Source organism: Lissotriton helveticus, chromosome 2_1 (assembly GCF_964261635.1).
Source record: "Lissotriton helveticus chromosome 2_1, aLisHel1.1, whole genome shotgun sequence".
Lineage (NCBI taxonomy): Eukaryota > Metazoa > Chordata > Amphibia > Caudata > Salamandridae > Lissotriton > Lissotriton helveticus.
In genome coordinates this window covers 2,016,446,475-2,016,518,563 of record NC_136059.1, presented here as the reverse complement: position 1 = coordinate 2,016,518,563, position 72,089 = coordinate 2,016,446,475, and positions in this window count along the sequence as shown.

Here is a 72,089-nt window from a genome sequence, read left to right as displayed (position 1 = left end):
TGCATTAACCCAATAAGCTCAATATTCCTAGGCCTCTATCTGTGTGCGGCCTCAAACAAGCACATGTTGCAACATCTCAATGAGCAGAATGAAGATGTACCTTTAGTCAAAAGTCAGACAGGAGCTTGTTTCGAAAGATGGAATAAAAAATGTTTTATGAGCTCACCGTCATTTCACAGAAGAAATTGGATAAAGGGTCGTCATCTTGAAGTAGCTTTGCACGAAACTGGTTCTAAAGTGTTTTATATTGAAATTTGGAGTATCTGCATTTTAGTTGTCAAATCACCCAAATGCTTTTGAGCTATCAGTAGCCTAAAAAATTGTGAAATGTATATAACCATGCTTCTTGTACTTATATTGAGTTTTACCAGTATGTTTAAAATTCACATCACTCTAGTTTCTTGTATTGGCTCTAAGGATAGCTGTGCCTCCTTGTTTGCAGTGTTAGACCCGCCTACATTGGTGGACCTGTTAGAGCCTCTCCGCCAGGAAGTTTGGGTCTAGTTGCATCTAGGGTTGTCACCTTTCCAAGAGGAAAATACTGGTAATTCGTTGTTGTTTTAAAAGTCTGCAAAGGCCTGGATTTGAAACTAAATAAGCATGCAAACAAAATGATCTTCATTCATTTGTAACATTACTTTTCTGTCTTTGTTTTGTTTAATTTAATTACTAGTGATTGGTGAGTGATTTTCTATTTCTGGTAGACCTCAAAATACCAGTTGCTCCGGTAGAAACCTGATCAAGTCAGGTCAGGTGGCAACCCTGGTTGCATCTCTGATGACTGTGTACCCCAAATGCTTAGTCGCAATACAATACAGCTCTAAATCTGCAATAAAAGCAACTCTTTATCCCCAAAGATATAACTCCCCACCCAATTTATGCTAACTCCCACTCAACTCGTTTCGCTTGAAACAATTAAGGAAGAAGTGAAATTGAACTGATACTAAAAAGAAAAAAAACATCAAACAAATCGAGGCGTCCATGTTTCTAAAGTGAGAATTTTTGAGCTGGAGCCTCCCACGGTCATTGGTTTAACAAGCACTATATGAATGGGTGTGTAGCTCATATTCAAACTTCTTTGTAGAAACATTAAACGCTTCAAAAGAAAACTGAGTGAGGTGTGGCGGGTTGAAGTGCCACTTGTACAGTGAAAAGGGAACAATGTAAAACATGCAAAAAAACAAGTCTCCTGAAACAGAACTTTAGCAAATAGGCCTGTTTCGATGACTTCTCTTCAAATGATAAACCATTTTTTGTTTCGCCCTAAATGCAAACACCTGCGTCATTTCATAAAATAACACAAAAAAGTGCGTGCACATTTCCTAATGGTCCGGGTAGCGTGTCTGCTTGGAATTCAATAAGCGCAAGTAAGAAAAAAGATACGAAACCATGTTTCCACGGACTTAGTCAAGGCTGAAGCACGACCAAACGCAAGGGATTCGGCCCGTTTAGTTACTGACTCACAAGGATTCAGGTGACCGGCAGAATCAAACTGAAAATCCTTGATGAGTTGACTCTGCTACTGCATCGATATCAGATATTTAACATTCCTATAAGGTCTCTCAATATTTCTCCTATTAGAGGCTAACCTCATCAAGTTGCTTCAGATAGTTGCTAGGGGAAAAAATGTTGTACACCTCGCAACACGTTAGATACATATGTCCAAGGTTGTGGTAAGAACCCACTGTCAGTGCTGCCAATTGTCACGTGATGGAGCGAGTTTCAGAAATGCATTCATTTCAACTCGTGAAGTTACACTTCCATAAACGATTAATAATATTAACAATGATGAGTGTTATATGTTTATTAATTCAACCTAGATTAAAGTTGCACACACGAATACACGGGAATAAAATTTTGTGCTTTATGTTGCAGCAAGTATGTTTTTGGAAGCTAATTATTAATCTTGTTTGTTTGTCTATTTGTCTTATTAATAGCGGCTATTTAATTAATGGCGTGTGCTTATTTTTGTATGCTTTTGTCTATGTGGTGTGTCTTTTATTCTATACAGGTATGCGGAGAATCCTGCTGGACTAAGTGAAGAATGGTAGATATAAATGCTGCTTTATTTGTTTGCTTCTGCTAGGTAATTTAGACTAAATGGGTTAATTATTAGTGGTGATGGGTGGGTAACAGAACGAATTTCATTTCTTGCATTAATTATTCTTTTATGTTTGTTTATATACTAGTTAACGTGAAAACGTTTTTGAGGCCTAGTGCATTCGTGATTGAGAAAAATTCTGCTCGGAGAAAAGCAAGAGTCCAAATGTGGTCGAAGTCCCTGCCAAAAGTTATTATTGCAACGAAAAGTGAAACGTGATGAGCTGACTGTTCTTTAGTCAAGCAAGGCCAAGGCCAGGAACCGGCAGAGGAGTAAAACAAGCTGAGGAAACTACGAACTATAATGTTGCAAACTAAAGGAAGCCTCGTAACTCGAAAAGCAAAGGACAATGGACTCTAAGAAAGAGACGGAACTAAGGTTCAGAAAATGTGATGACATGATGGCCTGTCACTTGACAGCCAATCGGACTCCAACTTGAGCAGAAAAATATAAGTTTTCATAGATTAGTTTAGCGTAGAAACGTATAAAAACTCTTCCCCCGGGGAAGAGGTCGCTGCTTCTTGCTGACCTTTAGATGGGAGCTTCGTGCTGACGGACTTCTCTTGGAGCACGTAAGAGACATTTAGAACTCTAAAGAATTTTACCCTTTATTCTTTTATATAGCAAGAGTAGTCAGGAATCTAAAATGTTAATGATGTCAAACTGTTATTTTCTATTAAAATTTTACTTTTAAAACTTACTTGAAACTGTCATTACCAATTTGCAAAGTTTTTAATAAAAATACACTTTAATAAAAATCCTAATGCACTTTACAAATATTAGTTAATAAAACATACTTTGAAATTCAAGCTGGCCTTGTTATTTCATGAGTTTAGGTTACCTTTAGCAGACTTAATCGCCTCAGTGGCTTAATTAATCATAGGGTTTGTTAAGGTGTGATGAATTTGTATTACTGCAGTTGTATATAAATGTATATATTTTGTGAATAGGTTAATTAGGTCACATGATTCAGTTGGTCATAATATGTCATGTTAGTTTATGGGCCTTACGAATAATTTGTAGTAAATGGTAGGTATTGTGGGTAGCGTTGCTTATGGCATATTTCCTATAGGCCGCTGGATCACACGGCTGCCAATACCAAGGCTGCCTGGATTTATTTCTGAATCATACCCTCTTTCTTCGCCCTTCCTATAGTTTTCGCTTTAGCTCATCATTTCAGGATCTATAAACCTGGATTTCTGCCTGTGTTACTGTTTCCCTGTCTTTCGGTCTTTTTTGCTTTTCTCTCTCGCTCTCGGTCAAAGTCTGATAATGAAAATTAAGTCCTGGCAGGGGAGCCAACTTCCAAATTTCTTAGGGGACTCAGCCATATGACACAATTCGGACATCACCGGGCACTCTTACAGGACGTGATGTCATTGGCAATTATGTGCCACTGAGTTAAAGTCTTAAGCTAATACACCAAAATTTATTACAACCAATGTGCAAAAACATGACCCCGCTGAAGTTCTAAGATGCTGTCATTAATTACTTTTGTTACACAAATACACACAGTTTTTGCAGCCAGCATTTCATGAATCAATTTCTCACAGATTGATATCTACTCACAAATGGTGAATTGAGACAGACATCTGAAACACTGGAAAATCCTGCAAAAGTCAGAATAGTTGGCCACTGTACTTTTGTCCCAGAAGCTGGGTCTGGCGATATTTTTTTTATCAACTTTTTTCAGACCCAACTCTTCAGCACAACACTGAACCTATGGAAGACTTAGAAGGACTGCTGTGCTGCTCTGCAGCCCTGCTGCTTGAGTGAAAGGACTGGACCTGCATCTTGAACCCAGGGCCACCAGAGTAACTTTAAGGACTAGTGGGCTGGCCACTTGATCTGAACTTATGGTACACAAAAGGCTCTAACCACCTTGAACCCAGCACCTGGACTCTGTCCGTGGTCAGTTGTACTCCCCAAGTGGTTCTACCCCAGTCCTGGACCATAGAACGTGATCCTGAAAGTGCTCTGCCAGCTCCGCTGTGGTGCTGTGGGCGGAAACAATGCAGCATGATGGATCTCCTTGCAGCTCTGCTTTGGTACTGCCGCAGTGTGACACAACCCAATGTCGAACTTTGCAGCGTATCCTGCAGTCTCTTCAGAACTGCCACTACACAACACATTCTTGACACAGGCCTTCACATCACAAGTCCCTTGTCGATGGCATCGCCAAAAACGATGCAGGGCTCTGCATTGCAGCCATGCAGTTTTTTCAAAACCGCCACTGTGCAACATATCCTTGACGCCTAACTTTGCAACGCAAGGCCTGCGTCAATGGCATTCTAAATGTAATTACCAGGCCACCCCATTACAGCCCTGCAGCTTCCTCAAAACCACTGCTGCCTGACGCATCCTCAAAGTGGGATCTTGCAGCACTCTGCAAACTATGATTTAAGGTACTTTGTTCAGTGGGCCTAACTTTGTCCCTGTACCTGGGCCACGTGCCATTGTGGACGACCTGAACTTGTGACTTTGTCCCGGTCTGGTGCGACCAGATAAACCACAATTGGTGCTTTGTGGTTTTAGGCACAATTTTTACTTAAACATTTGAAATTGCATACCTCTAGTCCTACTGACTGACTTTTTATCATTTCTATCTCAAATAATTTATTATATTTTACTCTATTGTTCTAAATTGTTGTGAGAATTTTCTTGTGTTGTATTTTCACTATATTACTGTTTGAAGTACAGCATATATACTTTACATATTGCCTCTAAATTAAGCCTGGTTGCTTTTGTGACATGCTACCAGAGTGTTAAGCACAGGTTGATTTGGGGTTTGCTTCTGTTTCAACCTGCCAGAGACAGTGGTTACCCCTTGAGTAGGGTTTTACCCCTCTCAGCTAGTTACCCAATTTCGTACACTAATCATTTGAGGTAGCCAAAAACACCTATTGCTACCAAGTAGATCCATTTTTTTCACAGTACGATTAGGCTTGGAAATCTAAGCATGCACACTGCTCTTGGCTTAAAAGTCAAAACTGGCTGAAGGTGTCACATGTGACATGAGCTCACATGACTGTTGTGGTGCGGTACACACTTGAAGAGGCCTGAGGAGATTTAGAGACCAGCAGGGGCCAACTCCCTCTAATGTATCTAAAGAACAAGATTGCACCCCTGGGTCTAAGGTGAGAAAAGAGTGCAGGGAGTCCCTTTTAAAGGATGGTTTCCCTCACCCACCCATAGGTGGCATGCTTCATCATTGGGTAACCTCCTCGCACTTCGAACCTAGTTGCAGTGCGGGCTACAAGCCCCTCATTGAGAAGGAGGAGCTCAGGGATGTTTTGTAATATGGGCAAGAGGTATTCTAAAACCTGTAGATGAGCCAAGCATGGATGGAGAGAAAAGGGTACGAAAGTGAGCTAAAACAAACAGCCTGGTAGGTTGGAACAAACTATCATAATACAACATCCAGATGTCAGAATTAAAAGAAGTGGGCTATGGCAGGAGAATTCAACCTGTCATAGACTCTTATTGGTCGACATGTTTCAGCCTTGTTACCCTCCGTAGAGGTGTAGTGGCTTTCTTCAAGGCAAAAACCGCGGGAACAAAAGTGAAGAAACCACGCATACCAAACTTAGTAGGGGGTTAAAAAGGCATACAACCAGCTAGTAGGTGTATTAACCACTCAAAGAATTTTCCTGCCCAGCGTCTTCCCTAAAAAGTGACAAGTGTTACAAAGATTAACACATTTCACACACACTCTTTCATCAAGAGCCACATGCATGCATTATCACTGCAAGTGTAGCCTCATACAGATTTTAGGATGATCTATGTGTAATGCTTACCCGTATTGGCTGGTGAGGTAAAGGCGCCTAACCCTCGGTGCACACATTTGAGGTGGCATCTATATCCTATTTGGAAAGAAGTGGGAAAAAGGTTGACTGTAAGGTACAGTCATACAACTACACAGAGATACAGTTAGTTCAGTTTTGAAGTATGAGCCGTAGTGAGAACAACTAAAGCCATCCTTCGGTAAAACTCAGTTGGTGAACCGGGCTGTGCACTGAGTATCATTTATCCAGCCACCCACCAAAGGCCCTTATACAGAGAGGTGGCAAAAGCTACAGACTCAGGAAAAGTAAGGATTTAATGTTGGTATCTCCCTCAAGTATGTGTCAAAGAGTGTATAGAGAGGGCACGCATGAGAACCGTATCAGACATGCATAACATTACAGGACCACAAATTCCTACTTGTCTCATACTTCTCCCCTGAGGCGGAAGCCGGGGGATCTCTGCTTTACTCTTTGTGTTTTGACTGAACGCTGTTGATTGCTAATTTGCGTTTTTAGAGACTGTATATATTTTAAATAGACCGTTTTTTAAATATAGCCCCTTACCTCGGCGCGAGATTAGCGTCGCCCCGAGGCTGAACACAGGCTCTTCCTGTCCACAGCGCTTCTGTTCCCTACGCGCTGACACATCACCTGACCCACCTCAGCCACCATCTTGAGGGAGGTAAGAGTTGCGGTGTAGTGGTTGAACCCCTCCCGCCCTCCCAGAATACTTAAGGGGGTGGAGCCTCCCACCGTGCAAATTCCTACTTGTCTCATACTTCTCCCCTGAGGCGGAAGCCGGGGGATCTCTGCTTTACTCTTTGTGTTTTGACTGAACGCTGTTGATTGCTAATTTGCGTTTTTAGAGACTGTATATATTTTAAATAGACCGTTTTTTAAATATAGCCCCTTACCTCGGTGCGAGATTAGCGTCGCCCCGAGGCTGAACACAGGCTCTTCCTGTCCACAGCGCTTCTGTTTCCTACGCGCTGACACATCACCTGACCCACCTCAGCCGCCATCTTGAGGGAGGTAAGGGTTGCGGTGTAGTGGTTGGACCCCTCCCACCCTCCTCCCCCTCTCACATGTATAAAAACATTGGACCATCCCGCCCGCGCAGCGGACGGGCGCAGCAGGCGCACCGGCGGCGCGTCAAAGGCAAGCCCGTCTGCGCCCGTCCGCGCCGGGACCGGGCTTAGGGCCATAACCCCTGGCCGGCCGCCGATTAACCACAACCTGCAATATTCGCGCACATCCTTATTAGAACTTCGACCACCGCCTGATTCGGGCTGCCTAAGATTAGACCCTATCCTGGCTTTACACGAACTCACTACGCTCTGTCCACACTGTAACAGCGCTATACCTTTAAATATTGTTCCCGCCCATTCCAATCAATCAATGACCATCAAAGAGGATACCATTGTAATGGCGCTTATTAATGCCCGTTCGTTAAGCAAGCATAGTCTGGAAATAGCGGATCTTATCACTGACTATAAATTAGACATTCTCTTTGTCACCGAAACGTGGACCGACGATTCTTCGGAGTCAGACCTAGCAATCGCAGTTCCTGCCGGTTACAAAGCCTACCGGCAGGATAGAGTACGGAAAAGAGGAGGTGGCCTGGCCATTATTGTCAGAGAACGGTTCAGAGTCAGAACCGTCCCCATACCATCCTCCGCCTGTGAAGCAATGCAGTTTGGAATCAAGCTCTCCCCCCTTTTCAACTTCAAGGGGATACTGCTATACCGCCCCCAGGAACAAAGACTGGTTTCCTCACTAATATTAGCAATATAATGTGAAACCCTAGCCACAGAAAACTCATTTACGGTCCAAGGCGACCTGAATTTCCATTTAGAACAAGTCAATCAATCTGATACAGCCACCCTTATCGCCGACATGGAAACACTGGGGCTAAGACAACTAGTCGCTTCAGCCACTCACTCGGCAGGCCATATCCTAGATGCCATATTCTCCAACGTTGACGGTCTACAAATAACGGACATCCTACCGATGCCGTGGACTGATCACTATGCCATAATTGGTAAAATCACAATTAAGACTCATTTAAATAAGAAACCCACCTTAACCAACCAAAGTTCTTTCAAAGATTGGAAGAACATAAACCAGACGGAGTTGAAAACACAGCTGGACCGTACCCGTCCAATGCTGTCTGCGGACCCCAACGTGGCAACACAACAATTCCAGACCTGGCTTGCCCAGGCAACCAATCTCACAGTCCCCATCAAATCCCTGTCTAGGAATAGATCCAAACCGACCGCTCCATGGTACACTGATGATTTAAGATTACAAAAACAAAGTAACAGGAATCTGGAAAGGCGCTGGAGAAAAACATATGATACGGCAATTAAGAAATGTTATAAAGAATCATTGGCGCTTTATAAATCCATGATCGTAAAAGCGAAAAAATTATTCTACACAGACCAAATTGATAAAGCCAAAAATTCTAGCAAGCGACTATACGAGATTACCAAAACATTGTCAGGTAATGCCCCCGACCTTATCCCCCCCCCCATCACAAGCACTATGTGATGCCTTGGCGAAATTTTTCTTCACCAAGGTGGACGGCATATATCAAGCCTTTACCTCTAAACCATCTACGGTGAATGCGGCTCCCCCCAGCCTACCTTCGGTAAATGCTTTCACCAGCTTTCATGCACTTACAGTTGACCACATAAGGACCATGGTCTCAACAATCAAAACAGGATCCGCTCTTGATCCCTGCCCTTTCTCAGTCCTCCCACCAGTAATGGAGTCCATCATTCCAGTAATCACACAAGTCTGCAACTCCATAATGTCATCAGGGATCTACCCGAATTCACTAAAAAAAACCTTATTAAAGCCTTTACTAAAAAAACCATGTCTTGACAAAAACGAACTGAAAAACTACAGGCCTATCGCTAGTCTTCCTTTTTTAGCCAAAGTGGCTGAAAAGGCCATGAACTCTCAACTATCAGAATACATTAAGAGATACCGATTGCTGGATGACACACAATTCGGCTTCCGGAAGTATCATGGGACCGAGACGGCCCTTATTAAAGCCGCAGACGATGTCATTGCTATTCGGGACCAAGGTGGGACAGCAATCTTAGTATTGCTGGATCTATCAGCAGCTTTCGACACGGTCGACCATAACATCTTGGTCGACCGTGTCGGAAAGCTGGGCATCTGTCACTCCGCCAGAGACCTGCTTGCTTCTTTTTTGGCTGAGAGAACACAAGCGGTTACTCTGGGACCTTTCCAATCTGCTCAACTCTCGCTGCCATGCGGGGTTCCCCAAGGCTCATCCCTCAGTCCGACACTATTTAATATCTATGTGTCGGACCTTGCTAATGTCATCAAAGCACATGGGATGAGCCTAACATCCTATGCGGACGATACGCAGTTGGTACTGGCCATCAAAGGTGATGGAGGACAAGTGGCACAAAACTTCAAAAATGGATTGCTTGAAATAGGACAATGGATGGCTACTAACTGCCTCAAGCTCAACTCAGAAAAAACTGAGGTAGTTATTTTTGGACCTCTTCTACCAGCTTGGCCATCGTGCTGGTGGCCAGTAGCCTTCGGTCGCCCTCCCACACCGACAGTCAAAGTCAGGAATCTGGGAGTCATTTTTGACGAAGGGCTTAATTTCATGGACCATGCAAATAAAGTAGCAACCACGGCCCACTTCAAGCTCAGAATGATCAGAAAAATTTGCCCCTTTCTTCCTGAGGCAGCGACCAAAACACTGGTCAGCTCATTAGTTTTGTCGTCACTCGACTACTGTAACGGTTTATTCCTTAATGCCCAGGCTAGGGTTACGAGGAAGTTACAGTCAATACAGAATGCGGCAGCACACCTGCTTTTTGGAATGTTCAAATTTGAGGCCATATCTGAAACCATAAAGGAATATCATTGGTTGACGATTCGAAATAGAATAAAGTTCAAGTCCTTATGTATAGTCTACAAGGCACTTAACAATCAAGGACCTCACTTTCTCAAGGATCAACTCAAACCCTATACACCCTGTAGACAGCTTCGCTCCTCCACCCTAAACCAACTAGCGATCCCACGATCCAAAACAGTGTCCTGGGGTGATCGCCGCTTCTTAGTGGCAGCACCCAAACTATGGAATACTCTCCCTCAAAACATCAGGACGACCCCCTCACTTCTTTAGTTCCGCAAACTTTTAAAGACATGGCTGTTTTGACCAATAAGACTGACTTATTCCCCTACCAGTTTCTATCCCATTTCAAGTATGTGAATTGTTAGCGCCGAGACGCCTGCGAGTATTTGCTGCACTTTACAAGTGTCAAAAATAAATAAAAAATAAATAAATAAATGCACCACCCCATCCATGGACGTGGTATCTTGTGAAGACAGCCTGAAGGGCTTGTGGGCCAATATAATATACACTGGCGCTTAGAGATAAATGGGCTGGTCGCCCAGCATCCTAAGGACGAGAAGCCAACCGATAAGTAGTGCAATTGCGGTTAAACTATAGGGTAAAGAAGCCAAAGCCCAAAGACCTCAAGCCAAAACGTCACATGTTGCTAAAGGACGATATTATCATATGAAATGCTGCAGTTTGTAAGTGCCTGGCTCACACAAGGGGGTTCCAAAGGGTGTGGGGACTGGCAAGTGAAAGCAGTTATATAGTTGGAGGGACGCACGCAGAAAAAGAGCCAGGAGCTCCCGTAAATAAATCAGTGTCGGGAACTGAGCCTCTTGTAAAAAAAGGTGCTTGGTTCCCGACACTTTGATTTATATTTTATATGATATGATAATATCAGCCTTTAGCAACAGGCTTCTTTACCCTATAGTTTTATCGCAATTGCACTACTTTAGGTTGCCGTCACCTCCTTAGGATGCTGGGTGCCCAGCACATTCATCTGTAAGCGCTGGTGTATCTTATTTTGGCCCACCACCCCTTCAGGTTGTCTTCACCAGGTATGGGATAGTACATGATCCTGTAATGTTATGCTTATCTGATAAGTTTATCATGGATGCCCTCTTTATACCCTCTTTTAACACATACTTAAGGAACAGACCAACATGAAAATCGTTACCTCTCCTGAGTCTGTAGCTTTTGCCTCCTCTCTGTATATAGGCCTTGGGTGGGTGGCTGGATAGGATAAATGTTACTCAGTGTACAGCCTGATTCACCAAATGAGTTGGACCAAATGATGGCTTCAGTTGTTCTCACTGCAGCTCATATGTTAAAACCGAGCCAACTGTGTATCTGTATAGTTGTATGACTGTACTGTCCAATCAACCTTTTCCACACTTCTTTCTAAATAGATCCAATTTCGCAATGCAGCGCATGCAATGTAAATTGTTTTATTTACGTATTTACTTACTTAACTCTGTTCCACCGTAAGTCGGAGTCTACTGCCCGCCACCCAGCCCCTCCCCTGCCCCCCCACACCAAATCAAATAATCAAATACACTTTATTCGGTTCACACGTTATGAAACCATAAAAGTTACAGCTTACAAATTCTAATACATAGCCATTTAAAAAAAAAAGCACAAGACACGTTTCATTACATTAAAAGTACAGACCCAAGTGTACAATACAAAAGTTCTACTAAGTAGTCCATAGTAGGGGTATGTGGGGGAAGGACACAGTGATTCTTGTGTTAAAAATCTTATTATTATTATTATTATTTTTTTTTTTTAAGACAAAATTTATCTTACAGTGCATATTCCAAATCCTTTAGGGGTCCAACCATTTTCTAAGTTTCATTGAACATCTCAAAAAACCTGCCACAAATTGGATACATTCTGGTCTTAGCAATAATAAGTAATAGAGAGGGGGGCGTACCTGACTAAAATTTAACTTTTTTAAAAGAGGTTATAAATAAAAGTTCCTAGGGAATTCATAGAACTTGCAAAAGAACACAAAGTGCAGCAAGTCCTGTGGAGAGATATTGGCACAGCCACAGGGTGCTAGCACTTTCCCCTTATGACCCCCTCCAGGGACAGCTAATAAAAGATGGAAATAATCCATTCTAAACCTGATTAACAGAAAGCGCTCATAAGAGGGTACCGGCCCTTGTAGATATTGTTCCAGCTCTAGAGAAGTCCTGAGTAGTATGTGTTTTCGTACACTGTTCTTTAACAGTTCTCTCTCCTCTCTTTCCATTTTTTTACGTAACAAAAAGGAGCTCTTTACAAGGACCACATCTTCCCTGGTGATACAATCAGGTGTTAAAACAATTCCGGACGACCCAGCTCTCTAAATCTCCTCTGTAGATATTTAAGCCAAGGAATAAAAATCATATGATCTAGGCTCAAATTTTCCTTTAAGATTTTGTGTAAGGTCGAAATGTTCATTTATCAAACATTTGAGCCAGAAGATTAGGGGACGCATGGCCAAGGTGTCACAGATGTATGGGGTACCCGTTTCTTCATGTACCGTTAGGTTCGCCGTCCCTTGTGGGACGCACAACAGCCGCTTTAAAAATTTTGTTTTCGGTCACATGCAGGCCCTCAAGGCCGGAGTACCCCCATAAATCGCTCCCGTAACTAGCTATAGAGATGCTTTTAGCTTGATACATTTTCAGCAATGCGGCCACCTGGTGGTAGCCCATTTGGGCGGCAAAGCTAAATAGTGCTGCATTGGACCTAATAACCGCTCCCCTTTTCTTTTTAAGTAGAGCGGCCCAGTTCAGTTTGTCATCCAGTAGGACGCCCAGATAGGAGAAGGTTGTGGTTTTAGGCACTCTAGCACCATTTACCTTAAAAGGATACTGTTTTTTGGGGCGCTGCCCTACCTGCATTAAAATTATTTGGAGTTATTTATGGCCAGGTCTCTATCATCCATAAACCTCCAGACTGCATCAAGTAGGGTCTGTAAACCTTTAGGGGTACGTGCCAGGAGGACGGTGTCGTCCGCATATAGCAAGACGGGCAGTCCCCGGCGTCCCACATATGAATAATCGGCCCCAGTCTCCCGCAGAGTTCCTTCTAGGTCATTAATATAAAGATTAAAAAGGAATGGTGCAAGAATACACCCCTGTCGTACCCCCCATTCTATTTTAAAATTCCTGGTCACCTTAAGATCAGAAGCGTATCTGATGTTTGCCTGTGTATCTCTATGTATTTTCATCAGAAAGTCCACCAAGTTGTGCTCCACTCCCATGTTCCTCATGGATTGCCACAGCTTTTCCCGATTGACGCAATCAAAAGCCGATGACAAATCCATGAAGGCCAAATAGATTGTCCCTGGGCGGGCGATGGTGTACTTTCCAAGGATCAGGAAGAGATTAAGACATTGTGCTATGGTCGAGTAGCCTGGGTGAAACCCATACTGGATGTCTGAGATGATCTTGTTATCTTCGGCCCAGGTAGTCAGTCTCTTTAAGATGACTCCTCCTATAACCTTTACTACGGAGTTGATGAGGGAGATCGGTCTATAGTTCAATGGTAGAGGTTCCCCAGGATTTTGGGCAGCTTTCTTTAGCTGCGGCATTGATAACTGCAACCAAGATTGAAGCCCAGAAAGAGGGGTTTGATTTAAAAAGGTCCGGCGGGACACCATCTGGGCCCGGTGACTTCTTGTTTGTAAGGTTATTAATACCGTCCTCCACCTCCCCTACAGTGAACACAACTGTTTTCTTATTCAAAGTCCTAACTGTCGACTGTACCAGGGGGACTTTACTTTTAAAAATATTAGCAAAGTGAGATACCCATTCTTCCTCGGTTATGTTGGTACCCACTTCCTCAACTCTTTCCACTGAGAAGAGTGGTCTATTAATGATTTCCCAGACTCGCCCCCCCACACCACCCCGCAGCACTACCTTGGCGAGCCGCCACTGCTAGAATGTTCCCCCCAGCTGAAAGTGGTGTGTTCTACCCAACCTCTAGGGAGTTCTCATCACTAAGGCAGAAGTATCTGGATAGACCATCAGCATTGGCATAGTCTACCCCTGGTCTATCTTCCACGCTGAAGAGTATAACCTGTAGGGAAATGGACCACCTCCACCAGTTTTGGATTCTCACCCCTCATTTGCATGAGCCATCTGAGGGGCCTGTGGTCAGTCTGAATCAGGAAGTGAGTGCCAACAGGTATTGGCTCAATTTCTTCGGTGCTCAGACCACAGAAAAAGCTTCTCTGTCTAAGGTACTCCACCTTTGTTCCAGGTTGGTCTAGACCCTCTTCATTAAGCTATGACATTATTGCTCCTATTCTATGTTCTGAGGCATCTGTTTGAACGATAAACTCCTTGGAGAAGTCAGGGGCCCTGAGCACAGTGGCAGTGCACATGGCCTACTTCAGGGAGTCCTGTCCAAATCACATTGCTTGGCTGCTTCTTAGAAGTCAGCTCTGTCAAGGGGGCAACAATGGTACCATATCCCTTGACAAACCTCCTGTAGTACCCAGTGACACTCAAGAATACTCTGACCTCATTCTGGGTTTTGGGGGACTCCCTGGCCATGACGGTCTCTATCTTGGGCTGGAGGGGCTGCACTTTCCCCCTGCCCACCAGGTGTTCCAAGTACACCACAGACCCCTGCCCTATCTGGCACTTATTAACTGTGAAAGTCAGGCCTGCCTGTTACAGAGGCTGACTACTTCCTGGAGGTAAAAATGTGGTTCTTTCAGCTGCTCCTGTAGACAGCTGTCATCCAGGTAGGCAGCTGAGAAGGCCTGTATACCAGCAAGGACCTGGTTAACCAACCACTGGAACGTGGTAGGGGCATATTTAAGTCCAAATTGGATCACATGAAATTGGTAGTGACCCTTTGGAGTAGAGAAGGCTGACCACTCTTTGACATCTTCTGTTAGGGTGATCTGTTAGTACCCTGATTTTAGATCAAAGGGATTTAAGTACTGGGCAGCTCCTAACCTGTCAATCAGCTCATCAGCCATGGGGAAGGAATGAGTATCTGTTTTTGTAACTGAGCTGAGCCCTTTGTAGTCCATACAGAACCTAGGTTCAGGTGTTGTGCCTCGTGGGGAAGCTTTTGGTGCCAGAACCACAGGACTGAACCAGAGTCTACTGGAGGGTTCTATTACCCCCAATTCCAGCAATTTAGAGACTTCTCTCTCAATACTGGCCCATTCCTTATTGGACAATCTGTAATACTTATTCATAAGAGGGAGGTTGTCCCCTGCGGCCAAATAATAGGTACCCAGGTGGATAGTCACAGGAATAAAGGAGAACAGAGAGGAGTACTGTCCCAACACTTGGTGGCAATCTCTCTGCAGTTCAGGAGTTAGATTGGGGGAACGGATTACTCCTTCCACAGCCACATCTTTGTCCTTGACATCTAAGAGGTCAGGGAGAGGTTCACTCTCCTCCTCTTTTCCATCTGTCACCAACAGAGCACAGACCTCTCGGAGTGGGGTTTGGGGCAATTGATACAGAGCACCCTGTGGTGTTGCCTGGTTGTCTTGAGGTCCACTAGATAGGTTGCTTTACCTCACCTCCGAATCACCTCATAGGGCCCAGTCCAATGGTCCTGCAGGGCCCTGTGTTCCATAAGTTCCATAACCCACACTTTCTGCCCAGGCTGCAATTCCACAGTGGTAGAATTTTGGCTAATCCACCTCCTTCATTACAGCTTGATTTACTTCTGACGGCCAGCATGTAGCTCTCTAAATCCTGGTGAATCTTCCTGGAAGCTTGCTCCCACCCCTTCTTCAACGTACTCAGAGGTCCACTAACAGGGTACCCATACAGAAGATCAAAGGGGATGAAGCACACTCCAGTCTGTGGTACCTCCCTGTAGGAAAACAACAGGCATGGAAAGAGGATTTCCCACTTACTCACCAGGGCCTCAGGTAGGCCTCTAATCATGCCCTTCAGGGTCTTCTTCAATCTCTCATCAAGCCCATTGGTTTGTGGATGGTATGGGGTGGAGAACTTGTAGGTTACCCCACACTCCTTCCATTTTTACTGCATGTATGCAGACATGAAGCTTGTGCCCCTGTCAGACACAACTACATTGAAGAAACCCACTCGGGTGAAAAATCATATTAGGGTTTTAGCACAGCAGTTGCAGTCATGCTTCTCAGAGGGATTGCCACTGGGTACCTAGTGACATAATCCACCAAAACCAGGATAAACCTATTGCCTGATGCATTCTGGGGATCCATTGGCACAACAATGTTGATGCCCACCCACTCAAAGTGTATGCTAATGACAGACAATGGATGAATGGGGGCTTTAAGCATCTGCCCTGTCTTCCCACTGGCCTGGCAGGTCACACGAGTCTTACAGAAAGCATCTGAGGTATTCTTGAGCCTAGGCTAACAAAAGTGGGGGACAAGCATGCAAAGGTCATGTCCTAAGACAGCTCCAGTAGGAAGAGTTGTAGCATTGGGAGACCGTCAGGGCCCTTGTTGTCCTATGCGTAGGAGTCTAAGGCTCAATGTAAAGGAGGTTGTCCTCCCAGTAAATGTGATGAGTCCAAGAGACATCACCTGCTGTTTGGGATTAAACTTCTTGCCTCAGTCCCACAAGGGTTGGACACTCCCTTTAGAACCTACAGAACTCCTCCTTGATGGGTCCTCCGTCTACATGACATCCATCAATTGTAGGCAGGTCACCAAGGGAAGCAATGCCCTTCTCAGTGGACTTCTAGGTGGCACCTGCAGGTACCCAATCCATCTCACTGGTAGTACATTGAGTGTTTGGTTTCCCATGCCCTCTGCCTCTCCCCTCTTGGAAGCTGGCTGGGCCATTGTTCTAGGTTCAAGACCTATTCGACTCCCATCCTGGGCAGCCATTGACCTTGTCATAGCACAGATCCAGTCAGGTTACACCAACATCTCCATGTGAGCCTTAAGCTGCACTTCCCTCCGGGTAGGTCATTACCAAAAAACAGTCCACAAACATGGCAGGGCTCATAGCAACCTTCTAAAGACCTGAACACTCCCCCACCCAAATGGAATAAGTGCCACCAGATAGTGACCCTCTCTTTTGTCAGACACCACTGTATTGTGGGTTTCAATGGGAATCACCTGTTCTTGGGACACCAGCTTACCATAGTCATGCTGGCACCTGTATCCTTCAGAGCCTCAACACCGTGCCCATTGATTGTGACCCATTGCCTATACTTTGTAGTATTTGGTGGCACATGGATCTTAGGTAACATCTCACTGTCACCCAATGACACTAGCATAACCTTACTAAACTACCCCCCCCAATTAGCTGGAGCACACATTTCCCCCAACACTACACTAGCCACCCCTAGAATCTTTCCTCCAGTGGGAGTTGGTGCTCTTATTGGACATTTGGGTTCCCCTGTGTACTGACTCATAGTCAGTGAAATTGCTCTCCCACCCTCGCAGCTCCACCATTAAGTGAGGTGCCCCTGCCCCTGCACTCTTGAGTGTTGGTGATCGAGGCCCTCCTCCACCCGCAGGTTTCCCTGCGCCTCATCCCTGGTGGTCCAGTGGACCTCTGTCTCCTTTCTTTCTTTCTGCTCCTTCACTCCTTTTTCTCCCCTTTCTATCTTTCACCTTTCTGCACCTCTGCTCTTTTGCGCCTTATTTCTGCCCATATCCCTTTCTCTCCCTCTGCTCCTTCACTCGTTTTTTTCCCTTTCTATCTTTCACCTTTCTGCACCTCTGCTCTTTTGTGCCTTATTTTTGCCCATTTTTCCTTTCTCTCCCTCTGCTCCTTCACCCGTTTTCACTCGTTTTTTTACCCTTTCTATCTTTCTCCTTTCTGCTCTTTTCTGCATCTCTGCTCTTTTGTGCCTTATTTCTGCTTATTCTCCCTTTTTTTCTTTATCCCTTCTTTCCTCCCTTTACCTTTCCCCGCCGCTGCTGCCCCCGCGGCCCCTCCCCCCCCAGCACGACCGGCCCAATCCAGCTCCCCTCCCCGCTCCCGCCTCCCAGCTGTCCAGCCCTCCCCGACCCCTACTTAATGGCGGCCACTGCGGGGACAGGCGAGCAAGACCACTGACTCATTGTCAGTGAAATTGCTCTCCCACCCTCGCAGCTCCACCAATAAGTGAGGTGCCCCTGCCCCTGCACTCTTGAGTGTTGGTGATCGAGGCCCTCCTCCACCCGCAGGTTTCCCTGCGCCTCATCCCTGGTGGTCCAGTGGACCTCTGTCTCCTTTCTTTCTATCTGCTCCTTCACTCCTTTTTCTCCCCTTTCTATCTTTCACCTTTCTGCACCTCTGCTCTTTTGCGCCTTATTTCTGCCCATTTCCCTTTCTCTCCCTCTGCTCCTTCACTCGTTTTTTTCCCTTTCTATCTTTCACCTTCTGCACCTCTGCTCTTTTGTGCCTTATTTTTGCCCATTTTCCCTTTCTCTCCCTCTGCTCCTTCACCCGTTTTCACTCGTTTTTTTACCCTTTCTATCTTTCTCCTTTCTGCTCTTTTCTGCATCTCTGCTCTTTTGTGCCTTATATCTGCTTATTCTCCCTTTTTTCTTTATCCCTTCTTTCCTCCCTTTTCCTTTCCCCGCCGCTGCTGCCCCCGCGGCCCCTCTCCCCCCCAGCACGACCGGCCCAATCCAGCTCCCCTCCCCGCTCCCGCCTCCCAGCTGTCCAGCCCTCCCCGACCCCTACTTAATGGCGGCCACTGCGGGGACAGGCGAGCAAGACCACTGACTCATTGTCAGTGAAATTGCTCTCCCACCCTCGCAGCTCCACCATTAAGTGAGGTGCCCCTGCCCCTGCACTCTTGAGTGTTGGTGATCGAGGCCCTCCTCCACTCGCAGGTTTCCCTGCGCCTCATCCCTGGTGGTCCAGTGGACCTCTGTCTCCTTTCTTTCTATCTGCTCCTTCACTCCTTTTTCTCCCCTTTCTATCTTTCACCTTTCTGCACCTCTGCTCTTTTGCTCCTTATTTCTGCCCATTTCCCTTTCTCTCCCTCTGCTCCTTCACTCGTTTTTTTTCCCTTTCTATCTTTCACCTTTCTGCACCTCTGCTCTTTTGTGCCTTATTTTTGCCCATTTTCCCTTTCTCTCCCTCTGCTCCTTCACCCGTTTTCACTCGTTTTTTTACCCTTTCTATCTTTCTCCTTTCTGCTCTTTTCTGCATCTCTGCTCTTTTGTGCCTTATTTCTGATTATTCTCCCTTTTTTCTTTATCCCTTCTTTCCTCCCTTTACCTTTCCCCGCCGCTGCTGCCCCCGCGGCCCCTCCCCCCCAGCACGACCGGCCCAATCCAGCTCCCCTCCCCGCTCCCGCCTCCCAGCTGTCCAGCCCTCCCCGACCCCTACTTAATGGCGCCCACTGACTACGAGCGGCGACCGGCATACTTTGTGTTTTTTACTTCACTCCCCCATCCCGCCTTCCTGACTCCTCCCACCACGGCGTCATCGCCTATTTAGGCCCCGCCCACTTCCGCCTCGCGTCTGACCGAAGCCCTGTGGCAGAGGGCTGAGGACTAACGCGCTGAGCGTTGCAAAGCGCATTTTTAACTTAAGCCTTGCCTGTCTTCCTGCTGCTGAGTGCTAGCAGCTTTAAACTCTACTCTTCCCGCTGACTACGAGCGGCGACCGGCATACTTTGTGTTTTTTACTTCACTCCCCCATCCCGCCTTCCTATCTCCTCCCACCACGGCGTCATCGCCTATTTAGGCTCCGCCCACTTCCGCCTCGCGTCTGACCGAAGCCCTGTGGCAGAGGGCTGAGGACTAACGCGCTGAGCGTTGCAAAGCGCATTCTTAACTTAAGCCTTGCCTGTCTTCCTGCTGCTGAGTGCTAGCAGCTTTAAACTCTACTCTTCCCGCTGACTACGAGCGGCGACCGGCATACTTTGTGTTTTTTACTTCACTCCCCCATCCCGCCTTCCTGACTCCTCCCACCACGGCGTCATCGCCTATTTAGACGGGCCTCATGTGTCAGCGCAGCGGACGAGCGCAGCGGGCGCGACGTAGGCGCGCCGGAGTCGCACCAGAGTCAAGCCCGTCTGCGCCCGTCCGCGCCAGGACGGGCCTAGGGCCTAGGGATGTGGATACTACTATCTCCTACTCATCCCCCGCCCTCATGCACCTTCGAGCTGCCGCTTGCCCCCCTATCGTTTGACACCTGGACGCGGATTACTTCACTCGGAATCACGGGCAACCTACCCCCCCACCTGGGTCCGCTCACTCCCCCCACTTCTCTCACTATACCTGAGTCACAGATCCGCTTACTTTATTTGAACACTCGTTCTTTTGTCAGGCATCAAACTGACATCTTCCATCTACTCATGACTGAAAGGCCTGATGTCCTCTTACTCTCTGAGACTTGGTTTACGGACGACTCCCTCCCGGACATATTGGCAGCGCTACCTCCTGACTACTGCCTGCTCAACACCAACCGCCATGGGGGTTGCCCCGGAGGGGGGGTCGCAGCGGTAATACGAAAGGATATTCAGGTTATCACTCCCACCTCTATGACTTTCCCGGATGTGGATAACCTGGTTTTCAGTCTTGGAACCGAGGTGGGCGCAGTTACCTTTATGGTACTCTACCGCCCCCCCCAGTCCATGCCTTCTTTCCCCGCACTGTTTATTGAACAGCTTGCTAGCATTGCTACTTCGTCCCCACGTATAGTTATCGCTGGGGATTTCAACTATTGGTTTCAGCACAGGGACGCCGGTCCCCATGCTTTTGAATTGTTTGAAGGTCTCTCGAGCCTAAACTTCAGCCAATTAGTCACCTCTCCCACTCACAGTGGTGGCCACATACTTGACCACATTTGGGTCCACGGGGTGAAGCCCTCCCACCCGCTCATCACACCTTGCGTGTGGTCGGACCACCGCCTTATTGACACCACCATCTCTGTGGCTGGTCAGATTAGGATTCCCCCGCGGGAGGGTGGCATGGCTCGTAAGTGGAAGGCCGCTGATTCCTCCAAACTGTTAACTCACCTGTCTCACACACGTCCTCCTCCCCTCAATAACCCTGACATTAACGAGCTAGATGGCCAAGTTTCCAGCTGGCTTATATCAGCCAGCGACATCTTCGCCCCACTAATCAAGTTCCCTCGCTCTCGTCATAACCACTCACATAAATGGTTCACTCCCCATCTTAAAACTCTACAGTTAGAACTTCGCCAATCTGAACGCAGATGGAGAAGAGACTACTGTCCGTTAAGCAGAGATACTTATGTGGCAGCCCGCAAAAAGTATAAATCCGCAATCTCTGGAGCCAAGAAAGCCTATGTCTCTGAGCGCATCCTGTCAGCCCCCTGCAAGTCGAAGGAGATTTTCAGAGTTCTGGACAAATTCACGTCTGATTCCAGAACGCTCCTGTCTCAGGCCCCTACCCAGGAATCTTGCAATGCACTTAGTACTTTTTTTTTACAGAAGATTGTTTTGATTAAGGGCACTATCCCGGTCACTTCATTGGGTGCTGGTCCCGCCACTTCCCCTCATAATGCTTTTTCTATTACTCAGCTCCGTCCATTAGATTCCATATCTCTAGCCAACTTGGCTGTCCGCATCAAGTCTGGTTCTCCTGACGACCACTGTCCACCTTCCATACTTCGGGACATCTGCCATTCTTTACCTGACTGCATCCTTCCTTTGCTCAACTTTTCTCTTCTTTCCGGGACGGTACCCAGCTCCTTCAAGGAGGCCGTTCTAGTGCCTCTGTTGAAGAAGCCTGGAGCCGATCCTGCCGTCCCGGCAAACTATCGTCCCATCTCTCTCCTACCCTTTCTCTCAAAAATCCTGGAGGCCCATGTCACTGCCTGCCTCTCGGGGTTCATCGAGAGTTCCACCTTCCTCGAGGCCAACCAGGCCGGCTTCCGTCCTGGTCATTCTACGGAGGCTGTGATCCTGGCTGTCCTGGACACCTTGAGAGATGGAGCTGACAAGGGTACCTCCCAGGCCCTGGTATTATTAGATCTGTCGGCCGCCTTCGACACGGTGGACCATGACATCCTTCTCCACCGTGTCGAACAGGCCGGCATCCAGGGCCTGGCGCTGGCTTGGGTGAAATCTTTCCTCACGGGGAGATTCCAGTCTCTTAGCCTAGGTACATTCAGGGCCCCTAGGGAACATCTGCCTTGTGGGGTCCCCCAGGGCTCCTCTCTATCCCCCCTTCTTTTTAATCTTTACCTTCGCCCTCTTCTTTTTTCTTTGAGGCAGTGGGACGTCCGCGTCTTCAACTACGCGGACGACCTACAACTCATTTTCTCTCTAAACTCTCCCTCTGCTATTCCCACCTTCCAGGCAGTTATGTCCCATATCTTCCAGTGGATGTGTCAGAACCAGCTGAAATTGAACCCAGGAAAGACGGAGCTCCTCCTGCCGGGTAAGAGTGCCGTCTACTGGGGTCCACACTTCTGGCCGACTGAGCTCGGCTCCCCTCCCACCCCGGTAGTCTCGGTGAAAAGCCTCGGGGTCACTATTGACGCTGGGCTCTCTCTCGGCCCGCAGGTGGGGACGGTGGTTTCATCCTGCATGTTCCAGCTACGCAGGATTAGGAAGGTGGCCTACCTCCTCACTCCCGATGCTCTGCTACAAGTCATCATGGCCCTTGTTCTCTCCCGCCTGGATTTTTCAAATTCCATCTATTATGGTTTGCCCAAATGCTCCATCAACAGGCTGCAAATCATTCAAAACCAGGCGGCGAGACTGGCCCTCGGGATTCCGAGGTGTCAGTCCGCCAAACCCCTCCTTGTCAAACTACATTGGCTCCCTGTCAGCCTAAGGGCCGCCTTTAAGGTTGGCTGTCTTATCTTTAAGTCTCTCTCCGGTTCTTGCCCCGCTTTCCTGAAATCCCTTATCCGACCCTACTGTCCTTCACGTAATCTTAGATCACTTCACCTACATCTTTTGGTGGTCCCCTCCTTCAAACTCTGTAGATCTGGGGGTCGAAGATTCGCCTTCCTCGGCCCCAAACTCTGGAACTCTCTCCCTCTCCCAGTTAGGACCTCCGGCACTCTCATCCAATTTCGCAAATCACTAAAAACCTGGCTCTTCCCACAATCCTGTTAAATTCCCTCTGTTTCCTCAGCACCCTTTCAGCGCCATGATACCCTCGGTGACAGTGCGCTATACAAACACCCCTTAACATAACATAACATAACATCCACAAATCCAGCCTCCGCCTGAGCACACTCTCTGACGAGTCCACAGAACTGATGGAACACCTTCACTTCAAGATACTGGCCAGCCCCACCGCCGCCCTCAGAGGAACCCTCATCTACCGACCTCCTGGACCCCGCGGACCCTTCGCCAACTCCATTACGGACATTATCTCCCTTCAGGCCATCGCATCCACCAACTACACCCTGCTGGGAGACCTCAACTTCCACCTCGACAATCAACTGGACCCCAACACCACATCCCTCCTGGACAACCTCCACAACATTGGACTCCGCCAGATCGTGACCGAGCCCACGCACTCAGCAGGACACACCCTCGACCCCCTCTTCACTACAGGAAACTCCATCACCTTCAGCCACACCACCGAACTCCCATGGACCGACCATCGTTGCGTCCACTTCACCTTCAGAACACCCACCATCCACAGACACCAGCACCTGCTTCCACAAAGAAACTGGACCAAAATCACCGACGACCAGCTCACCTCCTCACTCAACAACTCCACCCCAACCATCGCGGAAAACGACGACCCCAACACCGCAGCCCGAACCCTGCATAGATGGATCTCGGACAGCACCAACACCATAGCCCCCCTCAAGAAAAACAACAATACCCGTGCCAAGAAAGCCAGAGGGTTTACCACCGAACTTCGAGAGTCCAGGCGCACATGCCGCCGCCTCGAAAAGGCCTGGAGAAACACCAAATCCACAGAAGCCCACAACAACTTCAGAGCCGCCACCAACGCCCACCATCAACTCATCAGAGAAACGAGGAAAAAAGCGATTGAAGACAGAATCTCCACCCACGCACACAACAGCAAAGAACTCTTCAGCATCATCAAGGAGTTCGCCCAACCCACCAGCGAGTCTACCGACATCCCTCCCTCACAAGACCTCTGCGACAAACTGAGCATCTTTTTCCACCACAAAATCAAGAGCATCTACGACAACTTCGACGAAGACAACCAACACACTGAACCCTCACCAACCACCCCCGACACCCGGAAACCAGCGATTGATGACTGGACAGCACTCACCACCGAAGACACACTGAAGACAATGAAGTCAATCCACTCAGGGGCCCCCACGGACCCCTGCCCCCACCACATCTTCAACAGAGCCGCCAACACCATCGCACCCATGCTCCGCCAAACCATCAACCGCTCCCTGGCGACCGCCTCATTCCCCGACGACTGGAAACACGCCGAGGTCAACCCCCTCCTAAAGAAACCCTCAGCGGACCCCACCGACCTCAAAAACTACAGACCCATCTCCCTGCTCCCGTTCCCAGCGAAAGTCATCGAGAAGGCCATCAACAGCCAACTCGCCACATTCATTGAAGAACATAACATCCTCGACTCCTCCCAATCCGGCTTCAGAAAAAAACACAGTACGGAAACCGCCCTCCTCGCCGCAACAGACGACATCCGCACCTTACTGGACAAAGGAGAAACAGTAGCCCTCATCCTCCTCGACCTATCAGCGGCGTTCGACACAGTCTCCCACCGCACCCTAATACGCAGACTCTACGATGCAGGAATCCAGGACAAGGCCCTCGACTGGATCTGCTCCTTCCTCTCCAGCAGGACGCAGCGGGTCAGACTCCCCCCTTTCCTCTCGGACCCCACACCTATCACCTGCGGAGTCCCCCAGGACTCCTCCCTCAGCCCGACGCTCTTCAACGTCTACATGGCTCCACTTGCCCCCATCGTCAGAACCTACGGACTCAACATCGTGTCATATGCAGACGACACCCAGCTCATCCTCTCCCTATCCAACAAGCCCAACACCGCCAGACGCAACTTTCGAGAAGGCATGGAAGCCGTCGCCAAATGGATGAAAAACAGCTGCCTACAACTAAACACCAACAAAACAGAAGTACTCATCATGGGCCCAAACCCCGACGCCTGGAGTGACACCTGGTGGCCCACCGCCCTCGGAAACCCGCCAACCCCCACAGACCACGCACGCAACCTGGGAATCATCCTGGACTCCGAGCTCAAAATGGACCGCCAGATCAACTCTGTCTCATCTTCCTGCTTCCACACCCTCCGCCTCCTTCGTAAGACCTTCAAATGGATCCCCCTCGAACACCGAAAGACAGTCACTCACGCCCTGGTCACCAGCAGACTCGACTACGGCAACGCACTCTACGCCGGAATAAACAAAAACCTCATCCGCAAGCTACAGAACATCCAGAACGCCGCCGCAAGACTGGTCCTCAACCTGCCAAAACACTGCCACATCTCCCAGCACCTGCGCACACTCCACTGGCTCCCCGTCGAGGCGAGAATCACCTTTAAGATGCTCACCCACGACACAAGGCCCTCCACGGCACCGGACCAGCATACCTGAACAGCCGACTCAAATTCCACGCACCCCAAAGGACCCTACGATCAGCCCAGCTTTCCTACGCTGTGGTCCCCCGCACCAGAAAGACCAGATCGGGAGGCCGCTCCTTCTCCTTCCTCGCGGCCAAAGCATGGAACGCCCTTCCGCTCCACCTCAGACAGACAACATCGCTCCCCATCTTCGCAAGAAACCTCAAAACCTGGCTCTTCGACAGACCCCCTCCTTGATGGAATGGAACCTGCACCCCCCCAACCCCCCCCACCCCTAGCGCCTTGAGACCCTTACGGGTGAGTAGTCGCGCTTTAACAAACTCCTGATTGATTGATTGATTGAGTGTCCATACTCAAAGCACTCTTGGCACTTGTGAGTCTTGGGCTGCTTACTTTTTTCAGGGTAGTTTTTCTTCAGGTGGCGAGTCTGGGAATGAGAACCAAACCCTTTGCCCTGTGAGCTGTTGTGAGGGCTTCTAGAGAACTCTGTCTTTTTATCACCCCCCTCCTTCTTCTGGTAGGAACCCTGGCCACACTTTTGGGAGTCTCCCCAGATGCCTCCTTGGACACTCTGATGCTGACCCAGATGTCCGCCTAAACAAGATTCCATGGGTTAGTAAGCTGGCTATCAACCAGGTGTTGTTGAAGCTCTCGAACACAAATATCAAGCATGCACTCCTTTAAAATTAAGTTGTACAGACCATAATAATCATCAGCCTTGCTGCCCTTCACAGAACCCTACAGCTCCTTGCTTGCATAATCCAAGATGTCCACCTCTGTTTGCGATGAGATCTTGTGGTTGCCCTTGAATCTGAGCCTATACCTTTCAGGGGTCAGTCCAAATTTAGGGGGTCATTAGGATGTCAGGCGGATCGCCACCGCCCGCATGGCGGTGGGGATTTGCCAGAGATATGTCCCCGCCCGCTACCCATTTCCCCCGCCATATTACTATGGCGGGGGGACCGCGGCAGACGGAAAGACCTTCCGCCGCTTTTGCACCCGGTCAACAAGTCGACCGGGTGGAAAAGAGTTTAATATGGTGGCGGTGTCTAGGTGGCGGTGTCTGTTAGACACCGCCAGTCATATTACAATGGGGGCGGAAACATGCCTTATGCCGCCATGGAAAAGCATGCGGGAATTGCTTGCGGGGGCCCGTTGCGGGCCCCGTGGGACTCTGGGGGTTGGGGGGTGCACATGGGGGGTACCTATGGTACTCCCCTGCTTTTTAATAGACAACGTGGCAGGCACCGTGCGGTGCCTGTCACGTTGTGCATTGGAATGCGCGACATGTATTTTTAGCATTGCGGCGGGCGGTGCTTTCAGCCGCAATGTTAAATATGCAAGATGCGACCGCCCTTGTGGCGGGTGCATCCTAATTGCCCCCATGGGACCCCCGCCCTTATTGCGGGCAGTCCCTCTTCATGTCGGAATGGTGGGCGGGCAAAGTCCCCCGCCATCCTAATGAGCCCCATACTGCCTAGTATTGCCTTCATAGCAGTGTAGCAGGTCTCGTCCTCTACCTCTATTGTATGGATGGTGTCCCTTCCCACCATGGGCATATACATCCATAAACTACCACCCCAAAGCTCCTCTAGGACCTTGTGCACTCTTAGAGCCACTTTATAGGCTGCAAACCATTTGTCTATGGCACCCACCACCACATCATTGGGAACCAAATCCTTGGGTATCCTGACTTTGGACTCACTAGTGGACACTGCAGGTATGCTGCCCTTTCTGTCACTGGGCCCCACCTGCAGGGCTCTTATGTCCAGCTCTCTCATGCTGAGCACATGGGCCATTTTCCTTACCTCCATGGTCAGCTTTTTCTTTTCTGCGGCTTGTTCTTTCCCAATTTTAGCAAGGGTTTGATTCTCCTCTAGTTTAGCAAGCACCTGCTCCTTCTCCAATTTCGATTTTGCAAGCTCTAGCTGTAGTTGCCTCTCCTCCCTCCTGTCTTCCAGCTCCTTTGGGGACATCTTGAAGATACAATGCTGGCAGACCCTGGGAGAATGTTAACCCCTACATCAGTAGGCTGAATGACAAGACCTCCCGACAGATCCTGCTCCAATTCCTCCTCTCCTGACTCTGAATCCTCCTCATCCTTTCTGTTGGTCCTGTGGACTACTGTCGGGCTCTTCAGGCTATCTGAAGGTCTGTCTTCTTGACACTTCCCTTAGTGAGCACCCTTTTTTCCTGCAGACCCACTTGAACTGGACCATTGTAGGTTTCCAGATTGACCAGCCTGAATTCTATATTGCCAGGAAAGGCCACAAGACATTGGATAAAAAATGAGTATGGGACGAAAAGACTTTTGGAAGAATCAAAGATGTCAATTTACGAAGAATTTGAAAAAGTTCAAATTGGTCTTAGTATAGAGTTGTAGTAAACCATGAGTTACTATATGGAATCGCCAAAACACACGTCCTATCCTCACAGCTGATTACCAATGTTAGAACTGGGGATTCTGATTGGCAGAGGTAGGCACCCTGCCATGCAGGAACCACTACTCTAATCAGGGTAAGCTAGATACACACTGAAAGTTATTCTGTGCTCACCCTCTCGTAGCTTGGTACAGAGCAGTCCGGCCTATCGAAAGAGACAATGTGTAAAGTATTCGTGCAACATCCACACAGTAAAAAATCGAAAACACCACAAAAATACTCCACACCGGTTTAGGAATAAAACAAGACCAAAATGCCAAATATCCAATAAGTAGAACCGGAGTTATGAACTTCTAAAGAATAAATTAAAAATCAGAGCTTCGGAGCAAATAGTTCTTAAGGGTTACGTGAGGTGGCTTTAGACTCGGGTAAATCCAAAGTTCAGGTGGCCAAAATAACTACATTTGTCTCTCGGCCACCATATGCAAATGCCTGAGTTTGTTTTACTCTAATTTTCTGTTGTTATTTTTCCCACTTATATGTCTTCCTTGAAACCTTCAGAATAAACTATTACATCTAATTTTGATATATTATCATAGACGTCACTGTATCTCTATGGGAATTACAACTGTAATTTATTGATGTGAGGGACCACCGTTCCAGTGTAAAATACTTGTACCCAAGGTTCCTGACTGATCGCTTGGGCTCCTTTGTTCTTGTAAAGCAACACAAAGATACAGTAAATAGAGGAGGTAAGCATTCATAACGTTTGGGGGAAGATCACCCTAAGGATGACAAGTCTAACCGGAACTAATACGCATGTCAAATAAGAGGTTATTTATTTACCCTTTCAGCAAACAAATGTGTGTAAACAAGTGGTATCCCCAAATGGGCAAAATCAGATATGCAGTAGAATCTGCATATGTGCAAAAAATGAATGTGCATACATTCTCAAAATAAGCAAAGAGAATAAAGAGGTCATTGCAAAGCAACTCAAGTGAAAACTCATTGTTGGATAAATAAGTGACAATAAATATCAAGAAACATCAAAAAAGCCATAACCAATCTTTATGCATCCATGAACCACTATGAACTCCATAGTGGTAGATGAAATGCAAATCGAAAATTTGAAAGTCACAAAAGTGCAATGCCTAATCTTTCAAAAACAACTGAGAAATTGTTTTGTTTCTGATTTATCCTTAAACATGTTCCTGTGTATTGAAATGCACTTACTTCTAATTAGTAATATCTTCAGTCTTAGCACATGTTTTTTCAGAGAGCACCGTTGAATATCTCACAGGCACTCATTATATAATGTGGGGACTGGGGTATAAGAAGACAATGTTACTTGCCTGGGATCTTGTACCATTAGTAAGACTATCTGTTATGTATACTATTTAATCCAGAAATGGTAGCCACATATACACAAATAAGCAGAAAGTCATATTGAAAAACAAGTGAGCACCCTGACAAGTCATTATTTTCTTGAACTAATGAGAAACATCATGCTAGCGGTACTAAAAAACTGAAATCTTGAAACATTGACTTCAGCGTGCACACTTCCAGTGTCTCCAGCCAGAGTCTTGCCTTGGATCGCAGCCACTGCCACAGTCTCAAGGCATCTGTCAGGTTTCTTTCTTTGTTGATTGTCGTGCCTTGAGCAGTCCATGTCCTCAGGAGAGACAGTGCATGGAATTTGTTTTTATCTCTCGCAAGTCCATGGGAAATTAATGTTTGCATGAATTGAATGCGCCGAACTTTGGTTTTTCTCCAGTAGCCATCAAAGAACATGTGCATTGAGAGGTTGGCATCTGAACTCCAGGGGGCAGTGACCAAAACGCATTATTTTCCGGGGGTTGAATTCATGAGCCCCATTAAAGGCAGCGCCACGTGAGGCCTGGTCCACAAAATTCTGCGCTGCCCACTTCATGGACCTTCCAGCAAAAATTAAACATTGCACAGCCCCAATTTTATGACACACGAACTGTTGATCATACATTGACAGTAATAAGGCCAGCACCAATACGTATGGGAAGTGATGACATAGACATGAAGGACTAACAGAGAAGGCTCTGTTTTTACACCATGTGCTAATTCATTACTTGGGTACTCTGACTGCCATGTGTGCATTAGGTGATTGTAATGACTATTGAGTGTCTTTTTTCTGTTCTCTCCATTTGTCTTGGCGTTGTGTAGACCACAACCGATCTGGGGCTTATGGATTTATTTTGTGAGGGAATGCATGTTGGAGCACGAGTGGAGTTAGATACAGATGCTTATATGTGGGCCACTTGGCCCAGCATCTTAAGCTGTAGAGTTTGTGGCGTCACAAGGAATGTTCAGAGTGCACAGAATATCATCTGATGGAAATAGCTCGTCCGAATTATTGGATGAAAAAAATACTGCTCTATTGGAGTTAATACTTTCACGCAATTCAGCAATACCATTGATAATGATAATTAGGGCACATTCATTCTACTTGATGATCTTTTTTATAATAATATCGTGGCATATGGCCCAAGAGAAAAACCCACACAGCCCCACAACCGAAGATCTAAGAGTCAGCTTTACAAAAACCCATTCACAAATCAGCATTTAGACTGATTTGTGAATGGGTGTGTGAATTGGAATGTTACCTATGAATTAATGTTGTATCGCAAATTATCCGGTAAAATTACCTGTATAATGTATATAAATTAGACAGGTTACAGTTGTCGACCCCCTGTGACTGGTTGCGAACTCAGGAACTGAGGCCTTCAAGGGATAGCAGACATCCACCCTGCATTGGCATTCCAGTAGCCCATGTCTCTATTTCCAGTTATAGAAGACACCGTGGGCCTCATTTATGAAAAGTGACGCATCGCTGCGTGAAAACAGTGATGCGTCACTTTTCACTGCGCCCTCCTTGCGAGACCAATGATGCGTCATATTTACAGTATGACGCATCATGGCGCAAGGAGTTACAGATACGTCAGTATTTCTGGCGTATCTGTATGGCGCACAAGTGACGCATTGCTGGAGTGTGTCACAAAAGTGACGCAACTCCAGCAATGTGGGCTTGCGTCATTCTTACGCCTGCTGTGAGGCAGGCGTAAGAAATTGACGCATTTGTGTCCTAGAAGTAGAGCAGTAAAATCTTATAGATTTCACTGCGTCACTTCTATGACCCTGTCTTGTGTCAGAACGCCCCCCTGCATGCATTATACTGCCATAGGTATAATGTAGCGCAGGGGTTTACAAAGTGACGCATCTACCTAGAATTCCCACAGCTTTACTTTTGTTAATCTACTACCATTCCATCTAGGAGGTTGGTAACTGAGCAATTAAATAATTGAGAGACTCCCATTGGGACCCATTATTAGAACAGTGATACCCATCTCAAACCGTGTCCTATATGCAATTAGAAAAGGCTAACACAGCACTTTTTATCAGTTGATAACCCTTGTGACACATAAATGGGTTTTTGTACATTGTAAAAAGTTTGAATATCAGAAAATTGAAAATTGGCAACATACAGCTTGGTGGATTGTGGATCAAACACATTATGGATTATTGAAGAAAAAGTATAGTTAAAAGTGGAATACTAAAAAGAATGGATAAAGGTTAGAAAAAAATATGCACGCAAAGAAGCGGCATGATGCTGTGCGACTGGCTTCGGGGCTATGTAGTCCCATTTCAAAATGAACTGTTTACAAGTGTAACATCTCTTCCGAAATTCACACAAATTGCTTTTACACTTGTTAAAAGAGATATTCACATACATAATTTTGTGTGACTAAATCCCAGTGGTGGGGAGATGGAATGGAGTATGCTCTCTAAGGCTTGAATGCCCTCATCCCAGTTTAATAGGTTGAATGAGGCTAAGAGCTGCACTCGGTGTTGAGAACAAAGAGTACTACAACCACTCGCTTGACACACACCGTTCTGCCAGTTACATAAAACAAAAGACAGACATCTACCAGAATCAGCAACACAGAACAAAAAACCTAAATACCAATTTCTTCTGGTCATGTGTCATTGTTATTAACACATACAGCATAAAAGTGCAGATTGTTTTCAACAGGGGCCGCAGTATGAATAGCAAAATGTAAGTACAAGAGTAAAGAAAAGGTGCAGATTCTTTCCTGCATTAGCAAAGTAGCCAATAATCCAGATTACAGGATCTGGCCCATCATTTAAAAAAATAATAGCAAATTAGAATGGAAGTTCTTTCTGCTGAAGTCATGCAACAGAAACTGAATTAAAGCAGAATGCACTGTAACGTTTTCTCTTTAGATGCTTTGGTGTTCAGATTCAAAATCGGATGCCAAGAAGGTGTCTGAAATCTGCATCAAATGCTTTTTTCTGAGAAAGTGGTTTAATAGTTGTAGTGGTTTGCAATCCATCACATGTAATAAAGGCAGTATCCTCTAATAGGTTTATGTAATTTAAACCTGAATTCAACCCTTGTTAGTTATTGTATAGAGAAAAGGGCCTAACTTAGAGAAAATGTGGAAAGCATTTAGCAATAACAAAATAGTTAAAAAATCTAAAACACAACCCAATAAAGGCATAACTACAATTTATAATAATAGAGAAAAGTTGAATGAACCAAATGACACCCAAGCTACAAAAATCCAATGAGGGGAACCGGAGATATGAATTTAAAAATTATGTAAAAATAGTGCAGAAAAGGGTAATATGTCAAAATGGTTGTCAACAGCCAATGTAAACTGGAACCTAAATGCTATTTCAGGCCAACCGCAATGGAGCATGGGTCATTATCACTGACCAGGTTCAACCCAGTCGGAGGTTTACTTTGGGACATAGTCTTTTTTCTGAAAATCCTTCATCAGAGAGTATGTGGTCATTTGAACCTGGAAATGAGCCCCAAACAGGTAGGGCCTTAGCTACATCAGTGGGCAAACCAAGGCAGAGGCCTCTCTCTCTATGACACTCTAACGCTGCTCTCTAGTGACTAGTTGACTGCTGATACAGAAATTAGGTGTCTGGAGGATGTGTGCAGGGCACAGCGCTTTCTTCTGGGTGTCAAACACCTTCTGAAACTCCTCAGTCCATTTGACATTCATGGGCTGCTTCTTAGATTTCCGCTTGTCAAGAGAACCATAATGGTGTTATACCACTTTTACAAACCTCTTGGAATATCTTGTCAGTCCCAGGAAAGCTCTGACCTTAGACTGGGTTTTAGGATGCTCCCAAGCCATGTTTGTCTGGATCTTGTAGTGAAGAGCCTGCACATGTCTCCCTCCAACTAGGTGGCCCAGTTACATTAAATACCAGTGCTCTTTAGAGGCAGTTGCTTGCCTTGGTGCAGGAACTGAAGCACTCCCTGAGGTGGGTCACATGTTCCTACCAGGTGAAACTAAAGACAGTAATATTGTCTAGATGTGCTGCACTAAATGTCTCCATCCCAGGTGGTACATTCCTGACAAACATCTGGAAGGGAAAAGGAGCATTCTTTAATCTAAAGGTCATTGTCTTGAAGTGAAAGTGGCCCTCTAGAGTTGAACATTTTGATTTCCCCTTAGCAACCTCAGTCAGGGCAATCTAAAGTTCCCTGAGGTTATGTTTATTGTACTGAGACCTGACAACCCCTAACCAGTCAGTGCGCTCGTCGGCTTTGGGGAGGGAGGCGTGTGTTAGTCTTGATTAAGAAATTGAGTCATCTATAAACCATGCAGAGCCGCAGTTCTGTGATTCTGCATTTGGGGGTTGGCCTTGGGTCCGAGCAACAGGGGTGGGCAGCAAACAAAGTTTTAATTGTTTACTGTTTTCGAAGCATATGATTATCACACTAAATAATAGTGAAATGTTGTCAGAAAAAGAAGACGTATATACTTTTTTATATACATTTTTATTAAAACAACAATCAATAACTAGAAACGTAACATTAAAATAACAATTTAATAAATAACTAGAAACATAACTAACATAACAATATAATAAAATGTTCGATGGACTCCAATGGAAGGAGGTTAAGTAACCTGCAAAACTAAAATGAAAATAAGTGTTTAAAATGACATCGATGTGACTGAATGAGTTCAAAACATCACAAAATATGGTGACACTTGGCAATATTTGTTAATTTGCATGTCTGCAGTGTGCCTCATACATTCCACCTCTCTTATAGGCCCGCGTTGAAGAGGTGCCTGTAGGGAAGTGCCTACTGCATCAGATTTACAGTATGGACCAACAGGTCTTTAAAATGATTCAGAGATGAGACAGAATTAGGTGAGAGGTCACGTCATTATGCAGGACAATATTCTTTATTTCAAACGCATTTAAACGAAGGCATTGTGTATCTATGCCGCTCTTCTTACCTTGTGTAAACACTGTGGCAAACAGAGTCCACAACTTGAACTCAGCTTTGGTTCTACACTGCAGTCTGTATTAAATTCAGCCTTGACTTTTTTATCAGCAGAGTGGACATTAGCGTCCATGACTTTAAAAGAGAAAGAGAAACAATGTGAGAGAGAGTGAGAGAGACAAAGAGAGAAAAAACGGCATTAAAAATGTGAGAGAGACAAAGTAATAGATGGAGCAGTTAATACTGGAGAAAATCTTTGTAGCTCACCTTTTTGCCTCCGTTGTGTATCCAAGCACGTGCCGGTTCATAATGCACCCTCAAGTTTAGTGATCTAAAAGATAGTATAGAGTTAGTAACAGCATAGTACATACAACTGCACAAGTATATTTTTGCTTTATGTATTTGTACACTCAGGATACTGTATTTCATCAACTTCCACTGAAAGGTAGTGTATGTGCGCTGTTTTTCTTCCAAAGTACTATTCCCCATGTATTCCCTGACCATGTGGCTGGGGGTTAAGGGGCCATTTTGAAGCAAGGCAGTGTGTTCAGGCCTGCACCCAGTTCTCCTTGCTTTCATCCATTATGCCCAGGTGTACAAAGTGGTGCATGGGCCAAGTCTTTCTGTGGGGTGTCTTGAATTTAAACATCATTGAGGGCATGGATGGCATTGGATTGGGGTGATTTTTGTGTGTTTTTCGACTTTTTGGGGTGTTGTTGGGGCCTGGCCATGTGGGTGGGGGCCCTTTTGAGGCCTGGTACAGGCAGGGCCAGGCAATGTGGCTGGGGGTCAAGGGACCATTTTGAAGCCAGGCAGTGTGCTCAGGCCTGCACTCAGTTTGCCTTGCTTTCATCCATTATGTGTGGTCTCTCTTCTATTACTTTAAACATCCATTATGGATTAGAATTGCAATTTTTATTCTGTGTCTTTCCGTTTTTGGGTGTGTTGTTGTAATAATAATAATAAATGTAATGTCTAGTTGCAAATATTAATTGAAGCACGACATATGCAACATTTATTTAACTGATGTTCCTCTGGCTTCCTTTCGTTTAAGGTGCACAAGGGAATCACATCAGTCATCGTTCGTCATCAATCGTGCCAGGAGGAAGTCCTGCAGCGGTGTGTGCAGCAAAACATCACGTGACGTCACGTGATGTCACGTGTGGTCACAGACAACTCTGCAACTCGTGCAACTGCGGCCAGCTGTTCTGACATCTGAAGAAAATGGTCTCAAAGAAAGGTGGCCATAGCTCTTCTAGCAAAACAGTTGCCAGTGTCACTGCCAGTAAGAAGGAGCAGAAGAAGCAAGTGGCGCCACTTACCAAGGAGACTGGTGTGCCCACAGACCCTTTTTTTGGGAAAAAAATAACTACGCCTGCAGCAGCAGCGGTGTCGGCCGGGGACCAAGCTGGGAGCAGCACCTCCGTTTCATTGGGCTCAGTGCCACCACGCCAAGTTAGGTCCAAGGCCATGAGTGCTGCAGAGGCAGCCACTTTAATTGCTCAATCACCATCGACCAGTGATGTTGGCTCATCGTAAGAAAGTAGCATCCAATCAACGCAGGGTGTAACTCATCTGACGAGTGTTCAACAACCACAGCCGCAACAACAACCACAGGTGCAACTAGTACAAGTGCAAGTACATGCGCAAGGAGAGGCACAAGGAGAGGTGCAAGGAGAGGCGCAAGGAGAGGCGCATGGAGAGGCGCAAGTAGAGGCGCATGGAGAGGCGCATGGAGAGGCGCAGCTAGAGGCGCATGGAGCGGCACAACTGCCCACAATGCTTGTTCGTACAGAAGTTGGGGCACATCAGGAAATCGAGATTCAAGCGGAGGTATCATCCGAGGAAGGCACTCCTCCTGATGATGATCCATTGTCTTCCAGATCCCCAGCAAGAAAAAGGTCAAGGAGGGCTACTACTACAAGTTCTTCTTCAAGCCCCCTTCCTTCTGATGATTTTTATGTTGATTGGAACCCACCAATGCAGTCTGAGAGTGAGGCACGCCATGAGCCGACAAAGGTAGCTAAGCCTAAAAGGAAGGTTCCCGCAAGGCTTTCACTTATGGCTGATGATGACGACGAACAATAAGTGGTGTATTCTGCTGCTGATGAACAGTCTGACGACGGCCCAGTCATCACAGTCGTCACTTCAGCCCCAGCGGGCATGCAGCAGACAGACATTTTTACCCTATCCCGAATTGTTGCTGAGCGTGATGTGGGCGGCGTGGCACTGGTACCACCACCAATGCAGTTAACTACTACACCAACACGACCTACAGCTTCCATATTTTCTCGTCAGAAGGGCCGGCAGGGACCTCCATCCAGCTCGACCTCCATTATCTCACGTAGTGGTGCTGTAAGTGCACAACAGAGTCAAATTCAGCCACGCCCATCCTCCACTTCATCTGGCATTGAAAGTAGCACCTCCACCATCAGACATCTCCAGTCCCCAGTTTGGGACTTTTTTAGTGTTAGCAAAAAAGGCAGAAAACATGGTTGTTTCTTCAATTTGTAAAACTGTAGTTAGTCGGGGAAAGCTTGGTACCAACTATGGTACCGGAGGCCAGAGTGGTCATCTCCAAAAACACCACACTATCATAAGGAAGACCCGGAAAGCCAAAAGTAGAACAAATCCAAATGTATCCATTCATATTGCACCTGATGATGACGAGGGGCTGATCGTGCAGGGGGAAGTGAAGAAGCGACAGACATTTTTTCCGGTACACCCAGTACCCCTGGCAGCAGCACTGCAGTGGTAGCGCCCACACCCTCTACCCCAGCAACATGTATGAGGCACGCTAAGAGTCTGGGAGAGACACCAATGTGAAAAAGTACATCAATGAGCCTAACTGGGTTGAAGAAGTCTGGATCATCATCATCACATATGAAAGCGGTCCAGACCACCATTAAAAGCATGTTTTGGTCGGAGGCGCCATTTGAATGCAACCACCCAACTGCACGTCTGTATAACACAAAACTGACTAAAATGCTTGCGCTGGACCTTCTCCCTTTTTCTTTCGTGGAAGGGGTGGGTTTTCTAGAATTTGTGGCAACAGTCTGCCCTAAATGGAAGGTTCCTAGCCGGTCCTATTTTGCCAGAGTTGCGGTTCCAGCACTACATGAAGATGTGCAGGAAGTGATTGGGCCAGCTTTGCAGAAGAGTGCTGTTCACACTATCCACCTGACAACAGACATGTGGCCAGTTGCCGAGCCGTGGATTACATGTGCATCACTGCACACTGGGTCTCTTTTGCAGGGGTAAGAGAAAAGATGTCTACAGGTGTTGACCATGCCACAATTTTTCAAGCAAGTCGGAAACATGCAACAGTAGCCATGTTTGCCATGGAGAAATCTCATAGTGCAGTAAACATTTTGGAGGAGTTTAAGTGTAAGATCTCTAAATGTCTGGTGCCAAGATGTCACATGATTGGCTATGTTTCCACGGATAATGGCAGTAATATAGTTAAGGTCATGCATGATGGTGGCTATTTCAGAGTGCCGTGTTTGGTGCACTGCATTAACATTATTGTTCAAGATTTCTTGAAAAGAGAAAACACAGTCAGCAAGTTACTGACCACCTGCCGAAGAATCTGCACACATTTCAGCCATTCTTTTAAGGCCCGGAAGGAGATGAGGATCATTCAACGTAGCCGTGGAGTGCCAGTCAAAGGACTCATCCAGGAGGTGGCAACACGTTGGAACTCAACCTTCTACATGCTTGAGCGTCTGTTTGAGCAGTGCTTGGTAATCAATGAGTATGTCAATAGCATTAACATACGGTCTTCTACTATGAAAGACATGAGGCTAGAGCCGGAGGAATGGGATCTAGTTAAAAGACTGACAGACATGCTGCGTCCTTTTGAGGTCTTCACCCGTGAAGTCAGCAGGGAGGACTGTAGTTTGGGTAAAGCTATTCCATTGTTGTTCATGCTAGAGCAACAACTGAAGGTGGTGTCTTCAACGTTCCGAGCTGATGTTCACAAACAAGACGCATATCGGTTGGCGGAGAGCTTATTAAGCCGCCTACTTGTCAATGAAAGGCTTAAAAAAATACATTCAGAACAACATTACATTTGTGCCACTATTCTGGATCCACGGTACAAAAAGGCACTGACCAGCAAAGTATTCATTCCTTTTGATGAAGAAGATGTTTCAAAGTACAAACATTGGCTAGCTGTGTCAGCCACTCGGTTCGAAAAAGAGCGGCAGGAAATTGACGGAAACACCACAAGTACTACTGAAGCAGCAGGCCATCTGGCGTCAAGGTCCACTTCTGTGGCCGAAGGCAGTCACTTTCCCTCACAGCCGTTACAGACAGCAGCAACAGTGTCCTCGTCATCATCACCTGCACCAGGCCCAGCCATAATATTGTCGGAAGCGGATTGGATAACTCAGCAAGGGTTTGCTTGTTCCAGTGTTGATGCAAAGGAAACACATGGTACGCAAAGTGGAGCACCACCCAGGGAGGCCCTTGAGTGGATGGTGCCCGCCTATCTGGATGACCCAACAGAGGTCTACATTGATCGTGACCCATTGGTGTATTGGTTTGGGAAAAGGCCTCACTGGCCACTGCTCAGCAAGGTGGCTATAAATTATTTGTCTTGCCCACTCGCAAGCTTGTCTTCGGAAACGAGGTTTCAGTGCTGTTGGTGCCATTGTCACTTCAAAAAGGTCCCGCCTCTCGCCCAAAAATGTGGAGAGGTTAACAATGATCAAGATGAATCAGCACTTCATACGACCAGATTACAAAATACGTGAATCCACGCAGCAAAAAGAGGACACCGACTTAGGTGACGGAAGCTCTTCTCTGTTAGCTGACCTACTCCATGTTCAATTCACAGTGTTTGAGGACGAGCTCTACTTCCCTGACAACTAGGCTTGAAAAACGTACTTTTTGTTTTCTTCCGTCCTTTTTGACTTTTATTTCTGTGTGTCTTACTTTGATTTGCAACTTTTAGCACAACAAAACTTTAATCACAACAAATCCATCAGCAGCACTGTCTTCGTCTTATTTTCCATATTGAAGGTACCGCTGTCTGCATTCCTGAAGTTCACAAGTTCACAACTCAGTCATGCTCCTCTATCCTCCTCCTCCAGACTCCCCCTATCCATTTCCCTCAAGGCAGATGGCCGGATTATGCAGAATCTAGAAACTGTTGCTTCAGTCCGTACACGAGTCCCCTCAAAGGAAGTGGGACTGGAATGACTCACTATGCTGACTGCACCTCCTGAAATTGACACGAGAGGCTGCCCCGTGGCCCTTCACTTAAGAATAAGATGATGACAAGTGGAACAGTTAATGAATGATGAGATGGCATACAGTGGTGGACAACACTGGCTTCTGGCTCTGATGAAAGCAATTGTTGTTTGTTTGTTGTGCATGAAGTGAATCCTATCTATGTGTTCTGTTATTATTATTTAATCTTTTACACACTAAATGTAACTCAAGTGTACTCTATTACCTTGTTTAATACAAATTGTACTTCTACTGCAGGGGCCAGCCACTACGTTGCATTTTTCAATATGGAAAATGTCCTGGGACTCAGTGTGTAGACAACATTGAGTTTGCCAATAACATCCCATGATGATGATGAGTCTTGATGAGTTAAGTTACATAATATCTTTATTCTTTACACAGTCACTCACTGGGATGGATGCATCATCATCATTGTCGGTTTACGGAAGAAATATGGCAGTTTCGTGAGTGGCAAACAACAGGTAAACAAGTCAACAACAACCACAGCAGACCTACATGTCTGTCTAGTCGTGGTATGGGAGTGGTCGAGCCAGTGTAGTGTATGCCAGAGACCAGACAGCAGTTCATGTAAAATTGTGGCTATGTGGCTTGCTGCATAAAATTAGATATGCTTTGTCTGTCTGTGTCAAAGAGGTATACTACATCATCAGGTTGGTTCACTCAGTGGTGCCTGCCTTGACCGTCTGCATGGCCCTGGCCTGCTGTGTGCAATTACTATCCTTGAAAAGGAGACTCAGAGTACGCACTTTAGAAATGATGCCTGTATGTAATTCTGTCGTCTCTGAAAGTGCTATTTTTGCACTACACACCGTACCTTATATTTTTTCTCAGTGCTGTTTTAATATCCCTTCCTGTATTTCCATCAACAATTGCAGGCCGGCTTTTACCTTGTGCCATGGGAACAACATCAATCTGCAATTCCGCATCCGCCAGGCAGGCAGTGGACAGTGTGTCTGGTCACCAAGATTGATCGACGGAACGTCAGATGGAATGGAGGAGTACCCCGAATAGGAGGAATGGCTGGATACATGCAACTTCCCAATTTGAGCAGGACAACAACAACATACAGTTACAGTATCCTCTTCACTTCACCGTATCTTTTAAATAACTTATTGTTGTGAACTTCTATGAGTGTGACTCTCTGCTTCAAATTCATCTCTACAGCTATTTCATAACTTTCTTTGCTATTTTTAAAACTAATGTAATGTACAACTAAGTCATTCTCTCTCTGAGTGAAATTGCGTAATTACATCAGCCCTGTACTGTCTAATAGTTTAGTACTACTTAGTAAGTTGTAGTTAGTAGTACTTTTCAGTAACCGAACCATCCATTTAGCAAACAACTTCATGCATGCACTTCCTTTATGTCCCTTAAAAGATTTATGGATATCTTCATATCCAAATATTTGTTTTTCTTCATTTGTTGTTTGTCCAAGCTGTGGTTTTTTTCCTCTCTCCACAAAACGTCCCCAAAAAAACCCCATTCCCATCCAATTTTCAAACCCTAACCCTCTTCCCCCGGGCTGTGAGGTTTTCATTGAGGTGTGACTAAATGACAGCAATAATTCCACGCACTTGCTGGGGAGGATAAGGTGCAAGCAACCTCCTCAAATTAATTTTAAGGCAGCTAGAAGAATCCTAGGATATTGTAATTCTGCTTAAAAAAACACCAATGAGTATTTTCAAATCAATTCTGAATTTCATGCCCACCATCGATTGGATCCATCGTCAACATCATCCTCCTACATGTCAAGACCTGTTACGCTGCTGTGTCACTGTTCTTGTTGTAGCCATAATCATCCATGCACATTTTTTTTCCCATACTTATCTTCAGCATTGCTTAGGCTACAAATATACTGTTCCTTCTAATACTCCTCTCAGGCCACTCAATGTCTCATTTTTTCCTTTATTTTTCAAATGCTGCTACTGCTAGTGTGATACCACTCCTACTACCACCGGTACCACTCCTACTACCACCACAACAAATGAATTTCTGTCCTGGATGGATTTCATGGGCAACCGTAATCGCCATTTGCCATGCATCCAGCGCTGTGCCTAGCTCTATTCTCAAACACGAATCACAGGTAAGATAAGCATTTTGGGGAGGTAGAATAATAGGCTAGGACTCGGAGGAGAGGAGAGACTGACAGTAGTACTAGTAAAGTACTAGCAGGCCAATTGAATTCCCTAACTCTGTTAGTGGCACTTTTGTGCATTTTTTGACGTTTTAGATAAAATCATGCTGGTAAGTTTGAGGAAACCAAATGTGCAGTAACCCCCGCCCACCACCCCACAAAATAATATGAATGCGTCCACTATGTTGAAGTATGTAAAATAAATAAATATATATTTACCCTAACAAAAATAAACTAGTCCGAAGACCCAAACCACCCCCCTCCATTTCAATGTCCTGCAAAAAGTCCCTCAGAATCCCCAACTCCCAATTCCCCCCTCCTCCCCCAACAGTCTTTAAAAATGGGGCAAGGGACACAGTCACTTCCGGCGGTATCCTGTGGACAGGTGGTCCCGCAGATCTTTGCGACGGTTCCGAAGCTGGTGCTGCTGCTTTTCCACCGTGCGCTCCAGGTAGTCCACTCGGCTGCGTAGCTGGCGCAGGCGTGCCATCCAGGCTCTGGGGAGGGGCAGCTGCTGGTGTTGTTGCAGCTGAGCGGCGGTGGCAGGGGGCTGTTGGACCATGGCGCAGTACTGGAGGCTGCTGGCTGGTGGACCCGGGGGCACTGGAGGAGGATGCAGCTGTTGCCGCCTCCTCCTTCTGTTCCCGAGCCCACAGCCGGCGATATTCTGCACAAATGGCCTCCAGCTTCCGGGCCCTGGCCCGGACAGCCATCTCCTTTCGGGTGAGCTTTTGTGTAGCATCTATGTGAAGAAAGAAAGAAAAATACTGTAACCAATACTCTTTAACAATAATACAAAATAATTCAACAGAAAGTTATCTCACAGTAACATTAGCAATTTGCAAGCACAGTATAACATTTTGGCATGTATCTTTCCGCAGTCTTTGTAGGCCTGTAACATTAGTGGGAGTTTCAGGAATTCTACTAGCAGCACTATGGACTCACTAAAATAGTCAGAGAGTCAGAGAGTACACCAGTCTTCTTCTTTTTTTCTCTAGTTTTGCGAAAGAAATAACTTGTACGTGAACTTGTGGTAACCGGCATAATGCCAGCTCAGTCAGCTTGCACCCAAGAAAAACAGACACAAGCCATGATGAGGCAGACTCGCATTACTTTAAGCAGTACATGCAGGTGGGGATAGGGAAGCTCTTACTTTTCTATGGGGGTGGCACTGGCCATACTTGGTTACATCAAGGGCTACTTCTCAATGTAATTTATGTTTTGCACTGCCCCCCCCCCCCGGGCCTTCAGTACTACAAAAGGAAAATGAAGATTATTCATTTCTGATCATGTATCCAGCCGATCACATGATCTTTGCTTATATGATGGATGACTTTAGGTGCTTTGTTGTGATAGATTGAGTGAACAACAGCAATAGTCCACCCATGATTGACACAGCTGAAAGAAAATTAATAACATAGGGAGTGAGTGTGGTACCCATAATTGCCGGAGGAAGGGACTTGACTTGATATAATTGTCAACTATACAATACATACACAATATATTTGTCTTGCTCGCAAAGTAAACTACTGTACTTTAGTCAAGGGAGAATTTCTGAACAATTTCAACTTCTAGTATTTGGATTTCCTCTGCTTTGCTACTCTGGCACGGACATGCTGTTCAAACAAAGTAACACTCTTCATCCACTGAGCGTCTGCTCTACATACACCTCTGCTATCTATGAGGAAGAAGATACCATCCAGGCTTCCAAAGTAAACGTCTATCATTCTCCTTAATGTCTCAACTGTACCAACTTTACTTTTTCTCAACAACCAACACCCTTTTCATTTTATTTGGTAAACCAGCGTCTTGACTTGCATTAGAGTTTCACCCACATGATATATTGCAATGCACACTACACATGCATTTTCTGATTCACCCACACAGGCAGTCATCTTTTCTTTCTCCTCCAACCATCCTTGCTTCAAGCAACCATGCATCTGATTCCTTCCTGTCAGCCACCTCGGCATGCATTCAAAAACATGTATCATTCTTTACATTCATAAATGTTATGACTCACTCGTCCTTCCTTACACCCTTCTTTCCCTTTTAGTTCATCACATCCCTCAAGTTCATCTGATCTGACTTGGCTTCACGATAAAAGTTTCATAGCTGAGTTGAAGTCAAATAGAGGGGGCCATTGCTTACTCGAGAACTACCGCAGCTAATGCTATGGCTAAGTCAAGGGTGACCGTCTTCTCCGTGATTTGCAAAAATGTAGTTCTAAATTAGTAACTGTTCATAACAGTACAGTGTACTTCTACTAGTGTACTGTCTACTGTACAGTACATCATACACCTCTTTGCGAGCCTACTCTAAAATGTCAATAAGTAAGGAGTATAATAACTTACCACCATCCGCCGCTGCTGAGCCATCCCCCGCAGCAGCTCCTCCTGGTGGCACTTGTGGCGACGCTGCATCCGCCCCTGGAGTGGACCCCTCCACGCTGCTGGCCCCGGCAATGGTGGTGGGAAGTGCCGCATCCGAGGTTGTGATGACGCCTAGAAAAGCATGTCATATTTTTAGATGCCATTCACCACCCCCTATTTCGTCTCGTAATGGAAGAGAAAATGATAATACATAAACAATTTTTAATTATTGGGACTGAAAAAAAGTTACGGTTTTGGGGAGGGTGTTAACTTATATGCTTAGCCATAACATGCAACACTTTTTGGCACAACTGATGAATGCTTGCTTTTTAACGTGCAACATTTTTCTAATTACAGACAGAACCACCTACTCCTCATCACCACCAGGAGGACTTGAAGTTTCAACAAGGTGAGGGCTCCCGAGTCCCGCACAGTTACTATTAATAATTAGATGTGTTAAGTTAAAGTATATTCTAGGGAAGGGTGTTTAAACTTTAACGTCATTTATCACCACTGCTCGCTGGGAATACTGCGCTATTAAAAAAAAAAATTGTTTTCTTATTTCTTATTTGAAAATAAAACTTTAAAACTAAAAACACTGTGTGGTTTTTGAACACGATTGAGTGAGCGGAAGGGTTTGCAGTTGCACTACTGCACTTTGCAAGCATGCTTCCATGACTCTGATAGGTCGGGACTCGGTAGTCTTCTTCTGTTCTTCTGGGTCCTATAATCATTGGTCAGACACACTAGATAGTCGGTCAGGTGATTGGGGGTTCAACTTCTGTTCTGACTGAGGTATGTGGAAAGTCGAATTGCACCTATCATCAACAATGTCCTATTTCTCTTGTCCATACTTCTGTATGTGCAGAATAGTCCCTGAAACACTAGCGGCATGGTATATGCCACTATCAAATCAAAAAGCCAACTACTAGCTTATTCTTGGTGGACATTGACATTTTGTTGTTGGAAATTGTCAAAGCACTAACATTAAGAAGACTGGAATAGACAGTAAGGGCAACCCAGGGGACTGCACTCAGTGCCTCTAGAGCTATTGCTGGATCAGAGTTTTGTTTAACACCGTTTGCTGACTGGGCAAGCTTAGCTACCTACACAGACCGACTCATAATAATAGTAAATAGTAGTAGCACAGAGAGTGATGGTAGAGGTAGGATAAGAATGTAGAAACAGTCTATAAGAAGATCAAAGACTATTTTTTCAAAAGTAGAATTAGGAAACAGTTTAGGATGAATAGGAGCTGAAAAGTTAGGGAAGTATAATTATTAATATTAACAACAGAACAACTTACTGGGGCCAGCAGAAGAGCCTGCAGAGGACCGATCCTGCCTACCTTGTTCCGCCGGAGTCTCAGGTGTGGTCTTCTTGCCCCTGGGAGGTGCTGATGATCATGAAATAAACACAAACATGGATGATTTTTGGAAATATTTGATTTCTTTGACCACAATCTAAAATTATCTTGGGGAAACAAATTACCAATAATTGCACTACATGTATTGATTGACCTATCTGATCTGGTCAACTAGGATAGATAGTACAGTATTGCTGGATTCGCAGACCGTCTACTTGGAAAGTTATGTAAATCACTAAACCAACAACAAAAAGGTTCTACTACGACTGCCAGCACTCAGCAGCACGCGACGTGACAGACACAGTCCGTCATCATGATTGCAGACCACTAAAAAATGTCCTACTACTAAATAACAAGTCATAAGATACTCAACCTATCAATCCACCACTATCTCTTCTTAGTGGCAGCAGGAGTACAAAGGAAGGACTAGACTTGAGTTCCTAGTCTCTCTAGCATTACGCAGTTCTGCTCAAATGAGCACAAAGTTGCAAACAAGTAAGAATAGTAGCAACGCCACTGAGCAGGCGAGCACTTGCAATCACAGAAGCTATTTAAACATTAATTTACCTGCAATGTAATCAAATCAGCAGCATTCTTGCTCTTCAGGAAAAACATATATTAGCAATATAACACAGAGCAGAAGAAAACAAAGTAGTTATTAAATAGCTACTCACCAAGGCCGGGGATCTCCACGCCTAGCAGGTGGAGCAGGTCCTGCTCCCGGTCAAGGACGTCCGACCACCGGTGCGTCGATTGGTTGTAGGTGCGCAGAACCCCCGACTCCCTACGCATGGCCCGGCACACCTTATCCCAGAGCTGGCGACGCTCCCGGAGGCCATACCCTGAACCGGGCCTACCCCCTGCTGCCACGGTCTTCGGGAGGTGGTGCTGAGCATAAAAGATAAGTGCGGCCAACTCCACCGTGCTGAAAATCTCCCGGGCCAATGCATCCTCCCCCCTTAATCCCCCGCAAGGGAGCCGGGTACGGGGTACGGGACCCTTCCCCTTCTGGTTCTTCTGGTTCTTCCCGGCTCCCTTTGCCATCGTCCTGGACAGGAAAGTTAAATAAAAAATAGGAAAGAATAGGGAAAAAGTAAATAAAATAAAAGAGGTAAAAAAAGTAGTTTTTAAAGTAACGAAAAGTTGAAAAAAACACAAAATATAGATGTAGAATAATAGAGGGTTAGATAATGAGTAAAACAGATCAAAAAAAAGTTCAAAGAAACAAAGGATTGCAAAGATTAGGGGAGGATTGAAAAAGCATGCCCAGAACCATAGCAATGAATGAAAAACAAGATGGCCGCGCCCATTGTGGACCGTGTGGGTAAGTTCGCGCGATATTTCCCCCGTGAGCATGCACAAACGCACGGGACTATGTAATCACGTCCCGCGCACAACGCGAGCATGCAACGAGCGCCCAGAAACAGAAATATGCAACGCGAACAAGATGGCCGCGCCCATGTACAACTGCATGGGTAACTTCGCGGTCGGGGCGCTGCAAGCAGCCCGCGAACACGCAAAGCGCCCCGCGAACACGCAAAAAAAAAATCTGCAAATGCGCACAAATTCGCGGATTATGTGGACCGCGAATTTGCAAATTTCGCCCATACTTAATAGAGATTAAACAGGGTCGACTGAGGGTGGACCCCTGCGGCACTCCCTGTTTCAACTTAACTTGATGTATTTAGAATGGTGGGATCCCTACGTCACCTGAAAACTGCACTTAGACAAAAAGGATTCCATCCATTTCAAGGCACAACCTGCCACACCTCCCTTTCTGAGACACTGTAGCAGAGTATGATGAACAACAGTGTTGAAAGCGGCACTTAAATCTAATAAGATTAAGGCAGCCGTCGGTCCCTCATTTACATATTTCCGAATGGTCTCCATAGAAAGAAGCAGAGCCGATTTGGTAGAGTAGAGAGCCCAGACACCAGACTGGGTAGGATGAAGCAAGCTGTATTTACTGATATGGGCCATTAGTTGGATATTTACTACCTTCTCACCAACTTTTGCAAAGTAAGGAAGTAATGAGATAGGGCACAGATTATCTAATTGGTCCATACTGACAGGAGGTTTCTTTTTTAACGGGGGAACAACCGTCTCTTTCCATTTTTTTGGAACAGTTCTTGAGATGAAAGATAGCTCCAAAATATGTCTAATGCAGGGCTCAAGAATCTCAATGCTCCCTCTTAGAACCTTGGGGGTAGCAGGATCTCTGGGTGAGCCTGACTTAATGCTGAAGGCTATCTTATTAAGGGTCCCAGGTGGGGGAACGTTAAATTTAGCAAGGTGTTCTATCTCCATTATGTTGACAGGTTCATCAACAACCCTGCACCCCTCTCGTGCAGAGACCAGGAAGGTCGAGTAAATCTTCTCCACCTTCTCCGCAAAAACATCGGCCACCCAATTGCATGACTCCACTGAGCCTATATTGGGCACAGCGATTTTTGCCAGGGAGGATATTTCTTTATAAACCATGAACAGCTCTTTAGCCGAGTTCTCCACTATCTCAATCCTTTCCTTATAGTAAGTAGCCCGAGCCTTTCTAATAAGAGCATGATAGCTCTTTAGACTGGCTTTATATTCACTCTTCACCTGATCCGAAAAGTCTCTTCTCCACCACCTTTCAAGGCGTTTGCAAACTGATTTTGCCGTTCTAAGTTCGTCCCTAAACCAGGGAGCAGATTTTTGTCGTCTCCCTGACATTTTCAATGACCAGGGTGCATTGCTATCTAATGCCTCTGAGATGCGCCTATCCAAAGCATCACAGGTGGAATAAGCATCTAAGCCGCCCCGTAGCCCTCCCTGTAAAAGGGCCCCATTAAAATTCCCTTGTGAGAAACCAGCCCACTTCTTGTGTTTTTTATTGGTCTCGAATTTCTCCTGTACATTCGATACGGGCATCCTTACCTTAAAAGAGACCCGAAAATGATCTGACCATAAAACCGGGTGCGGGGGCTTCACTTCTAAAGCTCCCCAGTTAGCAAAAATAGGGTCAAGTAAGTGGCCCATTTGATGGGTGGGTAGCTCTGATTTTAGTGTCAACTGTAAGACTGCCAATTCCTGGTGAATCTCTTGAGCCCCGGATTTGAATGCCTCATCGAATTGAAGATTCATGTCACCCAACACTAATAATTTCTCATAGCGTAGCGTTGGTTGAATTAGGCACTCAATCAAACTAGGTGCAAACCGTGTGAAGGGTCCAGGGGGTCTATAAATCAGAAGCCCTTTAATGATGTAGTTGGTAGCTGTCGTAATAGAGAAAAGACCTGCCTCCCTATCTACGATGTCTGCCGGCTCAAGGGAGCACTTGATAGCGTGTTTATAAATGATCGCAATCCCCCCTCCCCTACCAGAGGGTCTATTCACTCTGGTAATCCAACAGCCACTAGGAAAGGCCTCAAGAATTTCTGGAGCTGAATCCTCATCTAGCCATGTCTCTGTGAGGAATAGCACATCTGCCTGACCATCTAACAGGTAGTCGTAGATATCCACTTTATGTTTCCTCAGGGACCTACAATTTATCAAGGAAAGGCTAAGTAGCTGACCTGCCTCCTTGTTCTTCATCTGAGAGTTCGCTGTAAAAGGGCAGTGGCTGCACTTCCAGCTTTTACTCCCTGCCATTATACTATGCCTACATGACTCACCAAGAATGGGGCACAGCGCATGTAGCTGTTGGGAGCTATAACGCCATCCTTGTCCAAAACCAGCAGGGGTTCTGGCCCCGGGCCCCGAACGGCCACGGACGGGCGCAGATGGGCTTACCTTTGGCGAGTGGGCGGTGCGTACGCTGCGCGTCTGCTGAGGCATGTGACCTATGTAGCAGGTCTTGCCCACCAACTAGAGCACTAACCCCTGCAGAGCGGAAGTGCATGTCTCGCCCATCCACGCCCTCCACGCAAAGGTACTAGCTACTGCGTCGGACTGAGGCAGGAAAGACCAGCAGCTGAGCCGAGGAATCCGCTGTCAGGTATGATTCAAACGCCCCCCTTGCGCTCCCCAAAAGTAAAATCAAGTAAAAGAAGGGTTTTAAAAATAAGCAGGGCAGAAGGAGTAAAAAGACGCCTTTCCAGGCCGTACCGCAAACGGATCAGTGGACTCTGCCTCTGTCCGCCTTCACCACTGCCGTCACTTGGCGAGTGCCAAGTAAGGCTGATTTACACCTTTATTATGCAGTGCTCCTTGGAACCAAATCACACCTCTTTCAAACAGTTGACTGTTTACCCAGTCCACTTGAGCTGTTACACAGCCCTTAAAACCAAGAGACATAGCTGCAAAACTCCACAAACAGCCTATCATTGGTATAAGAAATATGATTTACATCATGCAGCAAGTAGTTTGATTTCACCACATTTTCTGTGGTCAGTGGGGGGAGGGAGGGGTCATTTTATGCATTTCTAATGAGTTAAATTCTCATGCTGCAGTTTAGTAAAATGTACTTTCTGCTTTACATGAGCACCAGTTACATTATACATTTATTTTTTGTAGTCACTGGAGATTAAATGATTTGCACAGACTCACAGAATGTTGAGCTGATGCAGAGACTGGAACCATGGTCCCCAAGTCCAAAGTCAGCAGCTCTGACTGCTACACAACGTCCGCTTCACATCTCTTTGGTGTGTTTTCTGGCACAGAGCCAAAAGCATAGAATTCCTTCCAGAAGCTCACATAGCACTTCTCCTCTTTGCTCGTGTTGCTTGTTTGCCTTTCCTAACAAGCACTCCTTACAATTGCATCTGCAGGCCATGTCTCTCCTCCCCATCTCTTGCAGCCTCCTCCCGGGCCACACCTCATTGCTTCCCCATTGTTTTACTTATTTCTGTTTCCACAATTACAGCTCCCATATTTTGACATCATTCACTCCAATTCTATAAACTAATCTCTGGATCTTTTGAATTGTTTCCTTCAGACTACAGGGATGAACATTAAGTTCTCTGTGCAAAGGGGCACAAGGGACATGAGTCAGCATTTATCGCTGCAAAATATCTTTTAAGTTAAGCAACGTAAAGCCGGAGAGACATGCCAAATTCTCACCTAATCTCGTTTCCTGGTCTCATCTGAAGTCACTCAATCAATCAATCAATTAATCAGGCATTTGTGAAGCGCACTACTCACCCATGAGGGTCTCACGGCGCTGGGGTGGGTGGGGGGGGTCGCGCAGCTCTATTTCATCCGAAGAGCCAGGTCTTGAGGTTCTTCCTGAATGCTTGCAGTGTGGGTGTTCATCTGACATTGAGTGTGAGTTTGTTCCAGGGCTTGGCTACGATTTAGGAGAAGGATCAGCCCCCCCCTCTGCCTCTGCAGATGCATGGGATTATAGCCAGGGTAAGATTGATGGATCGGAGGCTTCTCTTGGGTGAATACACACTGTACTAATCCTGTACACATTCTATTTCTCTGTCCTCCCCTATTTACCTAATCTCCCCACTTTATAATACCACCAGTGACAGCACACTTTATTGGCTTTCTCGATATACATGTCATAACACTTTAACATAGTTTAAGTAATTTATATTGCACAACTACTCACCAAGTTACAAATTACAAAAAAACCCAGCTTTTAGTCACATAGGCAAAACCTGTTGCATCTACCAGTGCTTGTTTGCATTGAGTCATGACCATGCTGAGATCAATAAATGCAATAGCAATGTGAACCCTGATGTATGCATGCATAGCAGAGGCAGTGCCAATAAATGCAATATCGAGGTACACTGTAATCTATGCTTACACAATGATTTCAATACCAGTAAATGCAATACTGATGTACATTGTAACCTATGCATGCACAGTGAAGTCAATGCCAGTAAATCCAATGTCGATGTGCATGTAACTTTTGCACGCATAATGACCTCAATCACAGTGAATACAATGTTGATGTACGATGTAACTACTGTTCGTATAATAATGAGAATATCAGTGAATATTATATCAATGACCGCCATGTTACACGTGCACTCACGCATGAACTCACATAATTGCTGTTGGATTCATCTGAGATGACCTCCCCATAAACTCTAAGTCAGAGATACGTAGTCAGACAGGCCCTGCGACCCAAATATAAGCCTACCAATTGACAGGTCACAGGTTGGGTTACACTTGGTCCAAAGACAAACGCACACCCAGGGAAAACATTGATCAATCCCACAGATAGGTAGTCACACCACAAACAGGACCAAGAAGATTGGCCCCAACAAAGTATGTTTGGCTAAGGGTGCATATTCTCAAAATACCAAAAAGTTAGATGCCACATGTAGTTTGGAACACTCAACCAATCAGGACAGGACATGTACACTGCAAGGGGTGATCACTCGCTCACCACACCGGGCATCTGGACAAGCACACACTGGCCCACACTAGCTCTTTCCAATGCCAAGAGCCATCTGCGTTCCCCTTAACAGATGGTTTTACTTGTTATTTATGACTATGATGCTTTTCAAAGAATGTCAAAGTGTTTTATTGTACCTACAAAATGTGCATCCAAAACATCCGTACTTCGAGACTGCTTCAGACGCTCCTTTCCCGGCTGCTGCTTTTCATTAAACTATTTTGTTCCTGTTTTGCCACATGCCTCTTGTGTTTAACTTTATTTAAGGTACATTCATATTCGAGCAACAACCACTCTCACCTTATCATGTGCCTTAGTTTGAGTTAAAGTCCTTTTTCTTGAAGAGTATGCATCAGGTCAGGAGTTCAAGCCTGGTAGAAAGATGTATGCCCTAACTAGAAGGGTGAGATGTCCACTCCCCACGACACACAGTGACTAGCAGTTTAACTGTGTATAATGAGCAAATTAACATATGAAAGTTCTGCATGGAAGTATTTCTCGAGTGTCTGCGTGTGCACTTACGTGCACAGTTATGAAATACAGTCATGTTGAGTTCCATTACATATCCAATATTTGAGATAGAAAACAGAAAAGCCCTTTATTACTGAAGATGCCGTCCCTTTTATAACTCTGCATTCACCTCTGAGCCGTCACCGGTGCAACTGAGCGTTTTGTACAATTTGTACAGTTACCAAACACATAAACGGGACCCTATCATTTTTTGCCCATACATAGGCGTGTAGAGTAAAAGATTGCATCTCTCCTGGGCTCTAACCTTTGCCAAAAATAAGCAGAAAAGCACGAGCACTGACACAAATAGATGCAGACATGGCAACATGCTCTGTGTATGCCCTGGCACTGCTACTTTCACAGTGTTATAGGGAAGCTTAGGTCCTGTGCTCAAAGGCGACATGCAAGCTTTCAGCCCACCCAAGGGGAGCACATCTCTTTGCCACTGCTTGTTTACACTCTTGTCAATAGTGGTGCAGGCTCAGACTACATAAGAGAATGTGTTTGCAAGTTACTAATAAGTCTATTTGACCTATACTGGGCACTGACTCATTTCTAGGTCAAGCCTATGCATTATGTGTTGCGAGGCATAATGTGGCTTATCAAGAACAGAGGGCCTTGGAGCACGCCCATTGCTTACCATTGGATTTGCCTACTACTCATGCATGTTCCAGCTTGTCAATTTAGTGTTTGTTGCTCCCATGGCGCATGGACTCCTTTCAATCTTTTTGATTGGCTCGCATTTCTGCTCCTACTAGTTGCTTCTCAAGTTCTATGTTTTTCTTTTGTGTGAAGCACTCTAGAGAATGTGTATTTTGGGCTGTCTCCTATGTGTATACCTGTCGTATATGCTCTTTGTATTGCTCTCTGTTGCCTGACTGATTTTCCATGCCCTTTTCCCTCTTGTCTTCGCCCTTGTGCTTCTCCCCATTGCTTACCTCCACCCAAATTCCTGTATTGTTTTCCCGCAATACCTGTGCTGTTTACACTCTCACCCCACCCAGTTGCTTTCATGTCCCCTCCTGTGTATCGTTAGCATTACCCCCTACCTTCCCCTGTTCGTTCCTCGACCTCCCCATGTTCCTTGATTGTTTCAACCCGCTTTTGCATATTTTATTTACCTTCAAGTTGCTGATCCAACTTGGATCTCTGAATAAACAAGCATTGGAAATGCAATAGGTCTCGCAGCATTAGAGTTAGTGCTTTTAGAATTGTTTATGGGTTTTTTTTGTAAATCTTTAGCATTTTTGTTTCCTGTAGGCAATGCTAAAGAATTACAAAGAAAAAAAGCCATAAACAAATGTAAAAGCTCTAACTCAAATGCTCCGAGACCTATTGCACTGTGTGAGGGTGAGGGGTTGAGGGTGAGTGAGGGTGAGGGTGAGTGAGAGTGAGGGTGAGTGAGGGTGAGGGTGGGTGAGGGTGAGTGAGGGTGAGTGAGTGAGGGTGAGTGAGGGGTTGAGGGTGAGTGAGAGTGAGGGTGAGTGAGGGTGAGTGAGAGTGAGGGTGAGTGAGGGTGAGGGTGAGTGAGGGTGAGTGTGAGTTAGGGTGAGGGGTTGAGGGTGGGTGAGGGTGAGGGGTTGAGGGTGAGTGAGGGTGAGTGAGGGTGAGGGGTTGAGGGTGAGTGAGAGTGAGGGTGAGTGAGGGTGGGTGAGGGTGAGTGAGGGTGAGGGGTTGAGGTTGAGGTGTTGAGGGTGAGTGAGGGTGAGGGCGAGTGAGGTGTTGAGGGTGAGTGAGGGTGAGGGTGAGTGGTTGAGGGTGAGGGTAGGTGAGGGGTTGAGGGTGAGTGAGGGTGAGTGAGTGTGATGCTGAGGGGTTGAGGGTGAGTGAGGGTGAGTGAGAGTGAGGGTGAGGGTGAGTGAGGGTTTGAGGGTGAAGGGTTGAGGGTAAGTGAGGGTGAGGGTGAGTGAGGGTGAGTGAGGGTGAGGGGTTGAGGGTGAGTGAGGGTGAGGCTTTGAGGGTGAGTGAGGGTGAGTGTGAGTGAGGGTGAGGGGTTGAGGGTGAGTGAGGGTGAGTGAGGGTGAGGGGTTGAGGGTGAGTGAGGGTGAGTGAGGGTGAGTGTGGGTGAGGGTGAGTGAGGGTGAGGGTGAGTGAGGGTGAGGGGTTGAGGGTGAGTGAGGGTGAGGGTGAGTGAGGGTGTGTGAGGATGAGGGGGTGAGGATGTGAAGGCGTGTTTGGCAGTGTATGTTTTAACGCTCGGAATATCATAATGAACCCAGACATGACAGTCTCCAGCCAACAGCTGTAAATAGTTAGTCAAGTAAGCTCCAGTGGCCCTGCCAAAAGGGCGTGTTTTTTTCGTGTAAAGTTTCTTATGTTCTTGTGAGATAATCAGCCACCCTAAGTTCTAGGGCTCTGTGCAATGACAGAAGTTACAATTCTTGACCAGAGGCCCCAGTTGGCACACATGCAAATCAGAACCAAACTTTCCTCTAAAAGGAAACTCAATCCGCAACACAAGACCTGTAGTGCCGATAATGGTATGATACGGATATAGTGCTTTATACTTCCGATGGCGCTGAAGCTACATTAGAAATGTCACCGTGCGTAAGGAATTAGACTTAGCCATGCTGATTAACACCCAGCTATCATGCGGTAATGAAGGTCATGATTTTGATACAAACTACTATTCTTGTACTCGTCTGTCCTGCTGGATCTGTTCCACGAGGAATAGAGTATTGCACTTGATGCCTTCCAGGAGACACGGAAACTTGCGTTGCGACAGCCACGCTGAGCCGGTTTTGTAAGGCAGCAAAGCCTTCAATGCTGCTGCCCAATTTGTAAGTGTCCAGTGATCGGGAAAGCCCGTGCTGCTAAAATGGCGACACCCCGCAGATTGCTCTCCAGATTGCTCTCCTGAAGCTGGCTGCCTGATGGAGTGGAGAGCGGGCGGGCAGAGAGAGTGAGGGGGCGGAGCGGGGGTGTGGGAGGAGTGCGGCTGGCTGCCTGATAGAGTGGAGAGCGGGCGGGCAGACACCACAGACAGTATGCGGTCAATAGGCTTGTGTGGTACCATCATTTTTCAGGGCTATAGGGTCAGGATGTGGTCCATAGCACCAGAGGGCGGACAATAACTTGCGGACGATATCAACTCGCTGGACAATCGCACTGAACTGCCCACGTCATCTGTTTGTTTACCCAGCCTGTTTTGCAAACCTGCAAGTGACTGTGGTTGCAATGATCCGGGAAGGCGTCAGTCAGGGGAAGCAATTAGAAAACACAAATGCATTCTCTCCAAAGAGCGTGGGGAGAAAAGATGGCATTAAAAAACAAGCTCTCGGCATTGCGTGGCGGGAGGGGGCGGGGGGAACGTCGAGTCGGAACAAAAAACAACTGAAAGCGGGATGTAAGTAGGGGGGAGGAGAAGTCTGGGCAGGCAGGATGACTCAGGGGAGGGGGCGGAGCGGGGCAGAGCGGCATGTGGGTGTGAAGAAGCCGGGCCTTTGAAGTGAAGCTAAGCTTCACTTCAAAGGTGTCGGAGGAATGCGGGCGGCTGTGCACGCGCTTTTAAGCTCAATGCACATGCGCATTGAGCTTAAAAGTCACGGGCACTGCAAGGAATCGCCACGATTCCTTGCAAGTTAGATAAAGAGTCGATGAGCCCCTATAGTCTCGCTTGCTCGATGCGCATGCGCATCGACAGGCGAGACCTAAAAAGCATGCCTGAGCCATTTTGTAGATGCGGGATTGTGAGCAGCCACATTAAAGGTTGACATTTTTTAAAAATTGTATCTTTAACCACACTACTCAGTATTGCAAATGTTGTGTAGCGTGGTTATAAAACATTGCCAAACTGATAGGTCAAATAGGTGAAACCTATTGACTTTTGCAATGCTTCTTTATTTGTTTGTAATAAATCTGTTTCAGATTTATCTCTGTTGCAGTGTTCTTGTCCGTATTTATGTTCTTGTGGGGTGGGTAATGGTTATCTGACGAGAGATACTTTTTTTTACCACACCTAGAAGATGCAGCATTGCTCTGTTTGTTGAGAACATTACTCTTTGGTACCTTCTCGACCAGTGCCGTAATAGTGAATTAAACGTGCAGCTACTTCCTTTTGTTGCCTCTTTAAAATCTTGAAACTGGCTCAACTTTTTTGGGACAGATATAATTCTGGGCCTTAGACTTTCTCCTTCTTCTTCATCAATTTATAAAGAAAGTCAAAGTACCCTATCCGTGGCTTCAAGAAAAGACAGAACACTGCCTAATGCCTAAATAAAGAGATGGATCGATCCTTGATTGCAAGGAACCAAGGAACTGTGAACTTTCCTCACTGACAGGGATGTCCTCTAAAGCTTAATCATCTATTCTCTACCCTTATGTGCCTAACCCCAGCCCTCTCCATAACATAATCAAATCCTCTAACCTTTCCTGCTGCGAATATGCTGACAGCACCAAGATAACTGAAAATTGGACATTCCTTTAGAATTAGACTCCTGTGCCCTGGACTCTTGTATACTAGACGTGGAATAACTTTTGCAATGCAATCACCTAAAACTCAACACTTTGGAAACAGAGGTACTCACGTGCAAAAGTATTCAATGCACCACCACAATGGTTAGTGCCTGAGTGACAGTGTAGTACGAACAGAATATTAGTCAGAGAAGTGTGGCTCACCGATTAGAGCGGCAGACCCTGAGGAAGAGGTCTGTCCTGGGACCAGGGTTCAATTCCCAACGTGGCAGGGTCTTGGGCTCAATGTCCACGGACTCGATAATTCTCGCCTCGGTGCCTAGTCTAATCATGGGTCCCACTCTGCAACTCTGGGCAATAGCTTGCTTAATCTCCACAACGGCCTCGAAAGTGCTAGAATGCCTGGCTTCACCTTGGGGGTGCCCAGTAGGGGGCATCTCACAGGGAAAGCCAGGAAGGGTTCCACAGCGGTATACAGCGCCAGGATGCCTGAAACGTGATAGTGTGCTTTACAAGTATACATACTTTTACATATCAAACTTATTTGTTCTCAGATTAATTATGTAGCAGATTTGCTATGGGCCTCTTATCATTGACTGCTCAATGGTAGGATCGCGTCTGACTAGGGATCCCATTCCCATTTTATGTGAGTGGCAGCTATGATACTCTCCGAGGGAGACTGAGCGTTCGCTCACTTAACTCCTGGTCCCTCCAGAAAAAGTGATCCATGACACAAAAAAAAATCAATCAAGTGTATTTACAGTGTGTTTAATGAGGGAGACACACTTCATTAGTAAGCATGTGTCATAAATCCCGGAATACATTTTTGAGGCCCAGTCTGCCTCCTGGATGGTAGCAATATGGAGCTTTATGTCTGGATCCAGATGATAGATGGTTCTGAATGTTGTCACTGACTTCTCCCACTGAATCCTGTTCTTAAGGACTTCAAATCTTCTGCCTAACTTAAGTCATAATCACTCGTCCACTCTGCAGATCTGCAACCATCCTTTACCCTCCTCCTCTCTCCATTCCTCTTCTCCGCTCTCCTCTTCTACATCCATCCTCACGTCTCCTCTGATGTACTCCTCATCCCACCACTGCCCCTGTCCTTCGTCCATCCTCTCCTGCTCTCCAGTCACAATCCACTTTCTTCTGTTTCCTTCTGCCCCATGCCAGTCCCTCACATTGATCTGGTTGTTCTTGAGTTGCTTTCTAGACTTCCAACTGAGACTATACCCCATTTCTGGCTAACTGAAAAGTATGTCTCTTTTCAAACTATTGACCATAAGCTCAAAAGCAGGTACAAGTATCCAAATTGCTGTCTGAGCTCACCTTCTTACATCCCCTTCTATTTATGCCCGGCATATGGCTATGGTTACAGCATATTGACACAGATTTATGGAAAAAAGCTTTCCTCTGACCACTCCAAGAAACACAAGAATCTTTTGGGAAACACTGGACAGTATCCACTCTCTTTTGCCCGTGGAAAACTAAGTTAGCAATGCCTCGTTATTCACACTGACAATCTTGATATGAAACTCTCATGCCTTGGTTTACCTCACTATGCTCAGCCTATATGCTTGAGTTACAGTATTTGTCCTGGACAGACACCAGTGCCTTCCTAACACTACAACTAGGCCTCTACTACATCTTTGAAACTGTGTCCACTTGACCCCTTAGGCTTCTAACTCTTGAATGGCTCCCCAAGACTTGCATATCTCCATTCAGGCTTAATACAGTGAGAAACGCTCCATCCATTGTCTCGGTCGATATTCCTACAACACAAGCTTCACACACACATTCCAACAAGAACTCACTGATCAAGTTGAGTAATACGAGTGGCCAATGCCAGATACAGAAAGTCCTGCATCACTGGGACCTTCATTAGACTACAGTGGGGCAATCTATGAAACGCTTTCCCAGCGAGATTCCTGCTGCCTAACCCTCGCACCTGATACCATGAATACACGGTTTGCATGTTCTATTAAAGGCCACCAACAGCCTAGCCAAGCTGAAGCCCAGCTTGTGATGTTAGATACCAACAAAGATAACCAAATCAAACATACACCATCTTGCATCACTATCACGCATATTCACAGTAATAGATATGCAGCAACAAGACCGCAGTACCCGTACGGCCCTCATGAAAGATACTCGTAGCTTCTCATGCGGGTAACCGTTTTAATTGGTAAACAGTCATAATATCGATTCCAAAATATAGAATGGACATAATATCGAAGTAAAAATATAGAATGGACAAAATATCGAATGGACACAATATAGTGGTTAAAAATATCGAATTTAAGGTAAGTAATATCGATTTTCAAAATATAGAAGTCAAAATATCGAAGTATAGAATATAGGCATTAAATATATCGATTTTGTAATAAGATCAATTTTTTTAAAGTGTTTTGTATGTTAGTATATGTGTGAAAAGTGTATATTAATTTTTGTAATGTATGTTTAATGTATTTTAAGTAATACATTTTATGTTATTTAATTTTTGCGTAATTTAATTCTGTAGCGGGTTGTGGGTTTATAGGGGAATAGGGTGGGAAGTAATTTAATTATATTAAATTAAATATTAATTTTTAGCAATTATTATTAATTTTTAATTAAATTTTGCTTTTTAGTTCTGTTGCGGGTTGTGGGTTTATGGGGAATAGGGTGGGAAGTAATTTAATTGTAATTAATTAAATATGTTTATTTATTTATTGGTATTCATTTTTAATTTATTGTTATTTTTTAATTGGTAATTAATTTTTATTAATTGCCAATTAATTTGTATTAATTGATTAATTGTTAATTATGTTAATTTTCTAAATTTATTTTCTGTAGCGGGTTGTGGGTTTATAGGGGAATAGGGTGGGAAGTAATTTAATTGTAATTAAGTAAATAATTTTTTTTCATTTATTGGTATTGATTTTAAATTTATTGTTAATTAATTTTTAATTGGTAATTAATTTCTATTAATTGGCAATTACTTTTTTAATAATTGGTAATTATTTTGTATTAATTAAATATTTGATAATTATGATAATTGTATTAATGTATTTTCTGTAGTGGGATGCTGGTTTATAGGGGAATAGGGTGGAAAGTAATGTAATTGTAATTATTACATATTAAAAATACTTTTTGTGTATTGATAATTAATTTACTGTTAATTTTTAATTGGTATTAATTTTTATTATTAATTAGTTTTTATTGAAAATTAATTAGTTGTTAAATATTTATGAATAGGTTATTAATTTTTAATAACTAATATGTAGTTGTATTTCTAATTAATTATTACATAATATTACATTGGTTATTAATTTCAATTAATGTTTTATTGGTATTGATATTTAATTTATTTTTAATAATATATTAAATCATTACTTTCCCTACTGTTAAACTCACTGGAGTGGGAATAGTAATTTTCACCCTCCCGCTATCCAACGCTTTCCCTCCTGTTGCACTCCCTGGAGTGGGAATAGTATTTTTTACCCCTACGCTATCCAACGCTTTCCCTACTGTTGCACTCTCTGGAGTGGGAATAGTAATTTTTACCCCTACGCTATCCAAAGCTTTCCCTACTGTTGCACTATCTGGAGTGGGAATAGTAATTTTCACACTCCCGCTATCCAACGCTTTCCCTACTGTTGCACTCTCTGGAGTGGGAATAGTATTTTCTACCCCTACGCTATCCAACGCTTTCCCTACTGTTGCACTCTCTGGAGTGGGAATAGTAATTTTTACCCTTACGCTATCCAATGCTTTCCCTACTGTTGTACTCTCTGGAGTGGAAATACTAATTTTTACCCTTCCAATATCCAACGCTTTCCCTACTGTTGCACTCTCTGGAGTGGGAATAGTAATTTTTACCCCTACGCTATCCAACGCTTTCCCTACTGTTGCACGCTCTGGAGTTGGAATAGTAATTTTTACCCTCCCGCTATCCAACGCTTTCCCTACTGTTGCACTCTCTGGAGTGGGAATGGTAATTTGTACCCTTATGCTATCCAACGCTTTCCCTACTGTTGCACTCACTGGAGTGGGAATTGTATTTTTTACCCCTACGCTATCCAACGCTTTCCCTACTGTTGCACTCTCTGGAGTGGGAATAGTAATTTTTACCCCTACGCTATCCAACGCTTTCCCTACTGTTGCACTCTCTGGAGTGGGAATAGTATTTTATACCCCTACGCTATCCAACGCTTTCCCTACTGTTGCACTCACTGGAGTGGGAATAGTATTTTTTACCCTCCCGCTATCCAACGCTTTCCCTACTGTTGCACTCTCTGGAGTGGGAATAGTAATTTTTACCCTTACGCTATACAACGCTTTCCCTACTGTTGCACTCACTGGAGTGGGAATTGTATTTTTTACCCCTACGCTATCCAACGCTTTCCCTACTGTTGCACTCTCTGGAGTGGGAATAGTAATTTTTACCCCTACGCTATCCAACGCTTTCCCTACTGTTGCACTCTCTGGAGTGGGAATAGTATTTTTTACCTCTACGCTATCCAACGCTTTCCCTACTGTTGCACTCACTGGAGTGGGAATAGTATTTTTTACCCCTACGCTATCCAACGCTTTCCCTACTGTTGCACTCACTGGAGTGGTAATATTAAATGTTACCCTCCTGCTATCCTGCGGTAAAATATTGTACATTTTTTATTAATAACTTAAATTAATTATATCTTAATTTTAAGGTTATTTGAGTATTTTAAAGTATGTTTTAGTTAATTATATTTATTATTTCATTAATTTTAAATTACTTTTAAGACATTTTAAAAAATTCGATATTTTGACTGACTATATTTTTTACAGACTATATTTTGGATTCGATATTTTTGTACTTACCTGTTTGTAGATAGGAATTCGATATTTTGGCATTCTATATTTTGGTGACTATATTTTGGTAAGTCTATATTTTGTCATTCTATATTATGTCAGTGATCCGTTTTAAATATATCGCCCTTCCTTTCACACCAGCAAGTACTGCAATAATCCAAGCAGGTAATGATCAAAGCTTTGAGGTCACACACGTGATATAAATTTGCGATGCAAATGATGCAATAAAAATACAATGCAAAGAGCTGTTTGCACTGATTCTTCTTACCTCAGATTAGCTCACTGGAAACTTCTGTGCCTTAGTATGCTGTGTATCTCGGTGCTGTAAATTGTCAATTCCCCCCCACGGTATACTCATTTTCATCTATGCATTGAATGATTATTGTATGTTAAAATACCGAGTATTTAATATTGCGCTAGCATAATATGGCAGCAAAATTGTAACCACCAAAATATCGAGAAGTTAGCTATACATTGGAAAGTATGGATGTCATATTCTTAACTCCAGATCTACGTACCTTGAAGATATATACGTCGCCAAAGTACTAATGCATAGCTGCCAAGTTTTGAGTTTGACTATGTGTGAACTGTGACATTTCAATGTCCTGTGTGATATTTTGAGGGGCTCTTCATTCTGAGTAGAGCTATGAAGTTTTGTCTATGTAATGAAAGAAATATTTGAAAGAGTCCCTTTTGTGCAACACGATGGTCTAGAAAAATACGTAAAAGAAGAGAGACCTCCGTGGCGTGGAGCCATCTAGCGCATTTTGCACAGCCCCATGGCACCTTCAGCCGCACTTGCACTTTGCTTACGGTCCCTGGCGGAGCCCTTATCGCCAGCGACAAGGTCCCGCAGCGCGGGAGACCTCCGTGGAGTGGAGCCATCTAGCGCATTTTGCACAGACCCTGGGCACCTTCAGCCGCACTTGCACTTTGCTTACGGCTCCTGACGGAGCCCTTATCACCAGCGACGAGGTCCTGCAGCGCTGGAGAACTCCGTGGAGTGGAGCCATCTAGCGCATTTTGCACAGCCCCTGGGCACCTTCAGCTGCACTTGCACTTTGCTTATGGCCCCTGGCGGAGCCCTTATCACCAGCGACGAGGTCCCGCAGCGCGGGAGACCTCCGTGGAGTGGAGCCATCTAGCGCATTTTGCACAGCCCCTGGGCACCTTCAGCCGCACTTGCACTTTGCTTACGGCCCCTGGTGGAGCCCTTATCACCAGCGACGAGGTCCCGCAGCACGGGAGACCTCCGTGGAGTGGAGCCATCTAGCGCATTTTGGACAGCCCCAGGGCACCTTCAGCCGCACTTGCACTTTGCTTACGGCCCCTGGTGGAGCCCTTATCACCAGTGACGAGGTCCCGCAGCGCGGGACGCGCGCGGGGCGTGCCAGGGCTCGGCCAGGGTCAAGACTGGGCCAAGACGGGCCCGTCTTAGCCCATCGTAGCCAGGAGTGGACTGGACTGGGCCACGGACTTTGGCATTTTAGCTCGACAACTTGGACTGGCATCCTCCGAGGTACTATTCCTCAAGCATACAAACTTATTTGTCATTTGACATTTTACCGGACTTGTAGGCCGCGGTGTATTTATCTGTTTGTTTCTGATACTTTTGGATTATCGAGTTTAGAGTTTATGGTACGGGTTATTGATAACTTTCCTGGCAATTGAATAGGCAACATTTGGGCACCACTCAAGTTTCAAGTACCCTTTTGAGTGGATTAGTTTTGCTGATTACTGTAGCGGTGTTGACTTCAAGTTACTGCGTAAATCATTAAAATGGTGAAAAGAAAGGCATCAAGCTCACAGCCAAAGAAGGCACCTAAATCGGGGGAGGGTCCTTGTGTTTCTATAGTGAATTATTTAACAGGGGCAATGGGCGCCCTGGAAGAGCAAATCGTGTCAGTGGAATAAGTCATCTCCCGCGATAACACAGCGGTCACTGTTGGCCCAGGCGACCTTCCCCCGAATACGACTAAACAAAGACCAGACCCAACCGACCGAGAGCCTGCCACCGAGCCACCCCGAGACGCACCCACGGACCCTTCACCTGTCAGGCCTGCAAGTTCACCTGCCTCCGGACCTGCACCGCACCCGCCAAGCCGAGTACCAACAACAGCCACCTCAAGTGCATCCTGCTCAACACCCGCTCCATCCACAGACACGCCATCGAACTTTGGAACCTGCTCGACACAACCTCACCAGACGTCGCCTTCCTCACGGAAACCTGGATGAACGCCTCCTCAGCACCCGACATCGCTATCGCCATCCCAAACGGATACAATATCATCCGGACAGACCGCGTCAACCAGACTGGAGGAGGCATCGCCAAAGTACACAAGAACACCATCCGCATCATGACCGACTCCAACGACACCTTCACCACCGCCGAGTATCTCCACTTCCAGATTCACACCGACCCAAAGAGGACCCTCAGAGGCACCCTCGTCTACAGACCCCCGGGACCACGTACACAATTCAGCGAAGACATCACGGACTTCATCAGCCCGCACGCCCTCCGCTCCGCTGACTTCATCCTCCTAGGGGACCTCAACTTCCACCTGGAGAACAACAAGGACCGCAACACCACCGCCCTGCTGGACAACCTCGCCAGCCTCGGACTCAAGCAACTGGTCAACACCCCCACCCACTACGCCGGCCACCAGTTGATCCCATCATCTCAGCCAGCAAGCACATCACCTTCAGCCACTCCACCGGACTTCACTGGACCGACCACAGCTGCGTCCACTTCAGCTTCAGAAGAACCACGACCCACCACCACCCACAACAGGCTCCTCGCAGGAGCTGGAGCAAGATCACCGCCGAGCAGCTCACCACCTCCCTCAGCCAGAACCCACCCGCCAGCACAACGGACCCCAACGAAGCAGCCCGCAACTTCACACAGTGGCTGACCGCCTGCGCCGACGACCTTGCGCCACTTAAGAACCCGCCCAGCAGACCCAGAAGCAAGAAAGCCTCCTGGTTCACCGACGAACTCAAGAATTCCAAGAAGAACTGCTGCACCCTCGAGAAAGCCTGGCTCCGCGACCAGACCACAGACAACATGACCGCCCTCAAAGACGCCACCTGCAAGCACCACCAGCTCATCCGCACCACCAAGAAGAAATCACTGAAGGAACGACTGGACAACAACGCCCAAGACAGCAAGGAACTCTTCAGCATTGTCAAGGAGTTCTCCAATCCCAGCACCGGCAACAACGACATCACTCCTTCACAAGATCTCTGCGACTCTCTCGCCTCGTACTTCCACCGCAAGATCGCCGACATCCACAACAGCTTCGGCGCACCCTCCACGCACCCAACCGTCGAACCAACGCCCCCCACCGCCACCCTCCGCACCTGGACCACGGTGACCACCGAAGGCACAGCCCGCACGATGAACACCATCCACTCCGGATCCCCAACCGACCCCTGCCCCCACCACGTCTTCAACAAGGCCGACTCCATCATCGCACCCCAACTCCGGGACGTCATCAACTCATCCTTCAACACCGCCACCTTCCCGGAGAGCTGGAAGCATGCCGAGCTCAGCGCCCTACTGAAGAAACCAACAGCGGACCCCACCGACCTCAAGAACTTCCGCCCCATCTCGCTCCTCCCTTTTCCTGCCAAAGTCATCGAGAAGACCGTCAACAGACAGATTGCAGCCTTCCTCAAGACGAACGGATCCCTCGACCCCTCGCAGTCCGGGTTCCGAGCCAACCACAGCACCGAGACCGCCCTCATCGCAGCCACTGACGACATCCGAGCCCTGCTCGACAACGGGGAAACAGCGGCCCTCATCCTCCTGGACCTCTCTGCAGCGTTCGACACCGTCTGCCACCGCACCCTAGTGCAACGCCTCAGCAACATCGGTATCCAAGAAAAGGCACTGGAGTGGATCATCTCGTTCCTCGCCGGAAGAACACAAAGAGTCCGCCTCCCACCGTTCCGATCCGAGGCTACCGAAGTCGTCTGCAGCGTACCACAAGGATCATCGCTCAGCCCAACCCTCTTCAACGTCTACATGAGACCTCTTGCAACCATCGCACGCCAACACAACCTCAACATCATCTCCTACGCCGACTGATCCTCTCCCTCACCAGAGACCCAGCCACCGCCAGAACGAGCCTACACGGGAAGGGATGAAAGACGTCGCCGAGTGGATGAAGAACAGCCGCCTGAAACTGAACTCAGACAAGACGGAAGTCCTCATCCTGGGACCATCGCCCTCCGCCTGGGACGTCGCCTGGTGGCCTTCCGTCCTGGGCACCGCTCCCAAGCCAACAGACCACGCACGCAACCTGGGCTTCATCCTGGACTCTTCCCTCTCGATGACCAGACAAGTCAACGCCATCTCCTGATCGTGCTTCAACACCCTACGTATGCTCCGAAAAATCTTCCGCTGGATCCCGACCGAAACCAGGAAGACGGTCACCCAGGCACTCGTCACCAGCCGTCTGGACTACGGGAATACCCTCTACTTGTGGAGTAGTGTGGCTCACTGGTTAGAGGCGGCAGGCCCGAGAGCAGGAGTCGGCCCGGGACCAGGGTTCAATTCCCGACGCGGCAGGGTCGTGGACCTTGGTCAGCGGACTCGATAATTCTCGCTTCGGTGCTTACTCTAATCAGGGGTTCCACTTGGCAACTCTGGGCATTGGCTTGCCTAATCTCCACAACGGCTCCACCAATTCCGGGGATGCCTGGCTCCACCTTGGGGACTCCCAGCAAGGGACCATCCCACAGGGAAAGCCAGGACGGGTTCCCCAGAGTTATACAGCGCCAGGAGACCTATGGACGGGTAGCAGTGCGCTTTACAAGCTCAAAAACATTTTACGCGGGAACCACAGCCAAACTACAGAAAAAACTCCAGTGCATACAGAACGCCTCCGTCCGACTCATCTTGGACATCCCCCGACGCAGCCACATCTCCGGCCACCTGAGGGACCTGCACTGGCCCCCCGTCAGCAAAAGGATCACGTTCAGGCTCCTTACCCACGCTCACAAGTCTCTCCACGACCTGGTCCCCAAGTACCTCAACGACCGCCTGACCTTCTACACACGACCCGCCAGCTACGCTCTACAAGCCTCGCCCTCGCCGCCGTACCACGCATCTGAAGAGCCACCGCCGGAGGAAGATCCTTCTCCTACCTGGCAGCCAAGAAATGGAACTCCCTCCCCATCCACCTCCGGCTGACACAGGACCATCTCGCCTTCAGGAAACAACTCAAGACCTGGTTGTTCGAGCAGTAGCGAACCCCTCCCCCAAGCGCTTTGAGACCCTTCCGGGTGAGTAGCGCGTGATACAAATACTATGATTGATTGATATGATTTAAATGTAGAAAGCAATGGATGTGTTTTGAATATTTCAGACCATGTTTCCTTTACCGAACAGGATGTAAAGTTACAACCACCAGCTAAACGTACAAGAAATCCTGATCCTGATCAAGATACATGAGTGGGAGCCACAAAGGTCCAGTCTTAGCCCAACCCTTTTTAATTTATATGTTGCACCAGTAGCAGAGTTCACGGAAAAATTCAGGTTGGAAGTCGTGTTCTATGCAGACGACACACAACTGGTTGTGGCTTTGACACAGCCAGAGGAGCAGGTCGCCAGCAACTTCAGTTCTTGTCTGCAGGAACTGGCGGCATGGATGGCAAATAATTGCCTCAAATTGAATGGAAATAAGAAAGAGGAATTGATTGTGGGGAAGGCTCCTTCGGTGTGGACCTTGGCATAGCGGCCTCCAGCGCTGGGCCCTCTACCCGCTCCCAGCGATCAAGTAAGGAACGTGGGGGTATGGCTCGATACTAAAATCTCGTTTGAGCACCACACAAAACGTGTGGCAGGCACCTGCTTTGGCATTCTGAGGGTTTTCAGGATGACATTGGACCTACTGCCATTGACAGCCAGGAAAACCATGGTCCATGCCTTAATAACATCAAGGCTGGACTATGGGAATGTCCTCTATTTGGGAGCCAATGCTAAGTGTACTCAGAGGCATCGCATACAAAATGCGTCTGCCCGCCCGGTCTTGATGCAGCCCAAGAGAGCTCCTTCAAAGAGAGCATTGAAAACTCTACATTGGCTTCCGATCAGGGAACGTGTGATATTTAAAGCTCTCTGTGTTGGCCACCGAATCTTATAGGGGAGACGACCCACCTATCTCCATAACCTGTTAACCCCGTACCACCCTACCCAACAGCTGAGATCTAGCGGGATGGGGCAGGTTCAGGTTCCGAAATTCAGAAGAGTGAGAATGGGAGAGCATTTCTTTCATGTTTTGGCAGCTCAACAGTGGAACAGACTTCCTCTGAGTCTCCGGCTGGAGACGTCAGAGCTTGTATTCCGCAAAGAGCTGAAAACTCACTTGTTTCACAAAGATTAGGGCGGGGCTAGCTTCTGGTCGGGTGGGAAGAAATAGCAGTTGAGAGGCTCTGGCTATTGCCGTTCTACAGCGCGGGGACACACTAGTACAGTGTAACCAGGCGCTTTATAAATTCAATTATATCCATACTAATATTATAAAGAGAGAGCCCAAACCTTTGAGGCGGGTAATCTCAGTAACCACAGCACCAATCACAACACCCAATACAGCGTTGGAAAGGTCAGTTGCAGCAGAAGGACATAGGCAATGCAGACGGCCACCATATACATTTAAAAGGTAAAAGAACCGTGCCAGCAAAGTAGTCCCGTGTGGGCGTGTCTGCATTCTGCTGAGGGCATGTGCTGGGGCGTGACAAACGCTGGGGGCGTGTGGTACGTTCCGCCCTTCATGTCATGTGAGTCATAATTGCACCGCATCAAAAGGCACGCTAGGGGCGTGACATGCTGGGGTCGTGACAAACGCTGTGGGTGTGTGTCCGCGCTGTAGGCGTGTGTCCGCCCTTCATGCCATGTGAAGCGCCAATTACGCAATTGCGCCGCATCAAGGGGCACGCTGGGGACCTGACAAACACTGGGGGCGTGTGCTATGTTCCGCACTTCATGCCATCTGGGTCGTACATTAATCAGATCGTCTGCTGTGGCCGTGTGCTGGGGGCGTGACAAAGGCGTTCACCTTGAAGCGTGGTAAGTAACCATTCGCAAGACTCCCTTGGGGGACTGCCCGTTGTCTCACACATACTGGGGGTCCCGAATGCAGTGTGTGCCTTGGCCTGGGTGCGTCTTAAAGGGCCGAACGCCGTGTGTGGTTTGGCCTGGGTGCGTCTAAAAAGCACTCGGGCCGAAGAGCGTTGGTGTGGGTCATAAAAAAATAAGAACAACGGGAAACAATCATTCAAGACTCACACAATTCTAATTGTTAGACGGTCGCCGCTGGCCCTCAAGCGGGGGCACACGCAACTGAGCATGTCTGCGGGGACAATTACTGCAGCCTCTCATGCGCGCTGTTACTGAACTATCACATTAAACCAAATTACACGCGCCTGCTAACATCAGCCAGGGCTGTTGCCGGGCTCAGGCGACGGATCACTACACTAATTACATGCGCCTGCTAACATGAACCAGGGCTGCAGCTGGGCCTCAAGCGAGGGGACACGCGCCTGCTAACATCAACCAGGGCTGCAGCTGGGCCTCAAGCGGAGGAACACGCAAATGACCGTATCTGAATACACACATTACACACATTTTATTTCATATCAAATGCGGGAGGGAGGCGGGTGGCGGGCAACTTCGCTACGCCCAAGGAGTGGGCGTAGTGTTGCCTGCTTTGCCTAATTTACAAAGGGCGAAGTAGACAACACTACGCCCACTTCGTGGGCGTAGCGAAGTTGCCATCCCAGGGTTATTTATAATATTAGTATGGATATATCCATATCCATACTAATATTATAAAGAGAGAACCCAAACCTTTGAGGCGGGTAATCTCAGTAACCACAGCACCAATCAGGTGCTGTGGTTACTGAGATTACCCGCCTCAAAGGTTTGGGCTCTCTCTTTATAATATTAGTATGGATATATCCATATCCATACTAATATTATAAAGAGAGAGCCCAAACCTTTGAGGCGGGTAATCTCAGTAACTACAGCACCAATCACAACACCCAATACAGCGTTGAAAAGGGCAGTTGCAGCAGAAGGACATAGGCTATGCAGACGGCCACCATATACATTTAAAAGGTAAAAGAACCATGCCAGCAAAGTAGTCCCTTGTGGGCATGTCTGCGTTCTGCTGTGGGCATATTATAAAGAGAGAGCCCAAACCTTTGAGGCGGGTAATCTCATCTACATGCACCTGCTAACATGAACCAGGGCTGCAGCTGGGCCTCAAGCCGGGGGACACGCGCCTGCTAACATCGACCAGGGCTGCAGCTCTGCCTCAAGCGGGGGAACACGCGAATGACCGTATCTGAATACACACATTACACACATTCTATTTCATACCCGGACAACGTCGGGACGGGCTGCTTGTACAGAATAAAAAGCATATCCAACCCTGTATTTTACTTTTTTATTTTTACCGCAGCTAGTCATAGATGTAGTTGCTAATACTTTTTTAAGACACTACCTAATTTTATTCACCTACATATTCACAGCATCCAATCAAATATGTTTTGTTTTGAAGCAGGAGCAGACGTCCATTTTAACTGACTTTCATTTTCCAAACTATTTCATTCAGCTACAGCTTTCTCCTGTCTGCTACTGCTGCTTCACTTTAAAATGGTTAAGGTGTGTATTGTGGGTCTCAGCTATGTGTTTTGGGCTAGATAGTCTGCTAGATAAAGCGGTAATGACAGGGACTTGGGTTTGCATAATGTGAACATTAAATGGATTAGGTCAGAGAGGGTTGAAGTGGCATCAATTGCTGCATTCGTTTCAAAGCATTGTGGCTTCCCAAACCCCTGACCTCATGATTGTGTACTGTGGTGGCAATGACCTAGGCACACTAACTGGGGTAGGACTGGAAATCCCAATGAAGGATACCTTTGTGCAATAAATGACACTTTTCCCTTCACACTGCCTTGGTGTACTCCTACATATGCCAAAAGGCAGAAACAGGAGGGGTCTAATCAATTCTTTCTACAGATTGACAAAGCCAAGAAACATGTTAATAAAACTGTTTCTGCCTTTCTCACAGGCCATAACAGAGGTTCTATCTACAACCATAACCTGAATTTTGACATGCCTGGAATCTATAGAAGTGATGGAATATACTTCACAGATGAAGACAACAGGGTTTTTCTTTGCAACAAGACATCCGGTCTTGTGTGTAGCTGGCATACACACACACACAATGAACACAAATGCTCTTCTCAGAGCCACTCCATAGCCCAAAGTTGTTCATTTTCTCTAAAATTATCTTTTTTTCCAGTTTAATTTACAATATTCACAAAGACAATGCAATGTTTGCAAACATGTCATAAATATGCAAAACAAAAGCAGACATTCAATAGCCAGCACCACATTCAAATATGGGTTTTGGAGTCGGCGCATGAGTCTGTAAGTGGCTCTCTAAGTGGGTGCAGGAGTGTCTGAGTGGCTCTGTGAATGGGTGCATGAGTCTCACAGTTATTCTCTGAGTGTGTGCATGAGTGTCTCAGTAGGTCTGTGAGTGAGAGTATGAATCCGAGTCTTTCTGTGAGTAGGTAAAGAGACTCTAAGTGGCTCTTTCATTGGGTGCTTAAGTTTCTGAATGGGTCTGTCAGTGGATACATGAATATCTGAGTATGTCTGTGAGAGGGTGCATGAGTCTCTAAGTGCATCTGCCAATGACTCTGTGAGTGGGTGCATGGCTCTCTAAGTGGGTCTGTGAATAGGTGCATGAGTATCTTAGTGGGTCTGTGAGTGGGTGTGTGAACATCTGAGTGGGTCTGTGAGTGTTTGTATGATTCTATGAATGGGTCTGTGAGGTGGTGCATGTGTCTCTGAGTGAGTCTGTGAGTAGGTACCTGACTATCTGAGTGGGTCTGGGAGTGGGTGCGTGAGCCTCTAAGTGTATCTGCAAGTGGGTGTTTGAACCTCTGAGTGCATCTGTAAGTGGGTGCATGAGTATCTGAGTACACATATGAGTAGGTGCATATCTGAGTATATCATTGAGTGGTTGATAAATTCCTGAGTAAGTCTGTGAGTGAGTGCATAAGTGTATCAGTGGGTTTGTGAGTGGGTGTATCAGTCTCTGTGTAGGTCTGTGAGTGGGTCATAAATTCCTGAGTGAGTCTATGAGTGAGTGCATACATCTATAAGCAGGAGCAGGAGTCTGAGTGGGTCTGTGAGTGAGTGGATGGATTTCTGAGTGAGCCTGCAAGTGTGTAAGTGTATCAGTAGGTCTGTGAGTGGTTGCATAAGTCTCTGGGTCGGTCAGTGATTGGTTGCACAAGTGTATCAGTTGGTCTGTGAATGGGTACATCAGTATCTTAGTGGGTCTGTGAGTGGGTGCATGACTATCTGAGTGGGTTTGTGAGTGGGTGCATAAGTGCATCAGTTGGTCTCTGAATGGGTACATAAGTATATGAGTGGGTGCTTGACTATCTGTGTGAGTCTGTGAGTGGGCGTGTGAGTGTCTGAATGGGTATGTGAGTGGGTTCATCAGTCAGTGGGTATGTGAGTCTCTGAGTGCATCTGTTCATGGGTGCATGAGTATCTGCATGTGTATATGAGTAGGTGCGTAAGTATCTGAGTAGATCTTTGGGTGGGTGATACATTCCTGAGTGAGTCTGTGAGTGAGTGCATAAGTGTATCAGTGGGTCTGTGAGTGGGTGTATCAGTCTGAGTGGATCTGTGAGTGGATGTATGAGCCTCTGAGTGGGTCTGTGAGTTGGTGCATAAGTTTATCAGTTGATCTGTGAATGGGTACATCAAAATCTGAGTGCATCTGTGACTGGGTGCATGACTATCTGAGTGAGTCTGTGAGTGGATGTGTGAGTGTCTAAGTGGGTCTGTTAGTAGTTGTATAAGTCTCTGAGTGGGTCTGTGAGTGGGTACATAAGTGTATCAGTTGGTCTGCAAATG